The sequence below is a fragment of the Narcine bancroftii genome, chromosome 10, assembly GCF_036971445.1.
Source record: "Narcine bancroftii isolate sNarBan1 chromosome 10, sNarBan1.hap1, whole genome shotgun sequence".
Taxonomy (NCBI): domain Eukaryota; kingdom Metazoa; phylum Chordata; class Chondrichthyes; order Torpediniformes; family Narcinidae; genus Narcine; species Narcine bancroftii.
In genome coordinates, this window is record NC_091478.1 from 88,297,771 (window position 1) to 88,369,859 (window position 72,089).

At 40.4% G+C, this 72,089-nt stretch overlaps 1 long non-coding RNA gene across 1 annotated transcript; it reads right to left on the reverse strand.

Moving 5' to 3' along the window:
• Window positions 1-18,363: 18,363 nt before the first annotated feature.
• On the reverse strand, window positions 18,364-40,800 carry LOC138743998 (uncharacterized). Its single transcript, XR_011345179.1, has 3 exons — window positions 40,723-40,800; window positions 34,999-35,069; window positions 18,364-18,578 (listed from the first exon to the last, which is right to left on the reverse strand). It is a non-coding gene; the product is annotated as an uncharacterized lncRNA (long non-coding RNA).
• Window positions 40,801-72,089: the final 31,289 nt, after the last annotated feature.

Below are 72,089 nucleotides of genomic sequence, written 5' to 3' on the forward strand. Positions count from 1 at the left end.
CAAAATCAAGGCCGATTCACAGTTTGTGACATTACCTTGCAAGGAGGATGCAAATATAGCTTTTGAAATCAACAAGGCAGAATGTATAATGAAGCGAATCTTCCGAAGTTTCTCCCGTAATTGTTGGTACTGATAATTTTTTATTTCTCTTTTCAGATGAAAGTTATTTTCTTCACAAATGCTGCCCGGCCTGCTGAGTCCTTCTGGCATTTTCTGTTTGGATTTTCTCCTCTGCAAATTAGTAACATCTACCTGTACTTTGTGCAATTCTTCTCACCCAGCTGTAGAAGGATGCCAATAGCTTGGAAGACCGTCAGAGGGGATTTATCAAGATGTTGCCATGGCTAGAGGACTTGAGTTATAGGATGAGGCTGGATTAGCTGAGCCTTTATTTGCTAGAGCATAGGAGGATGAGAGGTGATCTTACAGAGGTTTATAAAATTGTGAGTGGTATGCATAAAGAGAATGTTCGCAATCTCTTTTTTTTGCCCAGGGAAGATAATTCTACAACTAGAAGGCATAGATTTAACTTGAGAGGGGAGAAGTTTAAGAGCGAGCTGAGGGATAACTTTTTCACTCAGAGTGTTGCAGATCTGGAATGAGCTGTCAGAGGATTCTGTAGAAATGGGCACAATTCTAATAGATTTATGGGTAGGAAGGACTGAGAAGGATATGTACCAGCTACAGGCAAATGAGACGAGTCCAGTATGCCAACTCGGTCAACATGGAATATCTGGCTGAAGGACCAGGTTCCTTGCTATATGACTCTAGGACGCTACCTAAATCTACTTGCTGAGTGACCAACTCTAGTCCCTTGCCCACTGCCACGGGGAGCTCTTTATAGACCACAGCACGTCAGCACAATATTCTTTTCTCAGTGTCATCAGAGATCTCCCCCTAGTGCAAATCCTGATTTGAACTGCACCTGTCTCTCTTTCCCTAATTGGGATAGGAAAAGAGAGACAGGGGACTGTCGCTAATGGACACCAGAGATGTCGATATTAATGCCAGCTGGTGGGAGGATCCCTGGATGGAATAGCAGAAGAGTTGTTCCTTCAATTTGCACGTGATCTCAGTCTGGCAGTGCATGAGACCATGGACAGAGATGTCATCGTTGGAATGGGGCGGGGAACTGAAATGAGTTGCCACTGGGAGAGGCCTGCTATTGCAACGGAGAGAGTGAAGGTGCTCAGCAAAGCAATCTCCCAGCCTGTGTCCAGTCCCACTAATGTAGAGGAGACCACAATGGAAATACTGGTTGCAGTAGATGACCCGTGCAGATTCGCAAGTGAAGTGTTGCTGAGGCCCTGAAGAGTGGTGAGGAAGGAAGACTGGAGGCAAGTATAGCATTTTCTAGGGGTAGGTACCAAGGGAATAATTGGTGGGAAGGAAGAAGTGGGAAGTAGTGTGGGAAGCACTGTGGGAAGCAGTCTCTGTGAAATGTGTAGAAAGAGAAGAGAGGGGAATATTTGTCTGGTGACAGAAATTACACAGGATGCAAAGGCTGGTGGGATGGTAGGTGAGGACAAGGAGATTCCTGTCCTTGCTGTGCGTGAGGATGGAGGGAGCCAGGGCAGATGTGCAGGGGCTTTTTGCCGACACTTTGATGAAGGGCTCAGGCCTGTAATGTTTGTTATACATCTTTACCTCCCATGGACGCTGCGAGACCTGCTGAGTTCCACCAGCATTTTTTGTGTTTTTACTACAATCACAGCATCTGCAGACTTTCATGTTTCATGTCATTATCATTTTAAATTGGTTTCTGGAGGACTTATCAAAATTGCTGGAAAAGATGTCTTATTCTTCTGAAAGTCAGATCAAAAGTATGCCTCAGATTTAACTGAGTCCAAGCCTAAATAAAACCCAGATTCAACTTTTTCCACACTGAAGTCACTTTGTTCTCACCCACCACTTCCTTTATTACCAGCTCAAGCTGACCCTAGTTTGTTTTGGTGCTTGTCTGCACTTGTATACACAATCTAAAAGTGACGCATGATTTATGTGTTTAATTTATTCCACTGGCACTTTAATTTTAAAAAAAAATATATAGATTCATCAACATAATAGTAGAAACTTTTTTTTAATGCAGAGTGAACATGTGTGATAGGCATATTTACCACTGTAATTGTTTTTACATTAAAGAAAAGATTAAATTACTAAATAATGCTTTTAGATTGAATAAATATTTTTTAAAATTCTGCTGGAATCATAGGTCCATTCTTACAAAGTTATGATCATGTGAATGACAAGTAGTCTGCATATGGCAAATAAAAGCTCCTGGGCATTGCACCAATTAGATAGACGAAGAAGCAATTTTTAACTTGCACAGATACCAAACGAATGATTTAAGAGATTGTTTTGTTTGGTTGCAGCTGGTCCTGATTTCCTTCAAATGTGTGAGCAATGGAAGCACACATACTGAAGCATAACACTGGGCAGTGAAGATTTTGCTTCCTGAACACATTTGGGTTCATTTTATGATTTTGGCCGCTGATCATGTAAATCACCTTCAAATGTTCCTATCATATGCCTTTCTTTTTAGATATAACCTACTCTTATGATTTCCTGTCATATTTTAAGTCTACTTCGAGCGCACAAAACTATGAAGAACAACATTTAATTTACAATTTATTTTCTCCATTTACACTTGAACTTCTTCCCTGCTGATCTTGGTGCAGACAGTGATGAACACGGTGAAAGGTTTCACCGGGGCATTGAGACCACAGAAAAGCAGTATCACGGCAACTGGCCAACTATTGTTGGAACACTGACACAAAAAGCACCAGATGCTGACTACAAACGAAAATCAGTGGCAAAGCATTTTTAGGTCAGTTGAACTAACACAATGTGTCAGCATCATTATGCGATGAAACGTGCTAAATTCAATTAAAGTTAATTTAACGTTTCTCCAACTTCCTGTGTGATGCCGCAATTCTGAGATTATTTTTGTGTTCAGCTTGAAGCTATCTATAATAATCCCCATTTTATTTCAGGAAGCAAACCTCTTGAAGAGGTGTGATCATTTGTATTGGGAAGGGTTGTGGCTGTCATGTGACAGAGGAGGACACACCAGCTGCCAATCAAGGTTTGGTTTTGCCCCACCCATTCGTGCATACCTTGCTGTTGGCTCCATGAAAATTACCTGAACTGCACTCTCCAGCCTGCCTGGACTTGGCCTTGGGCCATTGGCTATTGTAATTGGATTCACCCTCCTGGCTCTGAGCCATTGGATCTCTGTAAATTATCTGGGCTGGACCCTCCAGGTGCCCATGTGCTTTTGTTCTCTCTTTTTGCCAGCTTGGGGCCACCCTGCTTCACTTCAGGCCTAGAAATGTGGAAAGGTGTTGTTGGTAAGATGTGCACTGTTAAAAGGGTTGGGAGTGTTTAATCAATGACCCTTGTAGCATAGAGCCATGGGTTGGTGTGGCATTGCTATGATTTTTCCTTGATCATTTGTATGTATGATATTTTCCCCATGTCTGTTAATGATTGTCTACTATTTCTTTCTCACAGCTGCTGTAAACTGTGTACTGCATCTGTTACCATTTCCCACATTTGCCTTCTGTAAATAAACTGTGTTCAGAGTCTTTGCCTTTGAGACCTACCAAACCTGTTTCCTCACTCACAACACTCCAGCTGCCATTTTGTTAAGTGTGCTATTTTAAGCAATGCTCTCACTTTGAACCCCTGTGTTGTGCAATTAGCTTTGGGATGCTGCAGCATCTGTGATTCTGCCAGATTCTGCTTTGGCATTGGTCACCATTCTGGAAATGACTGGCCACAAATTCTGTGGAAGCTTACAAGATTGAGAATTTGACTTCCACATATTCCTTCAGCAAACCTGCTGATGCACCAAGCATTTCATGATGTAAGTTCAGCAGCTTTTAAATGAAGACCCCTCCAAAGTCTTTACCTGTTGCCACTTCATCAGCTGCTGGGCAATGAGTAATAAGAATGTAATGTACAGATCCCACAAAATTCTTCTTTGCTGCTGTCAAAAAGGTAGGTAAGATTCACCAACTCCAATAATACACATTAAATTACTACAATATCCTGAAACACCTAAAAGAGATAATAAATATAAAAGGGTGTGTTATGTCCTTAGTTGTACCACCGGAGGTCTTAATAAACACTCAGAGAAGCTTGTAAGTTTAGAGCACAAACCTTTACTCACATCTCAGGCTGCTGGTCATGTATGAATACACTGTCGCACTGAGCATGCTCACCACTCAAGTGTGATGCAGCTCTTACAGTCTTGCAGTGTACATTCTCCAGCATAAAATAGTCCCAAGTTTCCACTGTGTATAACAGGGTGGGAGAAAGTGTTTGGCATGGACTAGAAAGGCCAAGTTGGCCTATTTCTATGCTATAATTGTTATTTGGATAGATAAATTCACTGTTGCAGATAGTTCAAGAGAAAATGTTGATGTTTCAATAATGTAAAGAAAGATCTTTTGTTAGTCCTAAACTAGTTTATATTTCAGGGTAGGGTAATATGAGAAGGTTCAAGAGCCTGATGGCTGTTGGAGAAAAAACTGTTCTTGAAGCTAGAGATGCTGAACATCAGGCTTCTGTACCTGCTGCCTGACGTTAATAGCAAGAAGATGTTGTACCTGGATGACTCGGGTCCTTTATGATGGCCATGTTCTTGAGGCAGCATCTCATAGCGATAGACTTCCTATTTTCTCTGGATTTCTCCATTCCTGGGCAAGTTGTTAAACCAGGTCTTAATGCAACTTGTCAATATTCTTTCCACTGTGCACCTATAGACGTTGGATAGAATATTTGATGACATGCTGAATCTCCTCAGACTTCTTAGAAAGTAGAGGAAATTACTGGAGAGAACGAGGGCCTCCTTCACAGTAACTTTGATGCGCAGGCTCCAGGAGAGGTCCTCTGAAGGAACTCTCCCTTGTTTTCCAAGGTCCTGGCATCTGGACTATCCTTTCATTCACCCTGACTGCAGTCCTCCTAAACATGACCAGATCCCATTTTTAAGCTAAACTCTACGGACTGGTAGTTATCTGCATCTGAGCTGGAGAATGCTGGAATGAGATTTAATTAATGTTTTCTTCATCTTCTTTCTTGCCAGTCCATATCCTTGGGAGGTTCATTATAAGTGTTGGGTTGATTGTGAGTGTTTGAGGTTTACACAACATTTAAATTGTTAATTCAAAGAAATTGTGGGTTAAGTGAATGAGGGATGCCAGAAAGAGGATTACTGTTAAATATAAAATCACCTTCAATGGTCAGCCATGCTGTAGGCCACAGATTCTGTCCTTGCTGTCCAATTACACTGAACATTCTTTCCATCAGGAAAGTTGCATGAGACTGTGGCCTGTTTCCTGCTGCTTTATTGCTGCTGGCATTGGTCCTCCCCTATCTTTCCTGCAAGGAAGGGATGCATCCATTGATTAGTGTCACCCAATGTGTCATTGCTCAATTGCAGCAGTTGTGAGTGAGTACTGGGATATGTCTGTAGATGTTTTGGGAGCATGTAAAGGCTGGGTCTCAAGTCCAACTAATAACCATTGCTGGTGGGCGAGCTTCAGGGTGTGCTGCATTGCTGTATCACATGGGCTTGACATGCAGAGATTCATTCAAAGACCCGACAATGGAAATGAAAACTTAGGACAATTTTACCTCACTAATCAAGACACCTATATTTTCATTTAGATCATTTATATTGCAAACAAGTGACCACAGAACACCACTAGCTACAGCGTTCCAGTCAGAGAAACAATGCTTCACCACTACTCTCTATATTCCTGCCAATTTTGTATCCAGTGTAAAAATTCGACATTAACCCTAGTGACTTGGGTTTCTGAATCAATCTGGGATGAGTACCTTGTTGAATGGTTCACTAAACTCCACATAGGCCACATTCTCTGCCCTACACATCAATTACCTTAATGATGAGCTCCATGAAGGAAATGGTTCATCGAGTTTAGTCGAAGGTGAAATCTTCTGCCATGTATCAGCGGCATGAACCTTTAAGTGATACAATCTTGATGGTTTGTCTTATTTATCATTCCCAGTCATGCATTAGAGCCATTAACATTCCATTAAAATACAGTTAAATTATATTAAAATATGTTCAATGTTATCAAAATTATGCTATTACAGAACTCTGTACGTTCTAGCTAGTTAACTACTTAATGGGCAGAAGGGAGTCCAAATATTGGCTCAAGTTCTTTTTTTAAATACTGCCTTAATAATGTTTTAAGAAGAGTTATGATGCAGGAAAGTAACGTTGTCAAACCAATAATTCAATAATGAAGTTTCTGCAATTATTTTAACATTTGATACAAATCTACCTTGATTCTGACACAAATAGAAATGTTTTTTTTTTCTTTGGCTTGGCTTCGCGGACGAAGATTTATGGAGGGGTAATGTCCATGTCAGCTGCAGGCTCGTTTGTGGCTGACAAGTCCGATGCAGGACAGGCAGACACGGTTGCAACGGCTGCAAGGGAAAATTGGTTGGTTGGGGTTGGGTGTTGGGTTTTTCCTCCTTTGTCTTTTGTCAGTGAAGTGGGCTCTGCGGTCTTCTTCAAAGGAGGTTGCTGCCTGCCGAACTGTGAGGCGCCAAGATGCACGGTTTGAGGCGATATCAGCCCACTGGCGGTGGTCAATGTGGCAGGCACCAAGAGATTTCTTTAGGCAGTCCTTGTAGCTCTTCTTTGGTGCACCTCTGTCACAGTGGCCAGTGGAGAGCTCACCATATAACACGATCTTGGGAAGGCGATGGTCCTCCATTCTGGAGACGTGACCTACCCAGCACAGTTGGATCTTCAGCAGTGTGGATTCGATGCTGTCGGCCTCTGCCATCTCGAGTACTTCGATGTTAGGGATGAAGTCGCTCCAATGAATGTTGAGGATGGAGCGGAGACAACGCTGGTGGAAGCGTTCTAGGAGCTGTAGGTGATGCCGGTAGAGGATCCATGATTCAGAGCCGGAGTGTTGGTTGTTTTTCCAGACTCTTTTGTGTAGTCTTCCAAAGGCGCTATTTGCCTTGGCGAGTCTGTTGTCTATCTCGTTGTCGATCCTTGCATCCGATGAAATGGTGCAGTCGAGATAGGTAAACTGGTTGACCGTTTTGAGTTTTGTGTGCCCGATGGAGATGTGGGGAGGGGGGGGGCTGGTAGTCATGGTGGGGAGCTGGCTGATGGAGGACCTCAGTTTTCTTCAGGCTGACTTCCAGGCCAAACATTTTGGCAGTTTCCGCAAAACAGGACATCAAGCGCTGAAGAGTTTTCTCTGAATGGGCAACTAAAGCGGCATCGTCTGCAAAGAGTAGTTCACGGACAAGTTGCTCTTGTGTCTTGGTGTGAGCTTGCTGGCACCTCAGGTTGAAGAGACTGCCATTCATGCGGTACCGGATGTAAACAGCGTCTTCATTGTTGAGGTCTTTCATGGCTTGTTTCAGCATCATGCTGAAGAAGATTGAAAAGAGGGTTGGTGCGAGAACGCAGCCTTGTTTCACGCCATTATTAATGGAGAAGGGTTCAGGGAGCTCTTTGCTGTATCTGACCCGACCTTGTTGGTTTTTGTGCAGTTGGATAACCATGTTGAGGAACTTTGGGGGGCATCCGAGGCTCTCTAGTATTTGCCAAAGCCCTTTCCTGCTCACGGTGTCGAAGGCTTTGGTGAGGTCAACAAAGGTGATGTAGAGTCCTTTGTTTCGTTCTCTGCACTTTTCTTGGAGCTGTCTGAGGGCAAAGACCATGTCAGTAGTTCCTCTGTTTGCGCGAAAGCCGCACTATGATTCTGGGAGAACATTTTCGGCGACACTAGGTATTATTCTATTTAGGAGAATCCTAGTGAAGATTTTGCCTGCAATGGAGAGCAGCGTGATTCCCCTGTAGCTTGAGCAGTCTGATTTCTCGCCTTTGTTTTTGTACAGGGTGATGATGATGGCATCACGAAGGTCCTGAGGCAGCTTTTCTTGGTCCAAGCAGAGCTTGAAAAACTCATGCAGTTTGGCATGCAGAGTTTTGCCGCCAGCCTTCCAGACCTCTGGGGGGGATTCCATCCATACCTGCTGCTTTGCCACTTTTCAGTTGTTCAATTGCCTTGTATGTCTCTTCCCGGGTGAGGACCTCATCCAGCTCTACCCTTAGGGGCTGTTGAGGGAGCTGGAGCAGGGCGGATTCTTGGACTGAGCGGTTGGCACTGACCATCGGTTGAGGATGGAGATCTTGTCGCTGAGGAGGACTTTGCCGTCTGAGCTGCGCAGCGTTCTTTGGACTTGGGGTGAGGGGCCATACACAGCCTTTAGAGCCTCGTAATTAGTAATTAGTCATACTCCATTAGGTGATGGTGTCAGACCCCTGGCTCTTTGATATCATCCATTCTTCATATAACTAGCACTAAATAGGTTGTGATGTTTTAATTTATTCTCCTTTGTAGCTTTCTTGCACAATAGTTCTAGAATTTTATGCTCGTCCTTTGATAAGTCAAGCTTTAATAAGTCAGGTTTTTAGATCTCCCACATTTAACAACATGGGAGTAACAGTCAATTATAACCAGAAAGGAAGAAAAACCATTCAGTGACACTTACTTTCTCGATTCCCTGTTAACTTGCTACTATGGGCTTTGTAAAACTCTATCTGCAGAGAGAAATGTAACCTTTTCTTATTTGGTTAAAGTCTATTCTGTGGCAGCATTGCAGAGAGATTAAAGAATCAGTTTTTCATGGAGATGGGCAAGCTTTTTTTGATAATTTCTAGGATATCATGCATCATATTTCAAAGTGTGAATTTCCTGCCACTGATGGACCTTTGCTGCCTCTCTCTATAATCTGTACAAACTAATTTGGAAAGATAAAGATACATAACCAAAGTTTCATGCTTAGAGCCCTACATCAAGTTATGAGCACATCCAACACATTATCCTTTGTAATTTCCATCATATAAAACACAATCCCACAACATGACACATCTTTCCCTCTCCTTCTCTCTTCACCTTCCATAGGAACCACTCCCTCCATGACTTCCTCGTCCACTCAACCTTCCCATTAATCTCCCGCTTAACAGGCTTCTCCTGTGGCAGCCAGAAGTGCCACACTTGTGCCCACACCTCTTCCCTCATCACGATACGGAACCCAAAACAGCCTTTCCAAATGAAGCAACACTTCACTTTTATATCTGCGGGAGTCATCTACTGCATCAGGTACTCCCATTGTGGCCTTCTCTACGTCAGAGAGACTGAACGTGAATTGGGAGATCGCTTCACTTAGCACCTTTGCTCTGTCACCATCAGTGGCCAACCATTTCAATTCTGTGCCCCACTCCAGCACTGACATGTCCGTCCATGGACTTGCGTACTGTCAAACCAAGACCACCCATAAATTGGAGAAGCAACACTTAATCATATGTCTGGGCACTCTCCAACTGGATGGCATTAACATTAACATCTCTAGTTTCTGCTAGTTTATTCCTTGTGCTCCCTCTCTTCTCCATCCCTCTTCTTTCATCCAGGTCTCCTCCCGCTTCCCTCTGGCACAGAGCCATCCTCCCTCCTTTATCCACCTATTACCTCCTGCCTATCAGTCTGAGCTCCCCTCCTGTCCCATTCCCCCCACCCCCCCCCCCACAACAGGGTTTGTTCAGGGACCTGCCTGCACCTGCATTTGCTCATACCTTGATGAAGGGCTCAAGCATGAAACTTTGGTTATGTCTCCTTATCTTTGCTCTATAGAGGACACTGTTTGACCTGCTGAGTTTCTCCAGCATTGTGTTTTAACTTCAATCATGATGTCTGCAGACTTTCATCTTCTGCTCATCTCAAACTAATTTGGAACCTGAATATTCAACTCGTATTCACTAACAAGCAGAAACATCATAATGAGTTATTTATGACAATAGAAATCTTTCACTTCATGTTGCTTTATTTTTAAATATTTGATTTAGTATGAAATATCTGTTTCAATGTGATTAAACTTTATGTTAGCCTGCCACTGTAATCCAGGCATATTTTAACATGCTGTAAAATTTACAACCTTGGTTGTGAAGCTTCGTTATAATAATACTCAGAATCAGAATTTATTGTCATGACCAAGTCATGAAATTTGGTGTTTTGTGGCAGCGTCATAGTGGACCTATTATCTCTTTGGCTTGGCTTCGCGGACGAAGATTTATGGAGGGGTAAATGTCCACGTTAGCTGCAGGCTCGTTTGTGGCTGACAAGTCCGATGCGGGACAGGCAGACACGGTTGCAGGGGAAAATTGGTTGGTTGGGGTTGGGTGTTGGGTTTTTCCTCCTTTGTCTTTTGTCAGTGAGGTGGGCTCTGCGGTCTTCTTCAAAGGAGGTTGCTGCCCGCCGAACTGTGAGGCGCCAAGATGCACAGTTTGATAACCACCTATTATAACCACCTATTATAACCACCTATTATAACCACCTATTATAACCACCTATTATAACCACCTATTATAACCACCTATTATAACCACCTATTATAACCACCTATTATAACCACCTATTATAACCACCTATTATAACCACCTATTATAACCACCTATTATAACCACCTATTATAACCACCTATTATAACCACCTATTATAACCACCTATTATAACCACCTATTATAACCACCTATTATAAAAATAAGACGGCGTCTTTGGTTCATTGATTATTAAGGAATCTGATGCCAGCGGGGAAGAAGCTGTCCTTGTGCTACTGAGTGCTCGTCTTTAGGCTCCTCTGAGATGTTGACACCCAAGAATTTAAAGCTCTTGACCCTCTCCACTACTGAGCCTCAATGATGATTTCCTTCTGAAGTCCACAATCATCCCCTTGGTTTTACTAACATTAAGCGCAACGTTGTTGTCATTACACCATTCCATGAGCTGATCTATCTCCCTCCTGTATATTTCCTCATTGCCTTTTGTGACCTGCTGATAATGGTGGTGTCATCAGGAAACTTGTAGATAGGATTGGAATTGTACCTGGCCACACATTCATGGGTGTATAATGAGTAGAGGAGTAGGCTAAGCACGCATCCTTGAGGTACATTTGGATTGATGATCAGTGAGGAAGAGGCGTTGTTTCCAATTGCACTGATTGATCGAGAAATCAAGGATCCAGTTGCGGAAGTGGGGGGGGGGGGGTGCAGGAGCCCAGAGTTTTGTAGCTCCTTGACTAGCATGGAGGGAATAATGGTATTGAAGGTTGACCTATCATCGATGAAGAGCAGCCGTATGTATGAATTGTTGTTTTTGACGTGATCTAGACCTGAGTGGAGAGCCAGCAGATATTGTATCTGCTGTGGAGTGATTGTGATGACGCTTTCATTTTTCTCAGGACATTCTCAGCTATTTGACCAACACCTTGATGTCATTAACTGGCATGATCTCAGTAGGCTAGAACAAAAGGAAAACCATGTGTGGGTTAACATCAGAGATGGCCAGCAACTTCATCACATTTGTATAGTACTGTACTGGAATTCTGGCCACCTGCTCCACAGATGGATGTTCAAAGATGATCTGAAGTGTGATTGTGACCATGGATTGCAGATCATTTAGCAAATTATTTTCACCTATCCACTAAAATATGGTGTGGCAGACACCTCATTTCTCACCTCAGAATCATAGCTGCTGTCAAATTGACCACTAACCCACAATCAATTCTGAGAAATATATTTGTGTAAATATGAAATGATAGCTCTGGAAGATTTATCAATTGTATTGTTTTTTCCATGTGATAGAAGTTCTGTTCATTACTGTTAGGAATATACGTTGCCATAAAATATCCTAATAGCAGGACTTGTATATAAGCAGTAAGTGAGTCAGGATTGCAATATTGTAAAAATATATCATTTAAAGTTAAATTATTTAGAAATTTTAATTTTTACTCTTTTGATTACAAACATTAGGAACCTATTTAAGAACAGGGCTCATTTGCCTCCTTTGGACTCTGGGCATCAGAACGTAGAAACAAATCATCTGTAAAGTGGGACTGATCAACAATGCTAAAATGTTCAAGTAAAATCTTCTTAAAATGCTGAAAATGCTCAGCAAGCCAGTCACCATATCTGGGGAGGAGCCATTAAATTTTTTTTTTGACTGAAATTGTTTGAATGAAAAGTAATTAACCTAAAGAATTACTTTATTTCTCTTTCCACACACACTGCCTGACCTTTGCTCTTTTATTTTGTATTTCCAGTATCTGCAGTATTTTGATTTTGGCTATTAAATCTTCAAACCATTTCAAAATGACTTTACCTTTTCAAGATCTATATATAGACTGTGGCTGTGAGTATCTTGAGGTGTCTAGGATGATAAGATATTCATGTAGAACAGGATGAGTGTATTTCTCCATTTCCAAGGACAAAGTGTTTCACTTTGAGCAATAATCATAAATCACTCATTCATCCCTTTGTGTATTGTGGATGATGCAGCCAAACAAAACATCTTCAGGAAGCAACTGGTCTAGATAATCAAAGGCAGTAGACTAATGAACTGAGTCCGTCTGTAGATGTTGGAGGAACTTTGCCGATCTTGCAGCCTCCATAGGATGTTTCAGGCCTAAGGCCTTCCTCAAGGAATAAGCAAAGCACAGGACGACACCAGAATAAAGACTAAAGACTGGCTGGGGGAGGAGTCCAGACTAACAAAAGGTGTTAAATGGATAGTATAAGAGGAGAGGTGAGAATTGATTTTAGCTCTGTGAAAGGTGACAGAAAAGGGAAGAGAAAGCGAGAGATAGAGTTGAGGGAAAGGTTACAGGGGAAGAAGGAGGAGGAGGTGGGAGGTTTAATGGAAACTGGAGAAGTTGATGTTAATGATATCCATTAGAGGGTGCTCAGATGGAAGATGAGGTGTTCCTCCAATTTGCCAGTAGTTTCAGTCTGGCAGTGCAGGAGACGATGGACAGAGAATGGGGTGGGAGACTGGAGCACTGCTACAGGGAACGCATCCATAAGAGGGAGGATAAAGCTTGTCCCAGCAATAATAGTCTTCTGGATGTTTATCTACAGCTAGGCATGAGGCTATGCCTCGAGCATGTGTTGGATATACATAAGGTGCTGTGAGTGCCAGCGGCAGCCAAAATGTTTTCCACCACAGTCTATTATCTCATGGCTTGGTATATCCCTTTCCTTGTCAATATTAAGTCGGGGAGCTGAGCTTGGTTCAGACCCGATGGCATAGGGCTATGCTAAGATCTGCAACACAGTGAGGTGCCATCCTAGCGAAGCTGCCACATAGATCACCAAAATGTTAAGTAACAAAAGTAGCACAGATCTATTCAATCCAAGTGTCATTAGATCAGATAAAAGGCCTCCCCAGGCCTTTCCAGTGAATGGACTTGGACAATTATAGAGTCCAAACATAGCCCAGAAAACTCATGAATATTCCCATTCTCAGAAATTGTGGAGAATAATAATGGCTGAAGTATTTGCAACCATTTGGTTGTGTCAAGCAGATGATTCATCTTGGTTTCCTTCTACGATGCCAACTGTCAGAGAAAGTATTCTGCCAATTTAATTCCCTCTACAAGAAATAAAGAAAAGGTGAAATGCATTGCATGGGATAAAGGTTATGGGATGAGATAATACCAAAGGTGTAATGCTGCTGATGTGCCTCTAGAGGCAGCCATCAACTTAGCCAAGTTGTTCTAGCACAGTAACAACACTGCTATCTGTATATAGGAACAAATCTAATCCAACTAATAACTACCCAAACAGTCAACTCTCCAGCTATTAAAAAAAGTTATTGATGGTTCCATCAATAGTGTTATCAAGCAGCACTAACTCACCAAAGCTTTGATTGTAGCTTTAAAAGAGCAACTTGGCTCTGTATCTTGTCACTCAATTAACTGAATTCCAAAGATGAGGTGAGGAAGGCTCCTCTTGATATCAAAGCAATTAAAAAAAAAAGCCAGGGCTGCCACAACCACAGGGCCTGTGCCCAAAATGATTGCACTTGTGCTGGACAGCAGACCATGAGGGGTTGCTAACTCCAGGGGAGCAGTGGACCAGTGCAGGACACCAGAAATAGGGAGATCACCCTCCCCATCACTGTTGAGAAAGAGATGCATAGGAGACAACCCTACAGGAGATGACCGTGGCTACAGGGCCCACACAGGCTGCAGGATGTTGGCAACTCACCGGGGCTGTGGGCTGCTGGAGACTGGCTCAGCACAACCAGAATTTGAGAGCATGCTGAAAGCAAGAAAGATTTTGAAGGTTTTCGGTTCCTGAAAGTTTCCTGATCATATTGGAGGTTGGCTCTGGACCTCGGGTTGCCAATTGTTCTTTGTGGCTCCAGAGGCTGCGGGAGTGCTGGAGATGAATCCATAGCAACTCGGTGTATCTGAAGGAACTCTGTTTTGCTTCTCTTACTCTAAGCCAGAGGTTTTCAAACTTTTTCTTTCCACACACATACCACATACTCGCATACAAATAATCCCTATGCCATAGGTGCTCTGTGATTAGTAAAGGATTGCTTAAGGTCGTATCTGAATGAAAAGAAAAAGTTTGAAAACCACTATTTTGTTTGTACCTAAATGACTTGTTATGTGCATGGTTTCATAACATTGTTTCTCAGGCAAAATATTTCAGTAACGATTGGTCTAGAGCAGTGGTTCTCAACCTTCCCTTCCCAGTCACATCCCACTTTAAGTAATCCCTTACTAATCACAGAGCACCTATGGCATTGGGATTAGTTAAGGTGGTATGTGAGTGGAAAGAAAAAGCCTGCAAGCTATTGCTCTAAAGGATGCCAGGCAATGCTACTGGTGATTTTATTTGCCTGATAAGACAGACAGCAATGAAAATTAAAGGGGAAACACTCCACTGGTTGGAGTTATGGTTCACCTAAAACGTTTTGGAGGTTGATAATCTGAACCGCAGGATATTACAGCAGGAATATTTTGAAGGGAGTGCCCTCAGCCGAATCATCAATTACTTTTGTATCACAAGGCCACAGGCTTGGAGGTAGCCAACAATGATCAATTCCATTTGCAACTTCTCAGAAAATAAGAGCCAATGTCTTCATGCAGCCAAGACCAAGACAATATTCAATCATGGACTGGTTGATGCCGAGCCTGTGCTCCCTCATGGTCCAGAGACAATGGTCTACTACATAAGTGCACAGGTGACTATAAAGTCTGATCCTCGAGCCACGGACTTTCTGGTTGGTACAACAGATGATGGTTGCCCAAAAGATATTCAATCATACATATATGTATGTGAACCAGAAGCAGGGAAAGGTCACTTGACCCCCATCCCTTCTCTGATATTGAAGACACTCATGGTTGATCTTCAGATATGGTCTCATCCAAATTTTGTATGTTTATGAAGTAAACGGTAATTATATTGAGCTTGCTTCCAAGACAGAGTTGCAAGTAACAATCCTGCCACACATCATGGTGCCAAGCCAATCTCCAATGTCTGACCTCGTACTCTTGAACTTGAATGGCAGCACCATTGCTGAATCCCTCTCCATCAATATCTAGGGCTTGCCATTGAGAAGAAAATTGAGTTCACACAAATACTTTGGTTGCCCTAAGACAGGGGTGTCAAACTCAAATTCACGGAGGGCCAAAATTAAAAACTTGGACTAAGTCGAGGGCCGAACTAAATATTTATTGAAAATTTTCAACAACATCTGCATGTTTTCTCTTCTTTCAACATATGTAATGTTAAACTTTTTCTTATTAAAATAAATGTTTAATGATAGTTTTGGATAAACTCTTTCCAGAAGCATTAACAAATGAGAAATAAAATATTCAATAAATAATATTTCTCTATAGAGGATTTGTCAAATGTTGCTAGTGTGCTGTCGAATAGTAAAATCTGAGGGCTATTGAGAATGTGGGAGAATAACATGATTCCTGAAACAATCAAATGGGTGATTGATTGTGGGCATGAACTCTAGCAGGGTTGTTTGTCATGCCCTTTTTCCATTGATACAGATATCCTTTGATTTACACACTTTTCAAGTTTTATGCCTAATGAGCTTGTATCCAGGTGCAGGACCATTTTTAACCAGGAATATATTTATCACTGTGACATGAAACTATTGGAAGATCATTTTATCCTGAGATTAAAGTTCATAATACTTACTCAGGCCTGTGTGCGGGAGGGCGGGGTTTGCGGGCGATCGGGTTGGACAACGACAGTGTGGGGGCATCGGCTCTCGCTGCAGGGCGGCATCTCGGTGGATCAGCGGCCCCGTCACCGTGAGTCGCGAATCGGCCTCCGGCATGGTGGGGGAGTGGGCAACGGTCCTGGCGAGGTCAGGCCCGAGGCCTCCGGTTCCGGGCGCTGGGAAGCGGCCTTGGCTTCCCCTGACACCGGTCAGGCCCCAAAACCAGAGTCCACGGTGAGACCCTGCAATGTAAACAGAGGAGGTGGGGGCGATTAGCAGGCTGACGCCAATGCATTCTGGGATTTGTTGTATTATTGTGCATGCGCTATACTGGCACGGCGGCCAGCGGGCCACCTCTAATACATTTTTGAAATGATCTTGCGGGCAAATATAATTATATCGCGGGCCAAATTTGTCGTGGGCCAGAGTTTGACATGTGTGCCCTAAGAGATCAAAGGCTGTGACGTGTTTTGTCTCCCTACTTCCTGAGCTCAGATCATAGGTCTGGTTGGATACAGCTCCAAAACACCAAGTAGCATCCTTGACACAGCAAAGTGTTGAAAAATGAATCAGTTACCTGAAACCCTTGGTCTAAAAGTGAAGAGCTGCAGGTGACTAAAAATGGTACAACCAACAAACTTCTTTTCAAAGTACAGACTATTTATTCTAAATGAATTACAATTCCTACAATGGTCAACCTAATAGCATACTGAAGGTACTTCCACATTGGCATTATAGTGTCTGAAGGAGGCAGCTTGTCATAACTTTCTTAATGGGAAATAGGAATCTGAGAAAAGTGGAAACTTTATGTTCAGCTTTCAGATACCCCATGAGGAGAAATGAAACAGAGTTTAAAAATAATGTTCAAATCAAAACATTAAAAATAAGTTCAATAAATTTGAGTTTGCGAACAGTGAGGCAGTGATTAAGAGGTGTGCCTGAAATGCAGGCTCGCTGAGTTGAGAGTTACTTTATATGCTGAGTGATGCTGGCAGGTCAATGAGATGTTGCTGTTCCCTCAGTCAATCCAGCTCCACTGGTGAGTGAATAGTGTGGGAGGAATGAGAGATGGCGCTAAAGATTCTCCCAAAGCTGTACAGATCCAAGTCAATAGACTGGGCTCATGACATCATGTGTTGCAGCTCCAGAGACCTGTATGGTTGGATTACACTCACTAACTTGGTGATGACCTGGTGGCAGTGGGCTGTGGGAGGTCTCACTTCCAGGGTGAGCAAGCAGCATGCAACTGGCTCTGTTATACCTTGCCCCAAGGAAGGAGATAGGAGCAGAGGAATTGACAAAGTTAAGGGAGATGGGCTGAGAGGAAATGGAATAGGTCTAGGTGTTGTGCAGGCAGTTCAAGGGTGGTAATGATGAAGGAGTCGGAGGAAGAATGAGGGAGGAGGGAGCTGATGGCAGGAGAGAGTGACAACGATTGCTGTGTGGAGAGGAGTACGAAGGAAAAGTGAGCGCATAAGAGTGAGTGTGTGTGCGCATGCAGTTAGAATGTGAATATATGTGTATGTCCATCTGTTTATGTGCCAAGTCCATGCAGTGAAGTTTGTTCATCAATCAACTTGGACCTCATTGCCATTGGACTAAGATCTTGCTCTGCCAAATCTATGGTAGTTGGTGTGGAACAATCCCCTGGTATGGCAACATTGCAATGTGATTGGCCTTCCAAACCAGAAAAGGAGATTCAATCCTGACCTCAAACTCTTCCAGGGTAAAGTTGCTTTCTCTCCCTATGAGAAAACAAGGTTACCGAGGGAGCTCCTGTTTCCTCTCACGTGGCAAAGATGCAGGTTTTGGTAGGGGTATTGTCACAGTAAATCGCTGTCAGGTGGAAGAAACTAGTAGGAGCTGATGACAATGTGATAAGAATTAAATGGCATTAATGTAATTGTGTAAATGATGATCAAAGGGTCTAATTCTTTGCTCTACAACTCTGATTCTTTGCTTGTGATTCACACAATTCCGTCTTCCATTCCACAGATCAGGTGTGGAATTAAGTTATAGTCAACCCCAAGGCAAGAAGAAACAGAATGAAAACCAAAACCAAGGAATAAATAGCAACATATTGTGAATTGATAAACATTAAAAGAAAATAATGCAGGAAATTTTGGATCTTTGCTGATGCCACAAAAATTTATATAAAAATAATTGTAATTTTTTTTGTATTCCAAAGATTCCAGATCACTTATTTATTAAAAACTATTTTCCACTGACAGATTTTAATATTTCTTGGAAGTGAAATAATCAATCCACTCTAAGAATGCACAATATTTCTATTCCCCAACAGAACACATTATCGGTTTTGTGGTGCATAGATGGCACTGCAGATTTTCTTTGCAGACGCTGTGTTGGTTTTCTTTTCAATCTTAGCCCTGGTATTCTCACAGTGGTTGAGTAGCAGAGGTCAAAATGTGATGTGGTGGTTTATTATTTCTTCTTTTCAATCACAATTCTGTCACCTTTTGGGACCTAGAGTGAAGCAACATGAAAAAACATGCGCTCGAAATAAGGAAAAATGACATGGAAATGAATCTATTGCCTTAATACCATATGAATTAAAAGCAAATATTGTCACACGGATTTATAACATTCAGTTCTTTTATATTAAAATGCATATTGAGTAAAATGTAATCATTTTAGGAGTGCTGCAAATTTTCCATATACAAAGAGTATCTGAAATATAAATTTTTAAACAGGCTTAATGTTTTGCCTCAGGTATAATATATAATGCTGAGGGAAAAATTGATAACAGTAAGCATCTGGTAAGAAGTTGATTGAAATATGCAAATATTAAAAATACAATAAATCATATTGGACTATTCAAAACTTTAAGAAATGTAAATGTGATTGAGTGTATAATTCATGCATTTTGTACCAGGGGACGTAATATGCATTAATTAGATTTGAAGCCTGCAGGAATTATGATTTCTTAAGACTGTAATGAGTTATTTTTTTCACAGTTGTATTCTACAACCATTACCCTTCATTTTAAGCTTGAAGAAGCAATTTTTTGTGTATAAAAGAGATTACTTATTTCCCAAGAAAAAAAATCACTTCACATCGTAAAATACACAAAGGTGCTGGTCCCAGACCTGCTGAGTTTCTCCAGCACTTCCGTGCATTTACGACAATCACAGCACCTGAACACTTTCTTGTTTCACTCCATTTCACATAATACTGAGGGAGTGCTGAAGATTCTGTTTTGTAGATGAAAGGCGAAATTATGGTTACACCATCTTTATCCCAGCTGGAAATAAAAGGAGCATTGTTTCAAAGATGAGAAGAGAATTTATCACTGAAGCCCAAAACAAAAAAAATCAATATTTGTCTCACAATCAACAACATAGCTGATCCTTAGCTCATCAATATTGGTGAGATCTCGTGCACAAATAGGCTGCTCTGGTTTTTTTTGTCCTTCAAAGGTATGTTATTGGCAGTAAAGTTCTCAGTAACATTCTCAGATCATAAAGGAACAATATCAAAGCAAGTTCTTTCTTTCTATTTTCTTTCATCGAAATGATTAAGAACAAAAATTAATCTGCTACAGTTTATCTTTGAGGCACTTTATCCTTGGCTAACAAAATTATATTTTCCTTTCATTTAATGCTAGTTTCAGTCAGTAAGGGAAGTTTGATGCAAACTGTCCAATGTTCACACATGCATTTGTGGATACAAAAGTGAGCAGTTAAAAATGTAATAATTAACAAATCAGAAATTGTGAATCAGAATTCCAATAGAACCAAAAGCTGTGTATATGTTTTCACACCAGATTTTTAAAATCAGCTCCTTTATTTCTCAATGAAACATTGCTGAATAAATATTACTAAAATTCTAAATTTAGAACATGTATTTATTGATTGAACATATCCATTTCTCCCTCAGTAAAATAGCAATTATTCAGGAAACAATTGTTAGGTTTCATCAAAGAATTTTCACGATTAATTGAATCACCCATTATCCAGCCCAAGTTGGCTATAAAAACAAGGCTCATGTAAACTATTCTCCCTTCTGCCATCTGCTAGGAGATACTGCAGCACTTGGGCTCTTAAGTCCAGATTGGGCAACAGCTTTTTTCCCCCAGGCTTAAGACTCCGGAACTCCCAGAACATTTGTGGATAGGGTACCGTGAACTTTTATGATATACACCTTAATATTTTTAATGTGTTTAACTTCTATTCTAACTTGTATAAATATACTCCGTGGCCCTAGAGAACCACCATTTTGTCTTTACTGTGCAAGCATGGTATGAATGAAATCAAGTCAAATGAAAACCTTGTGAGCAGTTACTTTCAGTAAATTTTCATACACTCACCCCTTCCCTAACACTCCCCAACCCAACCCAGCCCTCTGCCAAATTTGATTTCTTTAGCTTTGTTGGAAGCTTTCTCTGAGAGATGAATATAATAATTTGACTGATAGCCATACACCTTTAGCACCAGACCATTCTCCCATGTTTTTTTTGTGAATATGAATTGAGCAGCTCATGATCCTTTTCAAAACTTGACAAAACTTCTTGTAATTTTTGCATTGTCCATATAGGTGGCATCATCAAATTGAGCCATATGCTTATTGATATGAAGTAAGTCGTCTACTCAGTAATGGCTGCATTTTTTTAAGCATGGCTTCTCAAAAAATTCAAGGGGGAATATAATAGCAATGCCACAAAGCAGTATGTGCTGTTCACTTCACATGGTGGTTTATCAGGCATGAGGAAATATTTCAGTTGAATGTAGCTATGAAATCAAGAACTCAGTCTCAATGGTGGTGATTGATCCAAATTATTTAAATGAGTCCTTGTGGGATAAGATCCTATCACTCAGCAGTATGGTTTTGTTGGTTGGGAGTGGTAAAGCTGACAGCCAAGTTCTGCAGCGCATTTGTTCTGCTTGAGTAGATTTATTTATCTCATTTTTAAAGCCCCTTGGTATTTATCTTTCCACTGGCTGAAATTAACACGAAAAACAAACGTAAAACGTATTAAATAGGACAAGGTTGCTAAGATTGTTGAGATTGGCATATTTTTGATTTTTGTTTTATTTTGCCATTGGAGTTAAAAGTATAAAACTAGTGCTTCACTGTTTAAATGGAATCGGATGTTACCAATTGTTGGATTACCTTTAGCATCTAATCAGAAAAGCAATCAATACATCACAAGTCCAGTGCCAAATAATTAATGATTTTGAAGAAACTGACATTGTAATTTCATTTAGCAAATTGAATCTCCTACGTTGTGGTGATGGGTGTTTCCTTTCTGTACACTTAATTTGGCTTCTATAGATGGTGAATTGATTAAAATTTAGTGACAAAGGAGACTGCAGATGCGAAGGAAAGAAACAAGCTGCTACAGAAACGCAGCAAGTTAATCAAGGAAGATGGTCAGCATATAGAAGTGAGGGGTGAGACAGGTGGAACCAGTTGAGAGTGGAAGATAAAACTAGGTGTGGGAGAAATAAAAAGGTAAATCGAGGGTGGAAAAAAACAACGTGGCTAGATATACAGATTATATGGGGCATGGACAGATGGACCGAGGTGGATAGGTATGCAGATACATGGGTCATGGATGGATGGTATGAGGTGGCATGGATAGAGACAGATATGTAATGGATGGATGGATGGAATGAGGTGGACAATTATATAGAGACACAGGTCATGGATAGAATGCATTGGACAGGCATACAGGTACAAGATGGGAGAGGACAATGAGACTTTGTAGCAAGAGAAGAGGGATGGAAAAGGGAGCAAACTGGTGGGAGTGGAAATCAGAACACTCGATGTTTGTACTGACTGAGCTGTCAGCTAACCAAGCAGAATATGAAATATTGTTCTAGTTGACATTTGGCCACACTGAGAGTGGTGAAGGCCAAAGGCAGACAGGTTGGTATGGGAATGGGATGGAAAGTTGAAACAATATTAGAATGGCTGTTGTGGACAGAGTGGAGGCATTTTGCAATATTACTGTGGAGTTTGCACTCGTCTCACCAATGTCGAGGAAGCAAAAAGGGTGTAATCTGTTCTCAAGCCCCCTCTTCCTAGACCAGTGATTTTCAACCTTTTTCTCCACTTACATACCACCTTAAGTAATCTCTTATCAACCACAGAGCACTTGTCAGAGTAAGGGATTACTTAAGGTGGTATGTGAGGGGGGGGGGGGGGGGGAAGGTTGAGAACAACAGTCCTAAACAGAACAGAGTTAGAGTTTCTTTATTCCTCACCTTTCACTTGACTAGGCACAAAATCCAAGATGTCCTCTTTGGCCTTGTTTCACCAGCACCAACAGGATCCCTCACTATTTCCAATCATGATCATATTTCTCTGAAATCTGATGACAAGCTCTTGTGGGATCCTGCAATTTATGGGTGTGCATGGGCTTACTTATATACAAACAATACCATATAAAGGAGGGGTTCCTGTCAATTTGCTAGTTTGTATCATGAGTGCTCGAAGGCAAACATTCAGCAACTTGCATGGTAACTGTGGACAGGGGTATAATGGGTTTCCTCAAGAGATTACTATGTTAATCCAATCTTTTCCAGAAACTAATTGTGTTTCAGAGAAGATAATAAAATGAAGAGAAATTGTCTGTCTCACTAAGTGTGAAATAAAATTGCACGTCGACTAATATTTTCAAATATAGTATGTTTTTAAAAAGCTGGGTTTTTTTGGTGTCTCCAACCAGGCGACCATTTTTGGTCCTTTTACATTTGTTACTTTACTGTAGAAATTAACTTTTTTAAACTTTACAATTATTTGCAAAAATGTGCAAAAGATTTAATTTAGCAAATGGTATTTTGTTCTTCCATTTGTTTGAAATCTATTGCTTTAATGAAGTAATAAAGTAAAATATAAAGATTTAAATTCCATAGTTGACGTGTGCAATTTGAGTTAATGTTATGAATAATGCAGAAATCTCTAGCTCTCAAAATGTGATTACCTTAAATATATTAAAAAATGATTCATTTTGAATTTTGGGTGAATTTGGGTGAAATTGTTTGAGACAATCACAAAGACTGCTTTATTTGAAAATAGTGTTTTATAAGATTAGTCATGATATTTTGGTTCAAAAAGATAAAATGTGTGTGAGTTGCTCAAAAAATTTTAAAGGATTACTGGATTAAAGGCAAAAGCATTTCCGTTTTGTCATCATTCTGACATGAGCTCCTGTAGACTATGTATTGGGAAGAAACAAATTAAATTTGAAAAGAAGGATACCAGATACTCAAATTTAATTAAAAGATTTTTCAGTGTAAATTAAAGGTTTAATTGGGAGACTAAAGGCCTTGTTTCTGCCCTGTAGTTTTCTATGAAAAGACCAATTTGAATGTCTATATTCAAAAGGTCAATTCTAACAAAAACAAATTAAACATTATAGTTCTAGAGAAGTCACTTGTCTGCAAACAATCCAACTTTTTTTTCCATAAGTGTTTATTTTTGGCTCATGGAATACAAATTAAAATCAGCCCCTGGCTTTGATCACAATGTCTGTACTGAATAACTTGTGTTGAGAAAGAAATGAGTGTTCCTGTGTCTGCCTGATTTGTACTGAGGACTGGAGAACGCTGTTTCATCAGCTTGTACTTGTGCAATCGGATGACAATAAACTTGACGAAAGGCTATATGAAAAAAGATGTGGTCTTCAAAACTCAAAGATCTTACGATCACAAAGGCACAGCAAACAAACCCTTCAGGCCACCATGCTAACCATCAATTACTGGTTCGTACATTCATATTATTCCAACTACAGTAGAAGTCCAAAAATCCAGATGCCAGAAATCTGGACCATCCAAGGATATGGACATTTTGAAAACTCTCAAATGTTTTAAATGTAATAAACTTTTGTATGCATGTGTAAGTGCCACAGATGCAGTGGGATTTTTCTTTTTCTTTAAAATTGCTTGTTTTGATCAATGGTGTATTTGCTAATGAGTAAATTATCAAAATTTACCTGTTCATTTAGATTTACTGCACAGTGACAGGCCCTTTCATCCCACAAGCCTGTGCTGTCTAATTGAACCCAATTGACTAATGGCCCAGTATGTTTTGAACGGTGGGAGGAAACTGGAATCCCTGTGGAAAACCCACACAGACACTGGAGAACGTACAAACTCCTCACTGACACTGTGGGATTTGAGCTCAGGTCCCGATCACTGGGGCTGTAACAGCATTGTGCTAACCGTTGTGTTAACTGTGCTGCCCTCTTCTTTATTCCTCCTTAAATTTGAATTTTAAAAGTACTACCTGAGAATCTGGAAAATCCAAAAATCTGCAACTGCATAGCCTCCTGTTCGATCCATCAATAACCCAAGCTCCAGGTCCAAATTTCTGACACGATCAGGAAGCTTTCAATGCCCAAGGCCCTTCAGGATCCCTTCTTACCCTCAGAAACCTTTTGAATCCCAGCTCCAATATCTGGTCGCCAGTCTCTGCAGCCTGAAGAGGTTCCCTGACTGCAAGTCACCCACAGCCAGTGTGCGTCCCTCAGCTGCCATGGTTACCATCCTGCAAGGTTGTCTCTTCTGCCTCTGCTTCTCGGTAGTGGTGTCCTTCCTTTTTCTGGTGTCCTACTCCGGGCTGCTGATCCTCTGCAGTCTGCAACCCCCTCAAAGCTGCTGCCAAGCTCAGGCACCACCATCTAGGGCACAGATCTCCCCGGTTGCAGGATTTCACCTGCAAACACCATCACTCATCTAACAAGTTGTTTAAAGCCTATACATAGCCAATGGCATTAGGACCAGTTGGCTGAACCCTCAGGAGCTGCACTGTCCCTCCACTCCCCACTCTCCAGGTTACAGCAGCACCCTTTTTTCTGTTCACATTCTTAAATCGGGTTGAAATATTATGAAAGAAGATGATGTATCTGCAAATGAGTCACCTTTACAAGCAGCAGGATCAATATTATTAGTTCACAAACAATGTATAATGCTAATTATGACTGAATCAAAATGTAAAGAAGACAGTATCATATTAAGGAAACATCTCACCCAGTAGTTTGTTTTCTGCCACCCATGAATTTACAATGGTTTCTCATGAATCAAGTGAAACCAAAGTCCAAAAGGACAGAATGAAAAAAGCAATAAAGTGGCAAGAAGGCAATGTTAAAATGTTAGAAAACAATGAATTAACTATGATGGTTTCACGATTTCAACTCTGGTACCATCAAAATGTTCTCAGAGGACAAGCATGAGATATGATTTGAGGAATCATATATGCCAAAAGCCTATGATGTTTGAATTTACTCAAAGGAATCGTATTTCACTTTTTTAACCAACAAGGGCAAATCTAAGGAAGGGGATATAGGATGCAAGACAATTTAACTTTAGTATGGAGACATTTATGTAAAGCACACATGTCAAAGTCAGGCCCGCGGGCCAAATTTGGCTCGTGATAGAATTATATTTGGTCCGCAAGATCATATCAAATATGTATTAGAGCTGGCCCGCTGGCCGCCGTGCCAGTATAGTGCATGGACAGTTAATACTACAAATCCCAGAATGCTTTGCAAATGCGTTGGCGCCGGCCCATCAGCCCGCTAATCGCCCCCACCTCCTCTCTTTACTTTCATTAACATCTGTGACCTGTCGCCCAACTCACACGTAATAAACCCCTTACGAAAAATGGTCAAACGAAAGACAGAAAACAGGACCTTTCAAGACAGGTGGGAGGCAAACTCTGACCCCAGAGTTTGATGAACTTGCATCTAAGAAGAGATGTCAAGTATCTGGTTTAGACCCAGGTGCATCAGAGTAAATCACAGTGGAGCAAGCTAAGCTTGGATTCATATTTTCTTGGGTTAACTTTGGACTGTTCATAGTTGAAAGATTGGATTTTCATTGAAGCGAATTGTTATTTTTTTGACTTGTTGGCTTGTGAAAAAAAATACATTTAAAAGGAGCTTAAAGGCTATAGAGAAATATTATTTATTGAATATTTTCTCATTTGTTAATGCTTCTTCTGGAAAGAGTTTAACCAAAACTATTATGAAACATTTATTTTAATAAGAAAAAGTTTAATATTACATATGTTGAAAGAAGAGAAAACATGCAGAGGTTGTTCAAAATTTTCAATAAATATTTAGTTTGGCCCACGACTTAGTCCAAGTTTTTAATTTTGGCCCTCTGTGAATTTGAGTTTGACACCCCTGATGTAAAGCATAGGTTAGAACACTAAATCTAAAATATCAGACATGACATTGACTGGAGCTGCTGTGGGAAGATTCTTTAGAACCAAAGGTATTTCTGTTATTGTACAAAACCAAGCGGGTTATCAGTTCTGTTGCATCTACTTTTGGCTGTAAATTAATTAATGAAATGAAGACATATTATTTCCAGCATTAGTGAAATAAGTAACAAAGTGTCAGATATTTGTGCAAGGGTGAAGTAAACCATCTGACAATAAGAATGCATCAGTTAAAAATGGCAATAAAACCAGATAGAAATTCTGGACCAGATAGAAATTCTGGAGAAACTCAGCTGGTCTCAGTGTCCATAGGAGGAAAATGTATATTACCAGTGTTTGGACCTGAGCCCTTCTTCAAGGTATAAGTAAAAAAGCAGGCAGGTGTCTGAATTAAAGACTAGGGAGAGATAGGGGGAAGAACGGGAAGGGGAAGTGTCCAGACCAACAGCCAAAAGGTGTTAATTGGATATGATGAGAGGAAATGTGAGAATGTTAACACTGCTACTCTTTCCACAGGTGTGGTCTGATGAGTATTGTCAGCATTTTCTGCTTTTATTTGTGATTTCCATCATTTGCAGTTTTCTTTTTAAATGTCAGCACTTTATCACCACAACAGACATGCCCGATATTCACTCTCCAATTCATGAATCTTGCCGATCTAATTTAGATGGAGCTGGGAAAATGTATCAACTCACAAATAGAGATCTAAATACCAGTTCCAAATTACCGCAGGTTGATTTGTACTTAATGTGGAGCATTTGATTGATTGAGAGCATAGTTTAGAGAAATTGGAGGAGAGGTACATTCCTGATTGGAAAAGCATGGAACATTTAAGAGATAATGAAATTTCTTCAAATGTGTGTTTGAGTAACTGTAGAAAGTTAATTAAGTTTCAAGTCTATCATATATGTTGATACTTTTAATGATAAAAATATTGAGGTTGGTATTGGAACTATATCTACAACTCCCTGTGGTTATTCCCCACCTTAGAGTGCAAAACATTGAATGTGATTTGAATGCATTAGAACAGAAAATTGGGATAATCCTCTAACATAAATTATAAAATCTCGGCAAATGGACCTGACAGATGGCTTCTCGTAGACTTTCTGGGTTGTCTACAAATAACAGAGGACAACATGAACATTCTTTTGAAGGAAGAGTATGTTCAATGATGTTTGTAGCAGGAAGGTATTGAATTGTTAAATCTAGTCACAGACATGGGAGGCGAGGGAGGCAGAACTGGAACCCGTGAGCGAGACGAATGGGGGAGAAAACTTGAAGGGCCAAATTGCTCTGAATTTTAATATTCTTTTGCTGAATTAAACCAAGGGCAAATTTAAGTGAAAGAAGGGATTCAAATCCTCAGCATATGTCAACATCAGTACAACATCAATAATCCCATGGAAACAACAATTATGGAGAACTGCACTTGATGTAACCCTTCAATGAGTATAATACTGCATATACCGTTTTGTGGCTCCAATTATTTTTATAACTGTCAGCCTGATGGTGAGAGAGAAATATTAATAGAAGAAGAGAATGTGAAAGTTAATGCAAGAGGTTAGCTTATCAAGAGCAGGAGAAATGGGTTTAGGGGGACTGATTCAATGAGGATTCAGTACATCATAACTTGGAAATGGGTACTGAGAGCCATTACTTCAGAAAGAATCCTTTGATCCAGTTAAATCAACATCAAGGTGATCATTTGTCTGTGCTGAAAAGGCACAAAAAACTGACTAAATGTCTCCTCTTACCAAACCAGGAGAACCACAAGACTATTTAAAGAAACAGATAAAGCTGACAGAAGAATTTGCAAAAGCAGTCTCTCAGACTGAGACAAGCTAACCCAAAGACACAATTTACACAAATGATCAGGTGCTAATATAATTATAATTTGTCCCTCGCAAAGCAATGTTACTGTGAAATTTGATGACAAGAACTAGTTTTGAGCAATTCATGGGTGTACATGGGCTTATTCGGATGTGATGTTCGTGTCAATTATCACAGTGAAATTTCTTGTATTGACAAAATTGGAGAGAAGCAAGTGTGAGCTGAGGTTACCTTTGCATTTAAGAACTGAAGCTGAGTCAGGTCACGTTACAAATCAAAAGTCAGAATGGTATTGTGTAACGTGTTACATCATATAATCTTCGGTAGGGTCTGGTAACATTTTATGCTTTCCTACATTAAAACCTTTGATATCTGGCACCAATGGAACTGGTAGATGCTGGTTAAGTGTATATTCTGGTTGCTTGGGACTTACTCTTGCAATGCCAAACTAATACATCTGCATTAAGAATAAACAGTTTAAAAGAAAAAAATACTATACTGTACAATGAACAAACTTCATTTGTATGAATATATAAAACATAAAGCATTTTACTTTATTTTCAGTCACATTCTTTGAAAACATTTAATCATTGCCTCATCTGCAGGTTTCTCCCCCTCCACGGAGCCACCCAAAAGAGAAACAATAACATTATAGATAATTAACCCCCCCCCCCCCCACCATGTTTACATATAAAGCCTCTGACTGGGTCATCTCTTACTAAGCAAGGATGAGGAGATACTTTAAGAGAATCACCCAACGGTGAGTAGCATCAACCAGCTCTTCAACCATTGCTGTTTCACACAACTTTATTCAAACAGCTGACATGATCTAAGCACGGCCAAGGCTCTCCACTGGCTGAACATTTGCTGCCATCTTCACCAAAGTTTGAGTTACTTCAGAGAATATTTAATTTTATGATTTCAAACAATATGTATTTTTACTTATTAGTTTATTCTTATTTATTTACATTTTTAAAAATTATTTTCCAGCTTCTTTGCTGGTTGCTTGAATTCCGGATACCAGGGGTTTTACTGTACTTTGTTCTGCTCGCATGTTATTTTACTTGCAGCATTTACTTCATGTTAGTAAATGTTTCAGCAGGTTACATTGATTCTCTGTGAGCTTTCACTGGTTTTACCCCATGTTGATGGGTTCAGGCTGAAATCAGAGTAGGTATGGGCAAAGAAATGTCAACTTATTAAGTTGTGACTTTATATGGTGCATTTCTGCGAAGCTTTTCCAGTTCGAAGCCTTGCCAATTTTCCTCCACTAGCAGTAACAGGGCTCTTGGAAGGCTGTTGACTCATTGCAGATGACCTACAGGACGACCTAAAGTAGCTCTGGCCCAGAAGTCCATGAATAACCATTGTAGCTCAGACAGCATCAAATCCGGGTGGCTGGCTGATGGACAATATCAAGGTCATTCAAAAGGTAACAGCAGCAGGAGGATGAACATTAAATGAGAGAGGATGCCAGGTTAATGTTCCAGCAAGGAAGATGCCTGTAAACTTAGTAGGCGGTGGGAGAATGCTTTGCGGAACTGCTGTGGCTCCATGAGTGCTTCTTAGATTGGAGTTATGATGGCATCATTCTGAGCTTACACAGTAGCTTGTGAGAGAGCAGTCTCATCTTGGACTGCAGCAACCGAGTTTACATGAAGGAAGTTTCTCTGATGCTTCAGATGGCCCCTACATCTGCTGTAATGGAAGTTGGGACAATGAACAGATGTGCCGTAGCTGACTCCATACATATGCAAATAGAAATGCTGGAAAATAGTGTCCAAGTTCAGTGCAATGCCATGAACAAAGTTGGTCAATTCTATAATGCAGTTTATTGTCCATTCCCAACTATCTTCTGCAGTAGCTCGTCCCATGAAAGTGCCCTTGTGCTCCTCGACAGTAATACTCAGATGTGATGTCACTCTGGTGCAAGCTGGCCCTTGCTCCTTATCGTGGACAGCAGACCATATACATGGGATGACCACCCATGGGCAAGTTGTGTTGGGTGCTATTCTTGATCAGCACCAGCAGATCATAATCCTTCTCATATCTGGTTCCACTTATCACTGCCACCTTCCATTGTGTGTCTCTACCTCCCCCCAGCCTATATCCATCTGGCTATATCTCTATATCTGTGTATATCTGTGATAGTACAGATCTATCACCAATGTATATAGTGTATTTAGTTCCTGTATCTAGACTGTGCTTACAGCGATTGGCTGAGAGCCACACCTATTGTCTGGGCCTTAAAGGGTTGTGTCCCTAGCCAGGTCGGATCATTCCGGACTGGTCGGCCACCTGTGAAGAGCTCCTGTCTTTTGCTAATAATAGCCTTGGTTTGGATCAACAAGTCTTTGATTTTTTCGACGAGCTCTACAATATCTAACACACATCTCCCTCTCCCCCATCAGCCATCATCTCTCTCTTCATCTGGTTCTGCTTTGCTTACCCAGCCCATCTCACCCTTCCCACTCACCTCTTTTTGTCTCTACACTCTCAGTCATGAGGTGCAGGATGTTGACCCAAAATGTGGACCATCACTTTGCTGCCACAGATGCTTCCTGATCCACTGAATTTCTCCAGCAACATTTATGCTTGTGGACCCTCATCTTTGTTTTTTTCCTCACAGTTACACTACAGCCTTATCAGGTGTCAGATCTCTGTATTTGAAACAATGGCTAAGGTTGCAGTGAAAGGCAAAAGATAAATGACAGGATGCTTTACTTCACATCTCAGCTTTTCCTTACAAAAGAGATTTGAGATGAAGAGGACCTGGAATGGAGGAAGAAAGATTCAATATTAAATTTGCTCAAAAATATGTCAGTTCCACCACCTGATATTGCCTTGCCGGTGTTTGCCAATCATTGTGTTTGATTGGCGTGGATGAATGAATTGTGCACACAAGCTGCATGCTGTATAAGTGATATCTGGAGCTGAGTAAAATTTGAGAAAGTGCAGAGGCTATGGATATGTTGTCACAGGCAGAGAATGTTGGAAATGGAATGAGGACTCAAGCATTTGAAAGTGTTTTCATTGGCTTTGACCATATGTGTGAGGTTATTCAGCTTTTTGTTGATCTGTTTACAGGTTCTTCGGGCCAAACTTCTTGCATTCACAATTTATGTCTTGGTCTTCATGTACCTGCACACAAGGATATGTCTCTTCTTTGTTTTACCTTCCATCAAGATATCCAGCACATGATAGAAAAAACTTTGCAATCATATTCTTCCTAATCCCAGCTCAGAAAAGAAATTGAGAACGAGGCCCTGCATCTAAACCAAGCACAATGCACCTTGACTTTAAAATGTACAGACGGACTTTACATGCGAGTTGCACAGTGGTAGCTTCTCTGAAAAGTTGATCTCATCTCAGATGTGTGACCAATCAATAGAACAATTAACATTGATTGAACATTGCAATTTTACAATAGACAGATAGCGTAAAATTGGCTTCAAAAGCAACAGGTGCAGTGTAATTACACATGGTGATTATTTTGTTTGTTCTATTGGGCCTATTAATTATAACTTTCCAATAGCTCTGTGACAGATACAAATTTCATACATATTGTGTAATTTCTTCAAATATTTTTGAGAAGTCACAGTATTATATACCAAGAGAATTGGTAATTGTTACGAGTCAGTTCATGACATCTTGTGTCTCAGATGAATTTGTTTTTACTTTTCTCAATTGTGGCAACATCAGATTGCACCTCAGAATGGCTTAGACCAGAAGACATACAATCAGAAATGGGTTATTCAGCCCATCATCTCTACCCTGCTGCCATTTAATCACAAGCTGATCCATTTTCCCACTTAGCCCCACTGCCTGGCCTTCTCCCCATAACTTTCAATGCCCTGGCTAATCACAATTAGTCTTTTCTCAATCCCAAATAGAATTTGTATGAAAAAATAATTTATAATAAATTGTACAGGATTCTGTGATCAATTTAGTAAGTGTCCCATTATTTTTGTCAAATCCAAAAGCATAGAATAGAATTCTGAACACCTAATTTCTGAATTTTATTAGATGGTCTAGAAATGTTCATGCTATTACTGTTCATGTCAGTGCTAACAAGAATTAAATACACTTAAATTATTAGAAGAACTATGACAAGGATCTGTGCTGGCTGTCTGGTAACAGAGGATTGATTGGGCACCAGCAATTCGAAAGAGGTGGAGGAGCTATGTTAAGATAGGCAGATCCACCTGAAAGAGTGTGTGCATTGGGACCAGGAATTTCATTGGGGTGTCAGCAAAGTTAGGAGTAGGCAGTGATTTGAGGTGTTGATCTGGGGATCAGGATGGGATGGACATCAAAGGGTGGTAGGGGATAGTGCACCATAGGAGTCGAAGGATGTAGGGCATAAAGAACAAAGGCAAGTAATTCGTTTACCTGGCAGGCACCCCAGTCCACTTCTCAACTGGGAAGTTCCAGTTGTCTAGGTCAGTGGTTTTCAAACTTTTTCTTTCCACTCACATACCACCTTAAGTAATCCCTATTGCAATAGGTCCCCTCTGATCAGAAAGGGATTACTTAAGGTAGTATGTGAGTGGAAAGAAAAGGTTTGAAAAGCATTGCAGGAGAATACAATAATAGTTGGACTTGGAACTATGGTGTCCAACTCATAAGCATATTAGAACCCATACTGGGATACAAAAGTGACCTATTGCTGGATGTACTGGTACTCAAACTTTGGAGTGACATGAAACTGTTCAGAAATGGTTATTATCTTTCACTTCAGAAAACCTTTGTTTTCAATTGTTTAATACAGAAAAAAATGTTATGCAACTGAATTTGTGGGCAACATTGATTTTGATTTTTTTTTTACAATTTATAGTTTCTTACTACAAATAGGCTATGCCATTATTAAACACAGTTATTTGCAGGAGGAAGTGACAAATGACAGCCAGTCCACAACATGTTCTTTACAACATTGGCAAGCCATTCAAGTAATATTTGATCCAAAACTCACAATGTTCCTGGTTATTGCCACTAATGCCTTGGTTCAGATAGATTGCCTGGCTCAGCATCATTTGATCTTATTGAGATTTTACAAGCTTTTTCTTGTTTTTTTTTATTAAGGATACAATCATTATCCTGGTTTTGATATGTGTTATTGCAGAAATCTTACAAGTTGTGGCAGTGGGTTTTACCGGCAATAGACACAACAGATATCAAGTAGTGAAGGGACTAAATGCTTAAAGTAGTGTATGGTATCCTTCAAGAATCTGCATGGTCCTTCTTAAATGTTAATGGAAGTGCAAGTGAAAAATATTCAATCGCAGTCCAAACTTGTACTCTGAAGATGGTGAAGAATAACTTGTTGAAGAATGCACAATATTTATAAATGCCTGGGTAAGAAAGTAGATGGGTGGGTTAGTCAATATGCAGATTGGTGGATTTGTGGGCAGCACAGAAGGGTATCAAAGATTACAAAAGGATATAGATGTGGGCAGAGAAAGGCAGATGAGTTTACTCTGGGGAAGTGTGAAGTGCTGCACATTGGGAGGTCAAATGTACAAAAATCATTTCTCCATACTTTATGAAATGACTCAGTTATGTTCCAAACTACACCTGATTCTTTGATGAAGAGCAGTATTACTTTGTTTAGTATTCAATCATTTGGGGATTGTTGTTGAGTGTGGGTATGTTGTCCAGTGTTGGGGACAATTGATGAGTGTGGGTGTGTTGCTGTGTGTTAGAGACTATTGATGAGTGTGTGTGTTTATGAGTTTTGGGGACTGTGGATGAGTGTGGGTGTGTGGCTGACTGTTGGGGATTGTTGTTGATGAATGGGGTATGTACATGAGTGCTGGACAGTAAATATGGCTCAGTTCAATTACCAATAACCCCTTGCTGACAACGCAGAACAGATTATCGAAGCAGTTCTGGCACTGCAGCTGCAATGTGTGAATTTAGTTTAAGGTTAGGGTAGTTTTAGAACCAAGTTTTCAGCGCCACAGCTATAATGGAGATGCATGAAGTGGTAATGAGCTGGGTGATGATATCTCATGGCATTATTCAAATTGATTGCAAACTGACTTCTGTGAAAGGATGAACCCCAAGAGGGGAGAAAGATGGATCTACTTCTGGATGAACGTGGTTTGCAAACATTCCAGCCTTGTCTTGTGCAGTTTGTGTTGAGCTTCATAAATTCTTAAACATAAAAGATATTGAAAATGTGTACAGAAAATGCTGGAAACATTCAGTGAGTCAGGCAGTATCCGTTCCAAGAGAAACAGAATATTTCACATCATTCTCCTTTTGCCAGGTTGTTATCTTACTGTTTAGGTGCAAGCTCATGGACTTGGGACATTAATTGGTTCCTTCTCCGTAGATGGTACCTGCCTATCCATAATTTTCGGTTTTCATTTCAGATTTACAATATCAGTAATCTTTTTGCCTTTCAATTATTATTGATAAATATACTTGAAATCAAATGGAATAACAGCTATTTTAATTTGTCTGGAATACTTGTATCAACAATGAAGCAAAAGGTGAGCCAGGCAAACCAAACTCTGAGCTTACTCACAAATAAAAAGCTAAACTGAACAAAAGCTATGCAATATCTTCCAACAGAAAAATCATTGTACCCAGATCCCCGTGGGAAACTATGAACAATGGGTCAGACAGCATCCATGGCTAGAGATGATCTGTCAATATTTCCAATCCTAACTCTTCTTGAGAATAAAAGATGAAATCACATCTATTGTACAAGGAAGGGAAGAAACTTGGGGAGACTGAGATGATAGGGGATAGGACAGAAGGTATAAGAGGTGGAGAGATCATGAGGAAGGGTTGGAGGAAGAAAAGTAAGAGTGCAAAAAAAAGTGAAGAGATAGGTGAAGGGATGGAATCAAAGGAATCTGATGGGGGTGGGAATTACCTGAAATTGGACACATTGATATTCGGTTGAAAGCTGTCCTGTGCTGTTCCTCGTTTCCGTACGGCCTCACCCTGGGAATGGATAAGAGTGAAGACAAACATAAAGGAATGGTTGGGGGAGTTGAAGTGGTTTGGCTACAAGATGAAGTCCAGAATTACCTACAACAAAGGAATAAAAATTACCCCCGCAATGCAGCATCTGCAGCTTTCGCATTTCTCTATTTCCCCCATGGCTCCCTGACAAAATAAAATTAGTAATTTAGATTCAAATGGACATAAGAGTGAGACCCTTTAGCCAATGCTTAATTGAGAAATATTTCCTATTTTTTTAAATAACAATGACACATTGTGGAACTCAGATTATATTTTCTAGGCTTCTCACATTTACAACTCCAGAACAATCTTAAATGTCATGCACTTCTCAGCTGACATTTCAAAGCATATTTCAATTTGCAAAAGTTCTGTCATGATGTAAGAATTAAATTGTGAGCTGAATTGTTCAAATGACTCAACCACTGAATTCCTGTAAAAGCTTGAGAAATCTCCTTTAACTGCATGTTTTAACTTGCCTGCCTGTTTTTGATCATACTTTGATCAGACCCAAAATGTTGGTTACCTTTTGCTTCCTATAGATGTTGGATGATCTGCTCTATTTCACCAGCGCACTTTTGTATCCAGATTTCAATTGTGTTAAATATTTTATTACATTAGATTGCATGGAGGAAAACATGACGACACACAATCCATTTCTTGCAATAATGTTCTTGGTTTATTAAGTTAAAAAAACATTCCATATTATTAAATGCATTCAAGCCTTATGAACACAATCATTTCTCCATACTTTCTGAAAGGAATCACTTACCTTCCAAGCCACACCTGACCTTGATGAAAAGTTATGTTCCTTTGCTGGGTTTTGATGACTGTTGATGAGTGTGGGTGTGTGGATGAATCTTGGGTACAGTTGATGAGTGTGGGTGCGTTGATAAATGTTGGGTACAGTTGATGAGTGTGGGTGCGTTGATGAATGTGGGTGCGTTGATGAGGGTTGGGTACAGTTGATGAGGGTTGGGTACAGTTGATGAGGGTTGGGTACAGTTGATGAGGGTTGGGTACAGTTGATGAGGGTTGGGTACAGTTGATGAGGGTTGGGTACAGTTGATGAGGGTTGGGTACAGTTGATGAGGGTTGGGTACAGTTGATGAGGGTTGGGTACAGTTGATGAGGGTTGGGTACAGTTGATGAGGGTTGGGTACAGTTGATGAGGGTTGGGTACAGTTGATGAGGGTTGGGTACAGTTGATGAGGGTTGGGTACAGTTGATGAGGGTTGGGTACAGTTGATGAGGGTTGGGTACAGTTGATGAGGGTTGGGTACAGTTGATGAGGGTTGGGTACAGTTGATGAGGGTTGGGTACAGTTGATGAGGGTTGGGTACAGTTGATGAGGGTTGGGTACAGTTGATGAGGGTTGGGTACAGTTGATGAGGGTTGGGTACAGTTGATGAGGGTTGGGTACAGTTGATGAGGGTTGGGTACAGTTGATGAGGGTTGGGTACAGTTGATGAGGGTTGGGTACAGTTGATGAGGGTTGGGTACAGTTGATGAGGGTTGGGTACAGTTGATGAGGGTTGGGTACAGTTGATGAGGGTTGGGTACAGTTGATGAGGGTTGGGTACAGTTGATGAGGGTTGGGTACAGTTGATGAGGGTTGGGTACAGTTGATGAGGGTTGGGTACAGTTGATGAGGGTTGGGTACAGTTGATGAGGGTTGGGTACAGTTGATGAGGGTTGGGTACAGTTGATGAGGGTTGGGTACAGTTGATGAGGGTTGGGTACAGTTGATGAGGGTTGGGTACAGTTGATGAGGGTTGGGTACAGTTGATGAGGGTTGGGTACAGTTGATGAGGGTTGGGTACAGTTGATGAGGGTTGGGTACAGTTGATGAGGGTTGGGTACAGTTGATGAGGGTTGGGTACAGTTGATGAGGGTTGGGTACAGTTGATGAGGGTTGGGTACAGTTGATGAGGGTTGGGTACAGTTGATGAGGGTTGGGTACAGTTGATGAGGGTTGGGTACAGTTGATGAGGGTTGGGTACAGTTGATGAGGGTTGGGTACAGTTGATGAGGGTTGGGTACAGTTGATGAGGGTTGGGTACAGTTGATGAGGGTTGGGTACAGTTGATGAGGGTTGGGTACAGTTGATGAGGGTTGGGTACAGTTGATGAGGGTTGGGTACAGTTGATGAGGGTTGGGTACAGTTGATGAGGGTTGGGTACAGTTGATGAGGGTTGGGTACAGTTGATGAGGGTTGGGTACAGTTGATGAGGGTTGGGTACAGTTGATGAGGGTTGGGTACAGTTGATGAGGGTTGGGTACAGTTGATGAGGGTTGGGTACAGTTGATGAGGGTTGGGTACAGTTGATGAGGGTTGGGTACAGTTGATGAGGGTTGGGTACAGTTGATGAGGGTTGGGTACAGTTGATGAGGGTTGGGTACAGTTGATGAGGGTTGGGTACAGTTGATGAGGGTTGGGTACAGTTGATGAGGGTTGGGTACAGTTGATGAGGGTTGGGTACAGTTGATGAGGGTTGGGTACAGTTGATGAGGGTTGGGTACAGTTGATGAGGGTTGGGTACAGTTGATGAGGGTTGGGTACAGTTGATGAGGGTTGGGTACAGTTGATGAGGGTTGGGTACAGTTGATGAGGGTTGGGTACAGTTGATGAGGGTTGGGTACAGTTGATGAGGGTTGGGTACAGTTGATGAGGGTTGGGTACAGTTGATGAGGGTTGGGTACAGTTGATGAGGGTTGGGTACAGTTGATGAGGGTTGGGTACAGTTGATGAGGGTTGGGTACAGTTGATGAGGGTTGGGTACAGTTGATGAGGGTTGGGTACAGTTGATGAGGGTTGGGTACAGTTGATGAGGGTTGGGTACAGTTGATGAGGGTTGGGTACAGTTGATGAGGGTTGGGTACAGTTGATGAGGGTTGGGTACAGTTGATGAGGGTTGGGTACAGTTGATGAGGGTTGGGTACAGTTGATGAGGGTTGGGTACAGTTGATGAGGGTTGGGTACAGTTGATGAGGGTTGGGTACAGTTGATGAGGGTTGGGTACAGTTGATGAGGGTTGGGTACAGTTGATGAGGGTTGGGTACAGTTGATGAGGGTTGGGTACAGTTGATGAGGGTTGGGTACAGTTGATGAGGGTTGGGTACAGTTGATGAGGGTTGGGTACAGTTGATGAGGGTTGGGTACAGTTGATGAGGGTTGGGTACAGTTGATGAGGGTTGGGTACAGTTGATGAGGGTTGGGTACAGTTGATGAGGGTTGGGTACAGTTGATGAGGGTTGGGTACAGTTGATGAGGGTTGGGTACAGTTGATGAGGGTTGGGTACAGTTGATGAGGGTTGGGTACAGTTGATGAGGGTTGGGTACAGTTGATGAGGGTTGGGTACAGTTGATGAGGGTTGGGTACAGTTGATGAGGGTTGGGTACAGTTGATGAGGGTTGGGTACAGTTGATGAGGGTTGGGTACAGTTGATGAGGGTTGGGTACAGTTGATGAGGGTTGGGTACAGTTGATGAGGGTTGGGTACAGTTGATGATTGTGAAACTTTAGGAGTGCAGAGGAGTTGATAAATATGGGTGTTTTGAGTGTTGATGAGTGTAGAGTAGATTGATGTGTGAGTGTGGGTGTTGATCTGTCTAGGAGGGAGGGATCACTAAGAAGGGTGCAACTGATGAGTGTCAGCGTATCATGGATGAGGGTGGGTTTAAAAGAGTGGGTGGGTGTCCGTATGTGGCTGAGGTTGATGAGAATGGTTGATAGATGTGGGAATTATTAATGAGTATGGGATCAATGAATTGAGAGGAGGGCATTGAGTGGTATCACAGTATATTGTGAAAGCTGCATTGAGTGTGAACTCTGCTGATGAGATAGAGATGAGAGCGTGAGATTCTGAATGTCATGTTGAGGCTAATGACTCTCTCAGTGATGAGAGTGGAGTTTGCTCTTCTATCTGAATGGTAGTCTGGAGTATGGGGTTGCAGAGAGTGGGGAGTATAGATAAGTGTGGGAAGTGTTGAAGAATGTGGGGGGTCTTGATGATTGTAGAAAGGAGATGATGCATGGGGGCGTTTTGTGGTTGGGTATTGGTAACTGCTCGAATTTTTGATCAATGATAAACGTGGCAGAAAGTTTGATGTGTGGGAGCATTGATAGCTGTGTAGCCCTTTGGAGGTACTGAAGTGTTGCCTGCATTGAGGAATGTGATTAAGAATGTTGTAGCAGGTAAGTGAGGGTAATGTAATTCAATTTTAGATTTTGGGAAAGGATGTGTAGTAATGAAGATGGTTGAAAGTGAGCAGTAATAAAACTGTTAATTTCTAAAATACCTGGTGTTAGTAAAAAAATTAATTTTGCATTAGGTAAACTTTCAATACCATTGAATTTAAAATTAAATGTGACATAAATTTCAAGCTTAACTTTGAATGAGGTAACTGCTGAGCCATTGTTTTACACCCACCTCACTAATACCTTGCATTTGTGCATTGCAGTTTGCAGATATGCTGAATAGCTCGAAGATGACATGAATAAAACATCCTTTAGTTGTCTTGTCGTCTTGTGAATACTTTGAACAAAGTAATGACTGATCACTCTCAGAATTTGACCATGTTGGACAATAACCTTTAAAACTTTTATAGTTGTTCAACAATTTTTCTGAAACTTGAAATTAACTAATCTTGAACGAGTGACAGAACGATTCATCTTCAAGAAGTACAACAGGAAGCCCTTAAACTCTAATGGGAATTAAGTAAAATCAAAGTGATAAATTCAATCCAATATTGCCTACAACAAAGGAAGAAAAAATGCCCCTTTAATGCAGTCATTTGATGGATTAAATTAGAGTTTTGAAATTTCAATCACGAATTCTGGACAAGTTCAAAATTGATTATTCAAAGTGAAACTGGAACAACTACAGACTCAGACGCATATCAATGCCCTGGTGTGATTGCATGTGGAATATTGTATATAGGCCTGGTCTCTCTACCCAAGGAAAAATATTCTTGCAATAGAGGGGCAAGTGTTCACCAGAATGATTCTTAGAGTAATAGGCTTGGCATTTTTTTTTGTGCCTATGCTCTCGGGTTGAGTGAATGGGAGGAATTCCTCTGGAGCAATGTGGAGCTGATGTTTCCCTTTGGTGGGATTTCTTGTACCATTTCAAAGGGAACAGCCATTCAGGTCATCGATGAGAAGAAATGTCTTCACCCAGCGGTTAATGAATCTTTGGAGATTTGAGTAGGCTCATTCACAGGTGCATTGAAAATAAACATCATTAGAATTCAAATCTTCATCAAAAGAAAATACAGAAGAATAGAACTGAGGTTCAAAAAACATGAATCCCTATCTTATTGAGTGGCAGGGTGGGTTGGAGAATCTGGATTGGGAGAAAATTACCCACTCTTGACCTGATTTCATATGTTCTTATGAATATCATCCACAAAATACTCAAGAAAAGCATTTTATGCTTTATTATTTGATTTCTAAAACATAACACCCTTAATTGATACAATTTTTCATGACATAGTTAACTCTTTCAAACAGATGGTAGCTAAATTAAAGATGAAAGAACAGATAGATCAGATGTAAATAGCCTAGTTATATATATTTAAAAACTCTTTAATGTCTTTCAAATGTCTCTGCAATCAAGCTGTAAGTACTTACTCATGTTGACATTTGATTCTGACATTGCATCTCTGAATATTTCCATTTTGCCAGATAAATATTGTACTGGAGGACTCTGAGAAAGTTAATTGGATAAAAAATTGATTAGGAAAGAACAGAAAGCTATGTTCAGTATTTTTCCTATTTATTAATAATTGAAATATTAATTCTCCAGTAGACTCTGTTTTGTAAAAAAAAATCAAGAGGGATTGCAAATTATTGTGGCAAGTGCTAACTAAATCCACATCCACTCAGACTGGTAGATGTCAATATTGCAGTTCTGCTGTGGAGATTGAGTTTGCGACCCTCCTTTGCTAATGCTATATCCTCGCAGATCTGTTACCTGTACTTCTGTCACATACAAATTACTTCAGTGTGCTGGGAAAATTAAAGCAATCTACTTCCACACTTCTCTTCAACTTGCTAACCCAAGTCTTCAGTGTCATCCATGAGCTCTGCAGACCTTGCATTTTTCCCTTAACTACTTCCAGCCCTCCCTTCCAGAAAACACAGTTGTTTCCCTAAAAAGTATTGTGCTCCACATTTCTCACCAAACAATAAATGCCAGTTATTTCTGTTTCTCATCAAAAATTTATTTGAGGAGTCGTCTGTTGGCAGCAAAACCTCTGGTATCCGGTACCTACGGGGATTTGTAGATGCCGTATAAGTGAGTTTTACAGTTGCTTGAGACTCATTCTGACAATGCCTAACTAATACACATGCATTAAGTTTAAAAGACAAAAATATTATAGTCTACTTTCACTGGACTAACTTCACTTGCATGAATATATAAACATTAAAGCATTTTCCTTTATTTTCAGTCACATTCTTTGAAAACATTTAACAATTGCTGCATCTGCTGGCTCCTCCACCTCCACAGAGCCGCCTGAACGATGAACAATAACAATATAGATAATTAACCCCTCTTTCCCAAAGTTTACATATAAGTTTACTAATATAGTTAATAATATACTGATAAAGACTCTTACTAAGCAAGGATAAGGAATTACTTTAAGAGAATCACCCCAACAATGACCGGCATCAACCAGCTCTTCATCCTGGGTGACGCCATTTTATTCCAACACAACTTTATTCAAAGAGCTTCTATGAGCAAAGCACGACCCAGGATCTCCACTGTCTGAAATTTTGGTCCCTTATTCAGAAAAGATTTATTTGTTTCTTCAGAGAACATTTATTTTTACAGTTTTATATTTTTATTTATCTTTTTATTTATTTGTATTTATTTTTTTTAAATGCAATTATTTTGCTCAATTTTTTAATGGTTGCTTGAAGTTGTCAGTTGTTTGAATTCTGGATTACAGGGGTTTTAGTATATTTGACCTCATCATGCTTCATTTCTGGAAATGTCCCTTGTTTGGTAAACACAAAACATTTCTTTTTACAGGAGTCATTGCACCAAAAGGCAAAAGGCTGCCTGATTGTGTTTCTAAACTGTCCATATAGCAAATCGTTAAGAAGTTGCTCCAAATATGTTGAAGTGTTCCCTTATATTATCCAATCCATAACCCCTGATACTTTCAAAGAGAGGTTCACAGTTTAATCCTGGCTGAAACATCATCCATTTGCTGCCAACACCAGCAAAGATCATTCTAAGATCTTCCCATTGGTTATTTCATTCTCTCGCCAATAGGCTAAGCCAAGTTAACCCCCCATAATTGATTTTTTTTTTGTTTTCTGTCATTCCTGCCTCTAGGATATTCTCTACCAGTTATAACCTGAGTCATTAATAACTTTCCAAATCAGTTTGAGTCTGTATTTACTGTGCTTTCTAATGTATTTTTCTATCTTATTGGATCAATATCTGGGCAAATACTTTAATACCACTGATCTTAGCAGTTTTGACACATCGAAAGCTTAAATAACGAGTATAAACATTCTCATTCTTTGATGAAACAGGGCAAGAATATTAACCACTTGAATAAATGCTAACGTCACACACAACTTCTGCCATTCATGACATAGGCAATAACTATGTAGACAACAAATGTGACTGATCTTGTAACAAATGCAGTAAAAAAGCAAACTGCTGGAGGAACACAGCAGGTCAAGCAGCGTCTGTGGAGGCAGAGGTATGGATGATGTTTCAGGTTGAGATCCCTCTTTACATTTTTAATTTAAAAAAAAAATTAGACATGCAGCACCTTAACAAGCCATTTTGGCGCTCGGGTCAGTTTACACTCAATTAACCTACAACCCCCAGTACGTTTTGAATGGTTGGAGGAAACACGAGCCCCCTTGAGGAAACTCCACGCAGATACAGAGAGACTGTACAAACTCCTTACAGACAACACGGGATTCAAACCATGGTCCCAACTGCAGGTGCTGTAAAGGCGAAGCGCTGCAGTCTCTTATCTAAACATTATATTGACAGTCTTCCAATCTAAATATGAAGTCAAGCCCACACAGATTATATTTGGTACGAAACAACTTTGAAAGATTTGAGCATGAATAACTTCAATCCATCAAAATCCTATGCAAATGGGTTGTTAGCAGCAGCTGTCGACTCACATCCAAATCTAAACTGTTGATCGAGCCGCATTATAAAAGTGAACATGTATCTCAGAATTTAAATGAAAAAGTAGCTGTAATTGTTTGATATGGCAAAGTATACACCTGTAATTCATGTTCAGACATGGTAATCAGAGCAGTTGAGTACAGATTCAGAACATTGCATTGGAAGAATAAGTCTGGTAACAGGAATGGCAAAAGATGTGATTTTGTCTTTCTTTTGTCAAAATTAGAAGATTTTGATTTTTTAGTTTGATTTGGACTTGAGGTGGATTGAAAGGCCTATTCCTGTTCTGTGATGCTCTACGATCTTATCACTTAGATATTTCCAGTTGTCACAGTTTATCAGAAAGGTACATATTCAGGGAGAATTGAGGATCCACTTGTGTTGGGTAAAGCTAACCTGTGCTAACTAAAGGAAACACTGGCACATCTCTGAAAAAGGTGGTCATTGCCAACAGCCATTTGTGGAAATTATTCTTTGGGGTCTTGGAGGAAGTTGCAATGAAGGAGGTAAAGAAAAATTACTATACTCTTCTCTGGGTGGAATAATAACCAAAGAGAACATATGTGCCCAGGCACATGGGAGATATCCACATCCATCATAAACCATTGGTAGGAAATGGTTATGGAAGACAGCAGCTGAACACAGTGCCAGAAAAACTGTACAGATTTTACAGCCTTAGTCAGGATCAGCAATCCTAACATTAAATTCTACCTTCTATTAGCCTCATGTTAGTCAGTGCAACTATTTCCTGTCATTCACCCAAGAGCATTAACCAAAACTTCAGAAGCCCTGTTACACCCTCACAAATTTACCATCACCAATGCCTTAATACTTGCATCTCACTGGGGCAATTCACCATGACAGGAACATTGCACAAAACTTATCAAGTAAACCTCCTTCACTATTTCAGGAGATGGGAATGCACAATGATTCAAAGGAAAGAAGTGCGGGTGATTGTAACTCTGCCACAGAGTGAAATCCCAGTGACAACTTCCAAGGAAAATTTTAATTTCTTCTTGCATTGCTCTCTTTGTGAGTGTGTATAAACTCTGTTTCCTGAGAACTCTGAAGGGATGAGTCTTCCTGCCTATTTTGCTCTTCGGTCTACCTCATCTATAAAGTTATCTTGTTTTTCATCTTCTGCCATAGTGCCACATAAAAACATCTGATCAGAAAGGGCATTGTTGCACCCCAGATAATTGTCTAACTTGATCGCTGTCACACTGTCCTGTAACCCAAAATCCAACAAACTTGTAAGTAATTCAAATCATTAAAGAAGCTCTTAAATAGCATAGCTGGAGAATATTCTCTGGTGTCAATCTAGAACAGAACATCAATTAACAAGTTAATGTTATTTCACACACAAATAGAGAAATAAATGCCTGAGTAAGGTTTGGTATTGAGTTGACCAACGCATATTTTTCAAATTCTTCCCTTTTCAATATATTTATTAGCATTGAAATTTCACACCCAAAAATACAGAGTGCATGTGGATCTAACCTTCTCTAAATTTAAACATGATGACATCACATAGCCATTGAACATGATTAGGTGGGGTAACATTCCTCCATCTGAGCAACACCGTCCGCCCAGCCATAAGAGAAGTAAAAGCTAATACATGCAGCCCAGATGTCATTAACATTATTTCACTCTCTCCAACAATACCAAATAAAGCAATTCAGGGATTTTGTTTAAAATTAACTTTAAAAGTGCAGAGAAAATTTGAAATACTTCAATCCAACGTTTCTCAAGACTTTGGGATGTCCAAAACAAATTAATGAAGCATCTCCATTGTTGTATTTTTCAAATTCAAATAGAATCTTTATATTAGTTGTCAATGTTTATGTCTCCTCTCTGACACTGGTATTCACTGGTATTGTATGCAGATGTGGCAGAGGATAGAGCATAGGACATTACAGCATGGTACAGGCCTTTTGGTCCACAATGTTGTGCCGGCCCTCTAAATGTTCTTGAATCAGAGAATAAGCAACAATTTAAAAATGCCATTTAACATTTTCACTTCAGATGTACTGCATAAATTGCTTGGCAGAGGATGTTAATATTGACAACTATAGAGCCAATCCATTTAAAACTGCATCTATGATTAGCTGTGTTTTAATTGTTTCTGGTTGTTTATTGATTTCTCATCATTAGGTCTTTTTATATCTTGGTTGAATAAGGTGATACTTTTAAGATGCAAGATAAATCATTTGCCCATTATGCAACACAAAGTATTAAATGCTGAATTCACACTTTTTACACAAAACATAAGATTCATTTAGATCAGTGGTTTTCAAACTGCCCCCCTTATCTCACATTCCAACTGAAGCAATCCCTATGCCATAAGTGCTCTCTGATTAGTAAGGGATTGCTTCAGGTGGTTATGTGAGTGGAAAGAAAAAACACTGTTTTAATCATACCTAATTGACTCATTATGTGCACAGTTTCATAACTCCAAAGGAAATGGACCAAGGACAATGTTTTTCAAGCAAAATATTTCAGTAACAATTGGGTGTAGAGCAGTGGTTCTCAACCTTCCCTTCCCACTCACGTACCACCTTGGCATAGGGATTGCTTAAGGCGGAATGTAAGTTTAGGGGAGCAGTTTGAAAACCACTGATTTAGATTAAAGAAAATATGAGAGAAAATATTGGCAACTGCTCTATTTTCAAATTGTCTAAGCTTGGGAAGCAACATCAGTCTTTAATTATATTAAAAAGTAAACTAGTAATTAAATCTGACAAATTACATAAAGACTTTTAAAGAAATTAATTATTTGAACAGAATGGATTATTTCTTAGATTATTTTTAGTTATTAATGTTGTTAAAAAGCCAATCAAATGTATTGAAAGATATATGGCATTTTGCACATTAATAAATCATTTGTATTTATTATTTTACCACTTCATTTTGAACTTGTTCTGAATTTGAATTAGTTTTATTGACTCATAAATGAATGATTCTGTTCCTATAAGGGATCAGTAAGAACTCCCTTAACTCATTGAATTTGCAACTCAGTGTTTCTTCATTAACTGGTCTTAAAGCAATAGTTAGTAGTGCATTTCATCAGAAGGAAATAATATCCCAATATCATACAAATAGATTTCACCTGATTATATTAGATAGAGACTGAATAGTTAGGAACTAAGTTATGTAGTTTGAAACTTTCAAAATGAATCATCAGTAATTTCAATGCTAACTGAGGCTATCTGTAAATCTGTTGGCAATATTAAGTTATTAGAAGGTTTCTCATCTAGTGGCCTTTGGTTTGGCCATAATATTTATTGAAATCTTCTCTGGGATTGCTATTTTTTAAATTTGGGAGTGCATAAAATTTTTATTAAAATGAATTAATACCATTTGTTATATTGAGTGGTGCTTGACACACCAAAATTCTTCATTTATGATCATTCACCGCAAGAGATGCAGGAGAGTATTTTACTGATTTTAGTGCAGGGTCTAATGGCGTGGTTAAAAAGACCAGAAGATAGCAAGTCGACTGGCAATAATCTAGAATCTAGATAATTAAATAGATAACTAATGCAGCATAGTCCAACAACCAGTATTTCAGTTTTTAACTTGGGTAGTTAAGATGGGCTTCTAGAGGTAAACTCTTTCAACAGGATGAATAATTCTGTGAACAAATGAGAAGAGTGGAAGAAAAATATTGGAATATAAACACAGGAGATTTCAATGACCCAACTAATAATTATAATTAGACTGGGTGGAAGGATTTTAGAATGGCGGAGGCTAACTCACAATTAAGCCCTCACCAGTAGCCTAAATGTGACCTTTCCTGGACCTGCAACCTGAGTCCTGTTCCACTCCCATATCCTCACCTCAACATGACTCTAAATCTAGTCCTAACTATAATTCCCCCCCATCCCAAGCCAAACCATAAACTTAACCTTAGTCCCACCTTTGCCATCATTCGAGCCTAGCGTGCGCACTAGGCTCGAATGATAATATTTAATCATAATATTTATGACCCTCTCATTATTATTTATCTTAATGCTGCTGAGAAATAAAATATTCAGTCCTATCGATGATTAACTCTTCATTTAACATTTTAGACAAACATATGAAACTATTTCCCATTAGATTTTGGCCTCATGAAGAATTGAAGTTAATATTATCACCATGTCATCACACTTCAGGGAAGAAAATCAAGTCAATCCGAAAGTCATTGTGACCATGTAAGCACTCTAAATATTGCAATAACATCCCTTAATTCACCCGTGCTCTTATCCAGTTCACACATTCCATCAGTGAAAGCTTGTTCAGCCCTCGTTATCAGTTTTTTGTGGGGGGGGGGGATTCTGTATTTTTTCTCACCAATCTAACGGTCTCCCATGACCTTTGTCTGATATCTGCAAGCCCACTCTATCCACTACGCAGCCTCTGGCAATCATTCATAGGTTCCAAATTCCTTAATGATTTGTTACATCAGAAATGCTTTAATCTGGCACTTTATATGTGAAGCCTGAGGCAGTCTCACCGAGCAGCATATTTCAAAAGCCTCCAACCTTCTGTTAAGTGCACCTGTCTCCCACCTTTAATACAGCATAAAGATGTCCCAAGCTTGCAGCAGAATTAACTTTATCCTCAGTCCAAAATTTATGCTTGTTCAGATTTCCATCAGTTTTGTCAATTTCAGTTGGCAACAACTCTTCTGGCTTTGTTTTGCTTTCCACATGTGAGTTCTAAAGTGAAGGCATGTCCCCTACATTTAAAGCTCATTTTCCTTTCCAGCTTACTTTAGCTGATTGGCACATCAGCCTCGTGGTTAGTATAGTTCAAGGCTGTCACCACTTTCCGAGTGTATATTTCCATTCCGTAGTTTGTTTCAAGAAAGGAAGCCTATCAATTTGGAAAATTGTTACTGTGAGTAACTCAATGAGAGTTTCTGCCTTCCATCAGGAGGCTAGATTTGCATATGTAATGATGTGTGGGGAAAATAAAAACCTGCCAAACCAAAGAATATAGTGCAATCTTCCCCAGTCAGGAATATTCGCTGGTTTAATATTCCTAAATTTAATCTGCTTCATAAAATGGCAGCAAGAATCCCATACAACAACAGGTCTCCTGTTTACTTGTGAATATTGAATAGTAATGAGCTTGTCTCGAATGAAATAAATAGTAGTGGCTTTACTGCCAGGTGAATGTGGTGGAAAAGATGAGTAATGAGTAGATAAAAATCCTCTGGTTCCCACAAGGAATATTTGAGCTTCCTCTGTTATGAACTCACTTCTTCACATTAAAATAAGGCTTTATTGTCAAAAACAAGCAGATCTGGACAGTGAGTTCCCAGCTTAATTTCCATGTAATTTGTTTACAGTTAAATTCCAGGCTTATATTTAAAGGTAAATTTAAATTTAGACACACAACACAGTAACAGGCCCCTTCGGTCCATGATCCCATGCTGCCCAATTATGCCCAATTGACCTGCAAGCTCCAGTACGATTTTAAGGGTGGGAAGAAACCGGAGCACCTGGACGGAGGAAGGCCAAACTGGAGGAGATCAAACAAACTCCTTACAGAAAGTGTGAGATTCAAGCCCTAGTCCTGGTTGCTGGTGGTGTAACAGTGTTGCACTAACTGCTATGCTAGCCAAGCCGCCATAAGGGATAGGTATTCCAAGTGAGGAGAGCAGTAACATAATATATTCTAGTACCTCACACTTTGTACTTTGTCTCTACAATTCATTCCTGGAGATAATGGTGAGGAAATTGTCAAGATGAAGAAATGCTCCAGCTGCTCTTGGAAGATAATTAAACATCTTTCTGCCTTGATCTCAGGCCCTGGGGCCCTGGGTATATTTATTGATTCTCTCAACTACTTCTGTCTGGAACAGTGCCAGTGGAGAACAGTACCTTTCAATTTAACTAATTTTCCTCTAGCAGGGTGGTTAGTGAGGCATTGTGTGACAGAATATTTTGAGGTGGTTTGGGAGGAATTGCTAGAGCAATTCATACATTTCAAAACACAGAATTTTTGCAGGACTTTTGCAGAATCGAGCTCCTGGACTGGAAGGACCTGTGACCATGCTGTGTCTTCAAAAATAAAATAGAATTAGGAACAATTTTGTTCTTCCCTATTTTGTTGAAATGCTTTTTGCAGAGGAGCCACAAAGTATCAGCATACAGTGTGCCTGGGAGAGCATGTGATTTTTCAGGAGATGGAAACGTTTTGCTCTCAGAGAGAGAGGGTGTGAAAAGAGTGCGAGAGAAGGAGTCACAGAAGTCAGATCCAGAGGGACAAGCTGGCAAACTTTGGAAAGCTGCCTGGTCAAAGGTGAAGACTGGCAGTCTGAAAGGTGACCTGAAAGAAAGAGGATCATCTGGAGAACCCTGAAGGGGATAAGTTTCATCAGCAAGACTGATTGAGAAGGAATTAGTTGCAAATGTCCTGGAAAAGGAATCTCTCTCTGAAAACCAGCAAGAACCATCCTGAGTGATAACCATTTGCCTGTTAAGCACCAAAGACTGGTAAACTTTGTTAATGTTAACTTCTGTGCACAGTTCAAGAATGGCCTGCAACCAGTGAGATTGGACTGTGATCCAAAGAACTTTTCAAATCTTAAATATACATTACACACACCTGTGCTTAGTATTAGAGGGGGGGGGGAAAGTAAGTGGGTTTGATAGGTTAAGTAAGTAGGTTAAGTTGTAAGTTAAAGTTTAATTCCGTTTTCTTGTTCAAATATAATTAAAAACTACTTTTGTTGAAATACCCTGTGTTGTAGTGCATATCCATTGCCCATCCACAACACACTCTTTCTAAGAATAGCAACAGTTCTATCATTACCCTGGGATTTCCTGATCAACTGAAATCAAAAAATAATTGACAGGCATACACTGAAATGAGAAAGTCACAAATTTTACAGGCAGCTTATGTTGATTTGTACTTGGGAGCAATATTTTGATTTCTTCTAGAATCAGTTATAACCTTGGCTTAAAACCAAATGTACCAATAATGCTAAAATAAAATAGCAACAAACCTTTCTACAATGCCATCACTTTCCAGCCAGACCACAAAGCTGACCCTGAAATATTGTCAGATGTGCTACACATCTTGGTTGTCCCTTGGAGGTCAGGCACAGCCACCAAATGCATATTTGGGTATAGGTACTCCATCATTTAATGTCAGAATCCAAATCTTTCCACTAAATTTACTTTTTATTCTGTTTTGTGTTTCTAATGAATTCAGTTTCTCCGAAGAACCTTTGAAACAATAATTGATATCAATGCATTGCAGAGTGTGATTATAATTTACCTCAAAGTACAGTAAAACTCCCAGTATCTGGTTCCTGTGGGGATTGGTAGATGTTGGATAAGTGACTTTGCCGGTTGCTTGAGATTGTGTGTTGTGCAATTGGCAAATTGACTGCTAGGGGCGCCATTTTTGAACTTGCGTATTTTTTTACCTTTTTTTTGTCAGTTGCTTGGGGCTGCTGGTTGCTTGAATTCTGGATAAGAGGGATTTTACTGTAAACAGCATCCATTAAAATTGAGACTCTACCCATTAGGGCTGTGAATTGAATGATATGCACCTTTCCATTTACTTATACTCCCAATATAATTTCCAGTGAAGATGGCATCTTACTTATCTTGAAATGGAGAGAAATTCCTGGCAAACTAAATTGGACAAACAGTAGAGAACAAACTGACAGGTGTTTCTCTTCAGTGACCACTAATGACATTCTTCTGCACACCTGAGGTTTAAGTCGTGCCATAGCCTTTCTTCAACACCAATGCAGGGTAAGTGAAGGAGAACCAATGAGTCACATTTACAGATCATGAGACATGGGTGGCAAGTTACAAAGCTGGAGGAGAGCTGGGTGGTGATGATCTTCAGGTGGAATGTGAGCAAGTACAGGGAAATTTGTTCAAGCCATCAGGCTTTAAAACAGTAGAGGCTAACAGAGGAAGGGGAGTGTGGGTTTGTGGTGGTACACCACCAGCCTACTGCAGGGGGCAACCTCTCTACCAGCAGGAGTGTAAGGGGACAGGACAATACCTGACCGGCTGTCAATCAGTCGGCCTGAATGGATCAAGCCCCACCCGGTCGGGTGTCAATCACCCTCCGGGATATAAGCCTGCACCAGCCTCCCGAAGGCTCACTCAGAGTTACTGCAGCTACAGCCAGCCTGGCTCTGTGGAAGTCTTTACCTTATGCATGTCTGATTCTGGCTAACAGTGCACCACAGGGGTTCATAAAGAGAAGAATTCTTGTGTACTGTTGGAAAGTAGTAACAATTGCTAAGCTTTCTTCTTAAAGGCAATGTACCTGCAATGGGGTCCAGTAGCTGACTCCATTGACCTGGAACATGCTAAGACAATTCCCTTAATCATAACCAAAAAGGGGACCTCGCAAATATGATAAAATCTTACTCCTGCCCCATCCATTGATTTAAAGTTTTAGTTTTAATTTTAATTTTAAAGCCATGTTGCTCAATTACATCCAATTAACCTACCAATACCATCCATTTTGGAGGCAGGGAGGAAGCCAGAGCACCCATGGGGAGAACGTGCAAACAAATGCATGTCACATGATGCACATGTAAATGAAAATCATGGAAATTCTGTTCAAAAATGGCTCTTTTTAGTGCAGCATTGGGACAGGGGTTCAAATCCCGCACTGTCTGTAAGGAGTTTGTACATTCACCCCGTGTCTGTGTTTTTTTTTCCTGGGGGCTCCGATTTATTCTCATACAAGGGTTGTAGGCCAATTGGGTGTAATTGGATGGCACGGGCGCGTGGGCCAAAAGGACCTGTTATTATGCTGTATCTCTAATTTTCAATTTAAAATTTATTGCATTGATTACCTCCATGTATTTCTGCCTGCCACATATGAAACCCAAGAGGAAAAAAGCAGTCACTTACTGATGAAAACAGTAAGCATCCCTTTGTTTTATTTCATAGAAATTCAATAGCATAGGACCCATAAATGTTACAGTACACTGTGAAATGTCTAGATCAACATACCTTTAAAAAAATGTAGGCATTTTGGAGCATAAAATGTGTAATGATGTGAGACTGTTTCCTCTGGAGATAGATCATGGGATTACCCCAAGAGTCCTGACAGACCATATACATTATATGGGCTTGGAGAGAAGGCATTAAATCTGAAAACATCCACTCGTGATTCAGTTGCAAATGTAGTGACCTAAAATGTAAGAGATTGATGGGAGTGCATTGCAAGGATATTTACTTCAGAAAGTTATTGGAAGCCCACAACTGATTTAAAAGATGCAATACATTCTCATACTGAGAGTATTGTCCATTCATCACTAAGACAAATAGTGCATGTGATTTACCAAAATGCGGACAATTCCATTACATATCTTTGGACACTTTTCCATATAATGTTTCTCAATTAAACAGGTTTTTTTTTGCACTATATAGTACCAATAAATGATAATTCTGCCTAGCCTGCAGGAAAAAGAATCTCATGTATGTGACATCATGTATGTACTCAGACAATAAATTTGGACTTTGTACAACATATAAAACATACAGAAGCTTGTTCATTGCCAAAATGCTTCAAAATTTAACTCAACGATAGTCAAACCCATTATTAAATCTACATTATCAAAGCCATTTGAAGTATAAATTATGTTGGTTTTAGGATTGTACAGTCTCTAAATCAGTGGTTTTCAACCTTTTTCTTTCCACTCACATACCACTTTAAGTAATCCCTATGCCATCGGTGCTCTGTGATTAGTAAGGGATTACTTAAAGTGGGAAGGGAAGGTTGAGAATCACTGCTCTAGACCCAATTGTTACTGAAATATTTTTGCTTAAGTAAAATTGTTATTAGCCTATTTCCTTTGGAGTTGTGAAACTGTGTGCTTAACAAGGCAATCAGGTACAATTAAAACAGTGGTTTTCAACCTTTTTCTTTCCACTCACATACCACCTTAAGCAATCCCTTTCTAATCACAGAGCACCTATGGCATAGGGATTAATTAAAGTGGTATGCGAGTGAAAAGAAAAAGGTTGAGAACCACTGCTCTAAACGAATAACAAGTTGGTTCAAAAAAAATGTTGGAAGTTAGGTTTAGAGTACGTATGAAAACAGAACATGGTAATCATGGTTGGTGAGCTACTGATATGTACAATTTGTCACAATAGACTATATGAAATACCAATAACAGAGATCGAACCTAATGAAAGAGAGGGAGAACCACTTTATATTTCTTACTGAGATCTGATATAGCAGGAAGAATATAAGGGCAACTTTGTAGGCTGCTTACTGAAAGCTACAAGAACTGTATTGTGACAAAGGACAAGCAATACTTAACTGGCATACCAAGTTGGGTGCAGTGAAAAGCGACCTGACCCTTATGGGTGGTAATCAAAGATCTGTAAGGAAAAGTGTGATTGATTTACAAGGTTTCAAATGAGATATATTTCAGGTGCAAAAAAGTTACCAGAATCGAGGAAAGAAGGGATTGCAAAACTAGAGCTTTATCAATAAGTAGACGAGGGTACAATATGACAAAAAAAACTTGTAACAATCACGATATTCATTCTAATAAAGAAAGTCTAGTTGAATTTTGGAAGTACAGAAGTGAGAAAAAAAAACCACACCTGAGGAGATGAGGGGCTGGGAGTTTAGTGGAGATTGCATGATAAAATGTCTAACACATAAAGAAATCCAGCCCCCCTCTCCACCCCCAGCTAGGAGTAGATTCAAAATGGATGCCTCCACAAGGTCATGAGTACCATAGTTATAAAATATAGTTGTTTTAAAAGAACCCAAGTTTCTTTATTACAATAAAAGAAACATCACACACACTGAGCTCTACTTTAGCTGAGACTTCACATTACCAATCTGGTGTTCTGTGATAGATTTTACTTGTTTCATTGAGAGGGTTCTGTAGACGTTTTAACCTTTCTACTGTTCTCCATCTCTTAATCGATATAATGCCTCTAATCTACTTGTTTTGAAAACCATACTTCATTAGTACACTCCATTTAAGTTTAATTAATATCCTATTCCTGTAAATCTGTTCCAACGATTGAAGAGTTTTAGCAAATTCTTTGCTTAGCACCCTGACCTAGTTCCAAAATATTCTTGCTTCAATGCATTTTTTTTAAGTTAGCAGATTCTTGATGATGATTATTATTGAATCTATTGTAGTCGTCCAAGAGCTATATGATGATTAGAAGGAGGATAAAACGTTGTCCTTGATCTTACTGTTCAGGGTGCTTCATCAGAATTGTGTTACGGACTAAAGTTTGAATGGGCAGAGGGAGACTGATTTCGGGCAACTCGAAGATGAGGAGAGGAGGTTTGCAAAGTGGTTTCCAATCTGCATTTAGGTTCAACAATGTAAAGAAAATGGAGCATATGCATTAAATTGAAGGGGTGTAAGTAAATTGCTGCTATACCTGGAAGCTGTTTTGTGCCCTTGGATGGTGTGAGGATAGGAATTAAAAGAGAAGAGTTGTGTCTCCTTTTGCTATAGCTGTGATAGATGAAAAGGGACATGGAAGAGGGAATGGTCCCTTTAGGGTGATGAAAGGGAAGGGAAAAATATGCCTGCTGGTGGAATCTCATTGAAGGTACCAGAAACAACAGAGGATGATTTGATGATTTTAATGGATCCACAGTGATGAAGTGTTTTGAAACATATCAGCTCCTGGCTGCGCAGCAATGTGGATCCATTCCAATTCACCTACTGAAGCAATAGGTCTATGGCAGATGTCACCTTACTGGCTCCACACAAAGCCCTGGAACACCTGGACAGCAGAGGTGCATACATTAGGATGCTCTTTATTGACATTTAATACCTCTAAAATGATCAGCAAACTCAAAAGACATGGGGCTCAACACCCCATTATGTAATTGGATCGTGGATTTCCCCACCTCCAGGCTAAAATCAGTGAACATTTCCACCATCTCCATCAGTACTGGAGCACCACGGGGCTGTGTTCTTAGCCCCCTGTTCTACTTACTATACACCCGTGACTGTGTGGCTCAGGTACGACAACATTACCACTTACAAATTCACTGACAATACCACAGTAGTTGAAAACCAACAACCTCACACTCAATGTCACCAAAACCAAGGAGGTGATTATGGACTTTAGGAAGGTACAATCAAAGGTGGAGAAGGTGAGCAAATGTGTTATTGGGAGTCACTATCTCGGATGATCTTTCCTAGATCTAAATCACTAATGGAATCATGAAGAAACCACATCAATACTTCTACTTCCTCAGAAATTTGTAGAGGTTTGGTATGACATTAGAAACCCTGGCAAATTTCTACAGATATGTCATTGAAAGTGTTCTGCCTAGCTGCATCGTCTGGTATGGGGACCCCAAAACCCCTGAGCGGAAAGCCCTGAAAAAGATGGTGGACGCAGGTCAGGACATCACATGTAAAACCCTGCCCACTATTGAGAACACCTACAGGGAACGCTGCCATTGGGGAGCAGCAGCAATCATCAAGGTTCCACATCACCCAGCTCATGCTCTGTTCTCACTGCTACCATCAGGAAAGAGGTGTAGATGCCACAAGATTTCACTTTTATATCCACAGGACTTATTTACTGCATCCAGTGCTCCCTTTGTTGGCTGCTCTACATCGGAGAGACCATCACAGATTGGGAGATCACTTTGCTCAGCACCTCTACTCCATCCGCAACAACAGCGAACTCCCAGCTTGTTTCTGAGTCACACTCCCACACTCATATGTCTGTCCATGGCCTTGCCCTGACCACCTGCAGATTGGAGGAACAACACCTTATTTTCCATTTGGGCACTCTGCAGCCAGATGGCATTAACATTGACTTCTCTGCCTTCTGCTAAACTTGCTCACCTTCTTTCCCCTCCCCCTTTCCAGTCTTTCTAGTTCTTCTTACCCTCCCCCTGATCACTGCTGTCCCCTCCTTCCTTTCTCCACCTATCACCTCCTGCCTTTACCACCCCGACCCCCTAACTTTTATTCAGATGCCTACCAGCATTCTCTCATACCTTGATGAAGGGCTCCAGCCCAAAATGTTGATTATGTATTTTTACCTTTGCTACCTAAAGGGCACTGTTTGACCTGCTGAGATTCTCAAGAAGTCGGCCTGAAGAAAACGGAGGTCCTCCATCAGCCAGCTCCCCACCTTGACTACCAGCCCCCCCCACATCTCCATCGGGCACACAAAACTCAAAACGGTCAACCAGTTTACCTATCTCGGCTGCACCATTTCATCAGATGCAAGGATCGACAACGAGATAGACAACAGACTCGCCAAGGCAAATAGCGCCTTTGGAAGACTACACAAAAGAGTCTGGAAAAACAACCAACTGAAAAACCTCACAAAGATAAGCGTATACAGAGCCATTGTCATACACACACTCCTGTTCGGCTCCGAATCATGGGTCCTCTACCGGCATCACCTACGGATCCTAGAACGCTTCCACCAGCGTTGTCTTCGCTCCATCCTCAACATTCATTGGAGCGCCTTCATCCCTAACATCGAAGTACTCGAGATGGCAGAGGCCGACAGCATCGAGTCCACGCTGCTGAAGGTCCAGCTGCGCTGGGTGGGTCACGTCTCCAGAATGGAGGACCATCGCCTTCCCAAGATCGTGTTATATGGCGAGCTCGCCAGTGGGCTGAGATCGCCTCAAACCGTACATCTTGGCGCCTCACAGTTCGGCGGGCAGCAACCTCCTTTGAATAAGACCGCAGAGCCCACCTCACTGACAAAAGACAAAGGAGGAAAAACCCAACACCCAACCCCAACCAACCAATTTTCCCCTGCAACCGTGTCTGCCTGTCCTGCATCGAACTTGTCAGCCACAAACGAGCCTGCAGCTGACGTGGACATTTACCCCCTCCATAAATCTTCGTCCGCGAAGCCAAGCCAAAGAAGAAGAAAGAAGAGTTTAGTAATTCTATATGGTCAATTTACGAAGATAAATTAAAAATCCATGTAGCTCCTGCATAATGGGCAGGAAATATGTTTGTGATTGTATATCACCTCCACAAATTAATAGAATGAAATACAGCTCCCACACATTGCAGGTGTTCAAAGCTTATATAATATTTATACTTCTCCTGGAAGGTGAACATTCAGCACACATGATCTCTGCTTACAGTTCCAGTCACTTAAATGCTAACCATGCCCATTAAGGGTATAATTGACTCACAAAGTATCCTGATAAATCAAAAGAAATGAAGTTTTGTTTGAATTATGGTAAAAAAAATAATATAGATGTCAATGAATTATGGTCAAAGATAACTTACTTGTGAATGCATAATAGACTAATGCCCCAAGCTTGCTGCATTCCTGTTTATACTATTCATCATGTCAGAAATTAAAATGATGAAGGGTGGTTGCCAATATTAATTTTAAATGTGAATTACATTCATGTTGGATGGGTGACTGGATAATTCCAGTGTGAATTATAACCCCAGCAATTCTCTACTGTGATTCACTCCGCATAACATTTAATAAGGTTTTAATGAAGATACAAGCATTACATGAGAGATGAATTTAGAAGTTCGATACCGGATGTTGTTTCAAATATTTTGTACTTTTTTGAACATGGTTTTTTTTTGTCAGTTTGATTCTTGAGTTGTTTGCTTGGATTCAATGCCCTTGATACAATTCCGCAATGTTATTCGGCATAGCAAAAGAATCAAAGGAAAAAAAATGCAGGGTGTTGTTATTATCTGGAAAGTGAAGACTGGTGGAAACAGATCCGAAAATAACTTCTGAAAGGGAATTGAAAAATATTTTAAGGGGAATGATTTGAAGGGCTCTGAGAAAAAACCATCTGGGAGTTATATAAGTTGATCGCTCCATTTTTTTGCGATTGTATCATTCTGCAATGTTTTACATAATTTTTTTAAGTTAAATTATTATAGTAAAATCCCCAAATATATAAAATGCAATTTTAAAAAAATGTAATTAATTGAACAAAGAGGTCTAAATGAACAAAATCTCTGTGTACTGCAATGTTGTTTAAGACCAGCAATGATATGAGTGAATGAAAATGGAGTATTGATGTCTCTCCACACTTGGATATACCATATATTTCGGCATATAAGTTGAGTTTTGAAACCCTAAAAATTTTCTCAAAAAGGGGAGTCAACATACACCGGATATACTTTTGAGACCTTAAATTCACAGATAAAGGCAGATTGATGTCAATTTGGCATATAAGTCGATGCTGGAAACACATTCCCTCTGCTGGGCGCCACCATAACTGCTCCTACCTGGGACCCTGACGTCGGCTTTACCGCTGCTGCCTGCTAGGCTGAGGTTCCTGCTCTGACCGGTAACACGATGTCGGTGCTCCAGCTCCGTGGGCTTTCGCCACTGCTGCCTGGTGGGCTGAGGTTCCTACTACCATCGGGTGAAGGGTGTCGCCGATCCAGCTCCGTGGGTCGTTGCCTCTCCTGCCTGGTAGGCCAAGGATTTTGTTTTTTAACTTAATTTACAACTTTGTTACTTCTGATTGGGTGTTGTAAAAAAAAAATTATGGATTGTTCCTGGGAGGCCCGGACAGCCCGAAAAATAGTGGTCCACTTATATGCCAGATATACCATAAAACCCTTAATATTAGGCTGAAAAATGGGGATGACTTGTACGCTGGTCGACAAAATATATGGTAGTTACATGACCCAAAAGCAGAGTGAAAAGTGTCAAATGTTAGAACCAATTGTCATTTTTTCTTAATTCCAGGAAAATAAAAAAATATCAGGCTTGCATTGTAAAGTATAACTCATTGCAACTCACTGAGCTGCAGAAAGGACCGAAACATGGATAGGATGGGTTGCTGGTCGCTGGGGCTGGTATGGGTGGGACATTTTGGTGGGCATGGGCAAGTTGGGCTGAAGGGCCTGTATGACTCTGATTCCAGGATACTACTTCACCTTATTTTCCTTCAGATTAGTACAGAAGGGTCATTTTGACCAAGGTACAGATTTTTGTACTTTTACCTACTGCAGAAAAAGTTTACAATTCAAATGTAACAGATCAATTGACTGTGTTTGCATGCAAATGACATTTACTTTGCTCGATGATCTTCCTTTGACTAATTCTTCTTACAAGGTCTTGCAGAAAGAGGACAAAATGAGTATGCCATTGTGTCATTGGATAGCAAATCGCTTCACTCTTTAAAAGTATATTAATTTGGTACTTGTATTATGTCTGAACATGAGAATAAGAGTAAAAGTGAAAACTGTATTGTTAGACCTCATATTGCTAGCAGTTTTGGCATTGAGCAGAAAATCTGGAAACAGAGGAGCAAATTTTAATATGTGGAGCCTGTGGCTTTTAGCACAGGTGGTGGGTCAAAGGAGAAATCTATCGCCCATTAGCAAGTCTGCTCTAAGCCATCAGCTTCATCATTGCAGTGTGTAAGGTGAACATGTGCATGCTACTGGGAAGAGAAAGACTGTCGATTAACATAGGTGAATTACTCAGTCAAAGCGATCATTTCCATGGAGCTCCGTGAATTTTGCCAGTGAAAGCAAGGTAAAAATACGCCGCATCCGAGGAGCCTAAATCAATCTCAGGAAAAGTCGCTTAATATTCACAGCCTCTTTCACATGTCATGTGGCAGCAGAAAATAGTTGCTGAGGTTTAATGCCTTACACTTCAGTGGATTGTTTGTTCTGTCACAACAGGCTGACTGCTCATAGCAGCCCTCAGATGAGCTGTAGCGTGGCCAACTGCAACAGTAGCAGTGGCCTGCTGGTTGAGAACATCATCAGAAAGTCCACCAACAGCGCAGAGCGTTGCACCTCAAGTGTGTAGGCTGAGTCCGACTTTCCTCCGCATGTCTGAGTAGTGATGTCTCAGGTGGTTTAGCTTGCCAGTTCATCGGCTGGCAGACCGTTGAGTTTAATTGAGAGGATCCCAAGTCTCTTGAAGCTTGCAGGATAATGAAAACACAGGAAGTTCCATGCAGGAGTGAGTGGTCATGTGATCCCCATAGATAGGAAACTTTATCTCTCCCTTCAAATTTTTTTTTCCAACTGTGTTTTGTCAGTAATACATCCAAACTTTCCCTTTCGTTCTTCAAGCTCGATAAGACTGGTGACTGATGATTGATGGCAGAACCTCAAATTATGTGAATATTACCTGGGTTGGTGGGCAAGTGAGCTGGCGTTGAGTTTGCAGTTCTGACTGGCTTCCTGTTGTTCTGCCTCTTGAGAAAGTTGATATAACAGAGCAAATAAAACTTTTTAAAAAACTAAAGATGTTGTTAATCTGAAATAAAAGTAGAAATTTTCAGAAACACTCAAGCAGATCGGGTATCATCTGTATAAAGTAGCTGTTTTCACACCGCAGGCGAGCGGTGACCTTGCTTTGTCCCGGAGAAATTCCCATGAATTCAGGGCTTCCTGGGCCTTTCACACCCTGGTACAAATTCCTGGGAATTTGCCCTCCCCAGCAATTTAGAGCGAGTCCGGCCCCCAACCGATGGTGTGTTGTGCACTCAAGAGTAAGAGCAAGTCCCCCAACATCCGTCAATTGCCCGCCTTCTCCTTCCCTGCCCATCCATCGGTGTCTCCCCATCCCACTCCTTCCCTCCCAGCCATTGGTAGGTAGGTCACTTGCCCACCTGCTCCCTTTCCCCGGCCTTCAGTCAGTCAGTCACCTGCCCACTCCCTCTCCCTCCCTCCACTCCATTGGACTGTTGCTCACTCGCCCGCCTGCCCTCTCCCTCTCCCTACCTACCCCAGGTTGTCCATCAGTCAGTCAGTTGCTTGCCCACCTCAGCACATGGCAATGGCAGCACAATGTGGGATCAATGGCCAACTTTGTTTCCCATAATCCCTCATGCAGCTGGAAATGCTCTGGGAAATCCAGCTGCTTGAGAGATTATGGTTAAAGAGGATGACCATTTATCCTGCATTGTGCCGCTGTCACAACATGCTGAAGTGGCCCGCTATTGTCAGGCGGTAATTTTAATTTTAATCGCCTATGTGACACAGCACACAAGCGCTGACATCACGAGGTTTCCCTGCTTGGCTATTTAGCTCTTCACACCACAGGGAGAGGATGGTCTGGGAAATTTTTCTGGGGCCGTGGCCATGCTATGAGGTAGGAGCGCAGACCTGTTTAAAATCCCAGGCCGACTTTTTCACACCACAGGTTCACAGGAGGGTTCTCAGGAAAATTTCCCAGGAATCTCCATTTTACAATGCGGTGTGAAAAGGCCTAGTGAAACAGTGTTAATATTTCAAGTCCAAGACTTCCAACAGAACACTTTTGATCAATGATCTCAGACTTGAAACGTAAACTGTTTTACTCTCCACATATGCTGCCTTACCTATTGATCGATTCCAGCATTTTCTATTTTTATTCTGAATGACTTGGATTTTAATTGAATTGTTTCTTGCCATGTGTTCAAAGATAGAGTAAAAACTTTGTTTTATGTGCTATCCAGGCAAGTCAATCTGGGTTTCAGTACATCAGGTAGTGCAATAAATGTTTTAAATAATTTTTAACTTTAGACCAACAGTAAGTTAATAGCACCTTTCAGCCCATGATCCCGTGCTACCTAATTAAACCCAATTAACCAAAACCCCAGTCAGTTTTGAAAGGTGGAAAGAAACCAGAGCACCCAGAGGAAACCCACATAGACATGAGGAAAACATACAAACTCCCTACAGACAGTGCTAGATTCGAACCCCAGTTGAGCCCCAGTCATTGGCAATGTTACTGCTACACTAACTGTAAAAACAAAAGTGCTGGATATAATGATATAATCATTCCAAAAAGTGAAGGGTATAGAGCTACAAAGATAGAGAGAAAACTATAGTTAAACAATGCAGTGTCATCATCTTTTATCAATGAGAGGTCTATTTGAGAGCCTGACAACAGCAGAGGAGAAACTGAGTTTAGAAATGCATGATTTCAAGCTCATGCATCTTCTCCCTAACAGAATGGAGGTGAAGAGAGTGAAATAGATCCATTAATATAATGGCAGCTTTTCAAGGTGGGCTAACTTTAATCAATTGATGTGTAATTAGTTTGTGTGATGGGCTGCATTGCATGCACAACTCTGCATTTTCTTGCGGTCTTGGGGAGAGCAGTATCTGAATCGAGCTTTGATGCATCCGGACAGGATACTTTCTATGATTCATCTATAAAAGCAATTAAGAGCCATTGGGAACATGCTGAATTTCTTTAAGCCTCTGAGCATGTAGAGTCATTACTTTCTTGTCCATAGTGTCGATGTGGTTGGATCAAGACAGGTCGTCGGTGGTACTTCCTTCAAGGAGTTTGAAGCTTCCTGCTTACTTGCTTTCTTAAGTCAATGGCCAACTCTTTCTTCTTGCCCACGTTGAGGGAGAAGTTGCTATCATGAAGCTAAGCTCTCCATCTCCTTCCGATGCTCCATCTCATCACCTTTTCAAATCCAGCCTACAACACTGGTGTCATCTGCAAATGTGTAAATGGAGTTAGAGTGGCACACAGTCGAGAGAAGATTGGGAGTATCGCAAGGGGTTGAGTACCAGCTTGGCAGAGCACCAATGTTAAGGATTATTGCAGAGGAAGCATTATCATTAATCCTCAGTGTTTGTGGTCCGCAGGTCAGGAACGTTTTTAATGAAAAATACGTCAATTTTGTATGAGGCTGGCTGCTTGCAGGAAAATGGTTAATTGCCACAGAAGATTAATAATTTTATCATCCCTGTGTCAATCCAAGCAGTTTTAATATAATTTCCTGGAACACTTCAGAGGGAATAAAGGACTTCCTGAGGAAATTGTATTTAATACCGACATGCTGGTGTTTTAGACTCAATTAAATATTTCAGTTGCTTTGGGTGGATTTCCAGAATCTAAGGCAAACATGCATGGTTCTGTGTTTCCAATCTGCTCTGAAAACAGAAGGACATTGTCCTCTTATTGCACAAAAAACATGTCGAAATATTAAGACCAATGTTAATTTCTCCTTAAAATGAACATCATTGCCTATCCTGGGCAGTCCAATGGAATTGAACACAGATGGGTATTACAGGAAATATGATTGTTTGGCAAGAAAAAAGACACAACAATTCAAAGTAGAGATCTATTGGATGGAGAGCATAAAAACCACTACACTAACTGCAAAAACAAAAGATCTCGCAGCGTCCATAGGAGGTAAAATATATATAACCAACGTTTGGTGATATATCTTTAACTCCTATGGACGCTGCAAGACCTGCTGAGTTCCTACACTATTTTCGTGTTTTTAAACTACAATCACAGCATCTGCAGACTTACGTATTTCACTCCTATTGATGGATATTCATCAGATGCGGATCTAATTTCCCTTCCGTGCGAGTTATTCGATGATGCTGCTCCCCAATTAGTGAAAGAGTTACACACACGGGCAGTTTAAAAATCTTTGCCAGTTTGAGTCCAAATCAGTTTCTGATGAGTTGAGCTTCTGAGGGAATCATGATAACGATGTTATTCTACCATTTGAAATGGTCAATGCTAATAAATTCTGTTCAAAATTAATTGGTGGATGAGAAATTACAATGGATTTTGTGATCAATCGACAAAATATTGAGCTTTTGTGTGAGTGGGCATTAGTTAATCCATAGATCTGATTTTATTTCTATACTGATTTTAACTCTATCTCTGCCAAACATCATGCCAAGTATTATTTGTCTGCAGCAGACCAGCAAATCTTGAGCAATTTCACATTCTACATGACAGCGGGCAGTGCCTTACAGTTGATCAGAACCTGGAAGGTGTTTTGTTTTGGAAAGTATTAGGTTTGGTGGGTTCACAGAGTCTGGACACAAATGTAACGATCAAAGGTAATGTAATTGAAGACATGGGAGGCAAACAGGGGAAGATGTCTAATGATACTTAATTACTCTACTACTAAGTAACTATATAGACATTCATATCGGACCCAGGTTGGACTCTGATACCAGTGACCGCCTATTTTCTATACTATACAAGACAAAAAACTATAACGGTGCAAGCAGGCACATCGGACACAAGGGACTCCGATACCGGTGGCTGTTTACCCTACCAAACTCTCCTGTGTGTGTACATACTTCATAAACAGGGACTTTCAAACACACTCCCGATTCCCTGTAGCAACAGGGGTGCAGCTCTCTGCAAGCACTGATCTATAGCAGTACTATGGCTCAACTCCGTGTAGTGCGCACTTTACCTGCATCTTCTCCAGCAATGTCCACAGTAGTAACCTGGAGTGAAGCATTGTGAAGGACTTGGGCTTAGAGAGAAAAATGTGGTATTAATCATTTTTTATACTGTTCCGAGGTGGGCATCCAGAATAATGACATTGAATAATTTAAATGAGTCAACGGTAAGGAGTGCACTGATGGGTGGCTAGAGTCCAACCTTGAATAGGCCTCAGACAGGGAAGCCACGTGATCATCCGCAATCCACATATAACAGAAGGGAATTTATGAAGCACTTTGGCTTCATTCCACGAAGTATAATTGAATTGGTTCAAAATTGGTGTTAGATTCTTTTAGTTCCTCTTACCTATAAAAATGCTCAGCATAATGTTAACTTTATGGAACACTGAGAAGTAGAAGGATACTTGCAGGAAAAGATGTTTGAGTGACTTGACAATCTCAGTTTAACCTAAAACATTTTTGCAATGTGAATACATAGAGGAAATCAGTACAGATTAATGTTATAATGATGGAATCAATCATTGAAGGATGAATATTGACCGGAATGCCATGGAGATTTCAACTCTTCTTCCATAGACACATTAGAAATATATGCAGCTCAAATTCAATGTCAAACTGAGCTCATTGCCTTTGGAATGAGAACCTGTGTGCTACCTAACAAACCCATGGCTGGCACGTCTGATATATAAAATGCACTTTTCATTTCTGATAAATAAATTTGAATGGTAACCCTCTCTCTTTCAGCAGTTGCCACTTGGCCTGTGAATTTTAGCAATTGCCTCTGTTATTTAATACAAGTCATGTTTCTTTGAAAAATATAGGGTTTTCTTTTTGAAATTTTGAGGTACATATTCATCCATTTCAAGGTGGTTCTCCAAGGCCCAGACAGAACCCCCTCTCCCACCTGTTGTAAATCCATCTCAACCGTTGTCACAAATTATGCACAGGAGTCCATATCTGAATGAATGGCCAAATGTCACAACAATATACTTACAATTTAAAATCTGGAATCGGGTTTTCACAATTCCAGTCATCATGGAAGTTTTAACTGTTAACTTTATCTTTTTTTTTTGCAGCTATTGGCTACAAATGAATATAAATTTGGACTCATAGATAGCATATGAAAGGATATACAGGTACTCCCCAACTTGCAACCTATGTGTCTTTCGTCCATCTTCACATATGAATGAATTTTAAAAATATATATATATATTTAAAGAAAAATATAAAATTTATGCATTTATGTTATATTTGACAAACTATAACAGGGCATGTTAGAGCCAAAATGTGCATACTTACCTTGTTAGTCAGCATCCTGGGGTCCATAGGCTGGGCACAGCCATCTTGATTCCTGTGCGTATGTGCGAGTGGAACATGCGCAGTGGGTTCGCATATTGGAGTTTGGTTGGCACATGCACGAGAGTTAAGGGCACAAATTCAATATCGTTAGGGCGCTTAACTCTTGAGCATGCGCCAACTGAATTTCAATACACGAACCTACCATGCATGCACCTCCTGAAGACTCACGCATCGCACAGGAATCAAGATGGCTGCACCCAGCCCACAGACCCTGGGATGTCGATTAACAATTCCAACATGCATCCAGTCCAAGATATGACCGGTTGTCCAGAATAGAACACAGACGTATATTTGGGGATGACTGTATTACGCAGATTGCGAATCATAAACATTGAAAGTAGAGTGGTCCAACGTGGAAACAGAAATAGTGACACAAAATTGGGAACAAGAACAAGAATTGGGTGAGGGTACATGGATTTATTCTATTAGCAAAGAACATTATCATTTCTGAAGCTATCCAAAAGAGCAGTTTACACAAGGCGCACTCATAAAGAATGGAAGTAAATTGATAATTGTACCCCTAAAAATGTCTCTCTCCATATTTTGTTTAATTTGAATAAATTGAGTTAGATTGCTACTTTTTCTAGTTTTAAAGCTGAATTACATATTTGAAATTTTCTGGTAACTGTTTCATTTCCGTCTGAGGATAGAATCTTAATTAATCAATATCTAATCCAGTGATGTATGTTTACGATAGCGACAGGAGGTCTGATCAACATCAATGAAAGAAAAGATTGTTAAGTCAATGAGTATATAACATGTAGTCCCAAGGATCTGTTGCTTCAATCTCTCCCTTAACTACATATACTGTAGCAATGGCCAAAGATGCAGGTTAAAAGTTGGTGATAATATTGCAAACCAATAAGAATATGACATCTTGTCAGTCAGTCATAAAACTGCTGACCGGCTTGCATTTATACGAACTATCCAGTTTTTATTTCATTAAATTCAAAGACGATGTGTCATAGACAGCTGACTCACAGAGCCTGCTGATTTCTCTCAAGCAAAAAAATCTCAATGATTCTTTCTCTTTCAGAAAACTCAAAACAAAATGTCCATCTTCCAATCACTGACATTTCTCCAATCCCTTCGCTGACTGGTTCTCATTGTACCTCCTGCCCATTCACCTATGCCTTTTCTATCACTTTGTTACTCCCACACTTACATTTTATCCTTTGCTCTGCCTGTAAAACCTCTGTTCTGTATATTCCTTCTCACCCTGCTTCACTTATACTCACCTTTACTATCCATATGAATCCTCACCAAGTGAACCAAGGACAGTGCTAGAGACCCCAATCTCAACTGTTTTAACTATCAAGCAAAATTAAACTGCTGTGTGGAAGCATTGTCTGACTATCAATGTTTCTTCCTTTCAACTGCATGTATTAATTTGTTAATAATAACACAACTAAAGAAAGCAACTTCAATATTCAACATGCGGTGATGGTGAAAATTTTAAATTAAGATGAAAGATTCTCACTTTCATGAATTTTGAAATCGATCGGGTCAGGTACTTGGTATAATTAGTTTGGCTGGTATTCTTGCTGTGGAAAATCCAGAAAGCTCAATGTAACTGTACAGACAACATTCTTAATTAATATCTAAAAATGAACTAAGCATTTTCTATCTTTTAAATGTCAAAATCATACGCACTTCTATCATTTTATCTGGTAGCTCTGAGTGAAATGAATTTAGTTTCGCTAATCTGAGAATTTTTGAAGAGTTGATGAAATGGATTAATGAAGGTTAAATGTTGTCTTTATTGACCTTATCAAGGTCTTTGACAAGGCCCCACATAGAATGTTAGTCAGGAAGGTTAGATCACATAGGATCTAAGGTGAGATGGCCAACTGGATTCAAAACTGGCTGAGTTGAATGGATGATTTTCCGATTGGTGGCCTGTTACAGGGGTTGGTGCTAGATAATAATATAAATAGCATATTAGTATACTTACAGCTGACTCCTTAACTGGTGGTGTAGTGGAGAGTGTGGAAGGATGTCTTTGTTTATAATAGGATCTATATCATTTGAGAAGGGGAACCAAGGAGTGGGAAATGGAAATTAACTCTGACAAGTAAGATGTTGTATTTTGGTAGGTCGAATCATAGTAAATGGCAGGGCCCTAGAGAGTATGTTGAATGGAGAGACCTGTGGTATCGGTACATTGTTCCCTGAAGATGGCGAACAAGGTAGTCAGGTGGTGAGAAAGGCCTTTGACATGTTTACCTTCACTGATTCGGTATGAAGATTTGGATTTATGATTCAGCTGCGCAAGTTGTTGCAGTTCCAGTCACTCGGTTTGAGGAATTATATCCATAAGTTGGAAGGGATGCAGCGGTAATCATTTGGATGTGGCTTGAATTATAGGAAGAGTTTAGATGAGGCTTTATTCACTAGAGCATCGGAGGTTGAGGGGTGAACTCGTAGAGATTTATAAAATCATGAATAGTGTGGATAAAGTGAACGTTCACAGTCCTTTTCTTGGGGTAAATGATTCTACAACTAGAGGAGATAAGTTTTAGATGGAAGGGGTGAGATTTAAAAGAGACTTTGAGGGACAACCTTTTCCCTCAGAGCTACCCGATAAAATGATAGAAGTGCATATGATTTTGACATTTAAAAGATAGAAAATACTTAGTTCAAGCTCATGTTTATTGCCTTTGGATTGTACATATATAAACTGACAAAGCAGTATATCTTCAGATCGTAGTGTACACGCACAGTGCTCCCTGCATGCAAATGACTTGTATGCATAGCGATCCAAAACAAACATATAAAAGTAATTTATGGGTTTCCAGAATTGTTCAGTAGTCTCACCACCTGCAGGAAGAAGCTGTTTCCCTGCCTGGAAGTCCTGGTTTTTACTGCAGATTGGATGGGAAGGTCCTCGATGATTCTCTGAGTACTCTTTAAGCACCGCTCCCTGTAAATTTCATCGATAGAGGGAAGGGAGACCCCAGTGATCTGCTCAGCAGCTTTAATCAATCTCTGTACTGACCTCTGATTTGATGCTTTGCAACTACCATATCACAACCAGCCAGGACACTCTGTTGTGCTCCTGCAGAACATTGTTAGGATGGACCTTAGCAAGTCTAGGTACTGCTGCACCTTTCAGTCTAATGAGGATGTGCTGTGGGTCCAAGATAGTTCATCCTTTAAATCACTGGTTTTCAAACTTTTTCTTTCCAGTTCCGAGAAGCTATGGCATAGGGATTGCTTAAGATAATATGTGAGTGGAAAGAAAAAGTTTGAAAACCACTGTTTTAATCATACCTAATTGACTCGTTATGTGCACAGTTTTATAACTCCAAAGGAAATGGGCCAATGACAATTTTTCTCAGCAAAATATTTCAGTAACAATTGGGTCTAGAGCAGTGGTTCTCAACTTTTTTTTCTCCACTCATATACAACCTTAAGCAATCCCTTACTAATCACAGAACACCAATGGCACAGGGATTACTTAAAGTGGTATGTAAGTGGAAAGAAAAAGTTTGAAAATCACTGCTTTAAATGGACACCAAAGAACTTTGGACTCCCCTCTCTCTCTTTGGCGGAGCACATTGATATGTAGTGGGGAGTGGTCCTACATCCTCCTGAAGTCCACCCTCATCTCCTATGTCTTGTCCATGTTGAATCAGGTTGTGGTTCTTGCACCACTGTGCAAGCCGATTCACCTTCTCTCTGTAAGCCAACACATCATTGTTGCTGATGAGGCCAACTCCCACTGTGTGATCTGCAAACCTGTTGATTCTGTTGGAGCTGAACCTGGGAGTGCAGTCGTAAGTTAGCACCATGAACAGTAATGGCTGAACAAACAGTCCTGAGGTGTGCCAGTGCTCATTTGACAGGGCTTTTGCTGCCAACCCAGACAGACTTGTTATTTGAATCAATCAATAAGTCCAAGATCCATATCAGAGAGTGGTAATGAGTCCCAGCAAGGACAGTTATCCACTAGCCTCTGAGGTATGATTGTGTTGAACACTGAGTTGAAGTCAAGGCGCAACAGCCTGGTGTATGAAATATTGTTTCCTAGGTGGGTCAGGACATAGTTGAGGGTCAGGGTTACTGCATCATCTGTGGATTGGTTTGGCTGATAGGCAAATAGGAATGGATCCATTGTCGCTGGTAGGTGCACTTTGATGCAAACCATTACCAGTTGCTCAAAAATCTTCATGATCTTGGAGGTCAGTGCCACTAAACAGTAGTCATTCAATCCATGATGATGACGGCTGCCTTGAAACCTGTGGGGACAATAGACAACTGGAGTGAAATGTTGAAGATGTTCATTAGGACCTCAGTCAGTTGTAAGGATATGGGCCAAGTGCAAGCAAATGGGACCAGCACCGAATCTCATCTCAGTTGATCTGGACGAATTGGACCAAAGCGTCTTTTCTTATTGCATGACTCTATAACTTCAGCTAAATAAAATACAATGTGAATGATCAGGAACTCATGTCCTGAAAGTGTAGTGGAAACAGATTTAACTAGAACTTTTAGGAAAAGCATTGGACAAACATTAGGATATATGAATTTTTGGAAAGAGCAGGAGGAACTGGAGATCTCTGTAATATAACCAATGCAGACACAACCATTCTCCACTGGGACATCACAGTGTGGCAGCTAATGAGGCCAGAGGCTTGTGTTTGTTCCTGGCCACTGTGATCTCTGGGCAATGTCTGCATGTTCTCCCAGTGACTGCATGGGTTTCCTCCTCCATTCCAAAGACCTGAGAATTGGGAGATTAAAAAGCCAGTGTTACATGTCCCTCATGTTTAGGTATGGGAATGTGGGAAGAATAAATAATGAGATTAATGCAGGATGAGAGTCAATAGATGGTTAATGGTCAGTGAAAACATGGGGGAAGAAGGGCCGATTTCTATCCTGTATCTCTTTATGTCTCTAAGTGCAAAACAAAACTGTAACATAATGTTTAATCATGATAGTGTTCTTTTAGTCAGTAACATTGGCTTATTTTTTTTTAAATATAACTTTGATTAATGCAAACAGCAACATTTTTTTAAAAACTGCAAGAAAAATCTGGTTCCAAGCACTGATTTCTGAAAAAGGCTATGGTATTTAATCTGGAATAAAGACTTAAATGATCCAGAACCAAATCCAATGTGTAATTCTGATGAAAAAATTTTAATTTATCACAATTGGAGGATGGGAACAATTTGGAAAGCATTTACAGAAATCAGAATGGAACATGACCAAGTGGTCAGAGGCTGCGCTGACTCTGTCAAACGCTGAAATAGGTTAACAACACAGAAATCCTGGAGGAAATCAGCAGGTCTCGAAGCATCCATAGGAGGTAAAGATATACTGTGTAACTGACATTTCTGGCCTGAGCCCTTCTTCAATGTAAGGGCTCAGGTTGGAAAAGTTGGTAATTTATCTTCACGTCCTCTGGACGATGAGAGATCTGCTGAGTTCTTCCAGCATTTCTGTGTTACTACAATCACAACGTCTGTAGTCTTTCATTTTTATCTGACATAGATTGTTCTGTTTTAAACATGAATATGAGACTTAATGATAGTAAAATTATGACGATACTGTGTAAAGAACATTTAAACAGGATTTGTTTGTGATATGTTTAATGAAATGTGTATTGATTATTGGCATCAGGGCTGCCTCATGCACCCTCAATGAGCTTGTCAACTTCATCCTCTTCGCAGCCAACTTTGACCCTGATCTCAAACTCACTTGGTCCATCTCCGATAACACTCTCCCCTTCCTGGATCTCTCTGTCTCCATCTTGGGAGACAAGCTTTTCACTGACAAGCACACTAACTCCCACAACTACCTTGACTACACTTCCTCACACCCTTTCCCCTTCTCTCAATTTCTCCATCTCTGCCACATCTGTTCCCAATATGAGGTCTTCCAGTCCAGATCTTCTGAAATGTCTATCTTCTTCCACAAATGTGGCTTGCCCTCCACCACCATCAACTCAGCCCTCACCCGCATCTCTTCCATTTCCCGCTCATCTGACCTGGCCCCCTCTGCCCACAGATGCAACAAACATAGACCCTATTATCCTCACCTAGCACTCCACCAGCCTTTACATCAAATGCATTATCCTCCAAAATTTCTGACACTTATGACAGGATCCCACTACCAGACACATCTTCCCCTCTCCTCCCCTTTCTACCTTCTGTAGGGACCGCTCCCTTCACGACTCCCTCATGCACTCATCCCTCCCTACCAATCTCTTCCCCCCCCCCCACCGCCGGCACCTTCCCCTGTGGCTGCAGGAGGTGCAACACTTGCACCCATACCTCCTCCCTTACCGTAGTCCAGGGGCCCCAAATAAGCCTTTCGAATGAAGCAACG